Raw genomic sequence first — 69,976 nt, 5'->3', positions numbered from 1 at the left:
AGAATAATACTTTTGGTATATATATGAACGCTGTTAAGAGTTGTGTGGAGTTGATAAGATATTTTCGTGCTGTAAACTTATAAATAAATATATTTATATAAATTAAGAACCGCTCGTTTTATTTAAAAACGGTACAATATGTTTTATACTGAATATAGGACACTCACTTTTATCTTTATTTACTAATATAAAAGCATCCCAGTGTGCAATAAAGAAGGCGAGAGACTAGCTCGTGGAATCACTGAACATTTTATACCAACATACGGACTCATGAAACATATTAGATCAGATCGGGGCACGAAATACGAAAATTAAATAATGACTGAATTAACGAAAATGCTGAAATCAAACAGAAATTTTCAACGGTATACTCTCAGTCGATTGGAAGTTGTAGAAAACTACACAGAACACTAAACGAATATCATATCATGGTCCATTTTGGTATACCTTTCGAATTGCTGTATGGTCTTAAAGTAAATCTATCGGAAGATCTCACAAAAGAAATTCAATAGTGTTACAACATAGATGCCTACTATAATGAGCTCCGATATAAATTACAATTAGCCCACGACAGAGCAAAGGCATTCTTAATAAAACACAAAAAGGGAAGACAAGATACAAATAAGCAAAACTGACACCTCAACACTTCAAAATAGGTGACCAATTTTTGGTCAAAAGGAAATAAAATAATAGTTTGATAGTCAATATTTAGGTCCTTTTGAAATTACAGACATAGATATTGTATTGTTACAGAAATAGATAACTTTAAAATTAACTTAAATAAAAGAAAGATTAAGGAGGTACATAAAAACAGGATATATGCTTACAATCAGTAAACATGAGGGCAATAAGTGAAATTAAAAGACAATCGGTGCTTTACGAATGAGAGTTTTTCACTTTTAACATTCAGTTTAATCAAATAATTGTTGATAGCTTTTTCAAAAATGTTGCATCCTAGAATCTGTTCTCAACAAAAATTATCCCATTTCGAATCATCTGGCGTTGGTGGTAGCTGAATTATCCATCTATAACACTTTGTTATATAGTAGCCGTAAAAAATTAATTATAATAGGAAATATGTTTATTATTGAACTTATACTATGAACAATTTAATTTTGTACATGGAAACTATAAAAACAATTTTTATTATTGTTTAACCATAAAAAAGCATGGCACTTAGAACATTTTTTTCTAGAGTAAGACATAATTTGGAAGACAGAAGGAGCTTCCCGAGTACAGCTTTTTTTGCCATTCATCATAAGCGATAAAGCTGTCGGCGTCCCTAGAATCGTTATAAAAATAACGGCCAATCCTTCCAACACCAAGCGCGAACAAGAAAGAAAGAGCTTGAGATGAATGATCCGCATCAAACACAGTTGTTTTCAGAGCCATTTCTGATGATAATCTCAATCAATATCGAGGGAATTGCTGATGAAAAGGAAGTTCTACTTTAACAGATGTGTAAAACTTCTAGATGTGACATCTTGAGTGTCCAGGAAACGCACCGCGACTGAAAGCAGAGACGACCAAACATCGATGGGATGAACCGTACGATTGAGATTCTCTACAGAAGACACGGCAGCGTTATTTTCACAAAAAGCGGTCTGACTGGCAAAACAACCGACAGTGACAAACCAGGATGGTGCAGGAATCCTCTCCATCGAACTCCATAATTGCACAGTAACTTCTGTATATAAGTCTCCAGGAACGAAATTTGTATTTCAACCTCCCAAAAAATCCGCCAGTCCGAACTTAGTCGTAGGTGACTTCAACTGCCATCACACAGTATGGGAATATGCATAAACGGACAATTGCGGACAGACCATTGAAGAATGGAGGGAACTTAACGGCCTAACTCTGATCCACGATCCGAAACTGCGAAAATCGTTCTACAGCAGAATATGGAGGAAGGCGTACAACCCCAACTTGACCTTCGCAAGTGGCGTAATTGACGGCTGCTGCACAAGGACGGTCTACGATCCTATCCTAAAAACACAGCACCGTCCAGTTGGTTTGAACGTACACGCAATAGTTAAAAATAGGTTCAATTTTAAAAAGCCAAATGGGGCAGGTAAGCTACCGTGATAGACCGCGTACTGTTAGCTTTCTAAGCTACCCCAGAAAATTATGATTTTATCGAAATAGAAGCTGTAGACAATGATACGTCCCAGGGCTTAACGACGAAGGAAGCCTTTACTATGTAAAGTCAGAGAATGTTCGAAACCGACCCCTTTAGTGAGGAAACCATAGAACGCGAAGAAGAACATGAAGAGCACGAGTGAGGGGAGGGAGCGAAAGTAGGTATAGACGTTGGAGAAGATGGATATGATATATAGCAGTAAGATCGTGTAGAACCTTGTCAAGAAATTAAACTATTGAAGTTGAAACGGATACCAACTGAAACACGCGAAGCGTCCAATATACCTTGGAGTAAAGCTGGACAGAACACACATATAAAGCACACTGCCAAAAGACCGCTCTCGAAGGTAGCGTCCCGTAACAATGTACTTCGCAAAGTCCGCTTCTCTAAATGGGGCGTCCTTCTAGACTCCCAGATTATATACGGGCGAGTATGCATGCCCTGTCTAAGGTAGATCGGCACACGCCAAAAAAGTGGACGTGGCCCTAAACGAAGCATGCCGAATAGCAACAGGGTGCCTAAAAGCAATGCCACTGGAGAAACTATATGAGTGTGCGGGAATTGAACGACCGGACCTGCGACGACGAACCACGGAGGACGAACGCATGTTTCACTTGAGATTTGAATTGGAGAAGGCGATGTGTCATACTCGTTTTTGTTTGCAGTATCTTCGGTACAGTAGGCAGGAGTTGATAATACATATATTAATAAGATGAAATATTATTCTCAAATAGAATATTTTTGGCTTGATTTTGATTCTACATAGTTCCAAAAGCAGGTCATGCAAATCAACACTCTCCATCGAAATGTTAAATTCTTTCTATTAACAATTGATGGCCGTTTGATTTCCACATACCCAAAATATCCCACATCCAAAATATCCATTAAAAGGATATTTTCCTATATTAGTTCGATGCTAATGTCGACGGAGTTATTCTCATACACCAGAGATGCAATATTTTTAGCTGTCTATTTTTACATCAGAGGATCCACGACCTTTTGTAATTAGAACTTTGTCTTCTAAAAAACAACAACCTGCCAGCCGCCCCCTTCTTACAGTCCCTGCAGCAAAGAAACCCCGTTCTTTCAAAGTAACAAGTAGATTATAAGATGTGAACCAATTACAAAGATGTTAACAAATAAAATAAAATAGAAAAACGTACGTGTGTTTTAAATTTAAATTAGATATTAACATATTGTGGACCAGCTTAGCTCTGATGTTAACTGTGTGAGTAATCTTTAATCAAATACTATAAGATAAATGAATGAAAGTACAGATCAGTACAATTCTTATCGATAAGAAACCAGTTCACAAAAGGTTCTTGCTTAGATGAATCGATATGTTGGGGAATACTATTTTAGATTCCCCATGTCGGTCCTTTCATCGTCTGTCTTGCCTTATGATTTATAGAAGGCACAGGTTTAAGCAAAAATCCAAACTTTGGTTTCGATAACCAAGAAATGTTCGAATTTCTACTTTTTGGTTTTAAAATTACCTTTTCCAGTTCGTTGGAAGAAGGCAAAACAAAACAGGCGGGAACCATTGAGGAACCAAAGTCAGCAACTACTACACCCAAATAGCAGGAGACCAAAAAGGAATCTATATAGGTGGAAAAAATTACAAAAGGGCCTGTTGGAGGCTCCAGAAATGAATAAACTGCAAATTCAAGATCATAAAGATGTATTTGCTGTACAAAAGACAGCTTCGGCACTATTGTGCCAAAAAATAGTTAAGAAAAATATTGACTTGGTGCATGGTGCACGAGAACTGTAGATAAATGAAGGTAAGATACGGAAACTAAATGTTAGGGAATGGGAACTAATTTTGGAAATATCAGACACTACAATAAGAACTTGTATCTTTTACAGATCTGACCTTTACGTGACGTGGTACCAGTATCGTGGTACCTGCAGGAGAGACCTGACGGCTACGAGAATAAAATTAAATTGTAATGGGTCGAGTAAAGAGATGATTGTTGCGCCTCTATACCTTTCGATTGATTCTAAAGAACAACTTCCAGGGACTAACTTAGAGAACCTTCTAGAATATATCAAAAATAAGCGCACAACACAGCTAATTATTGGAGTCGACTTCAACGCCCACCATACGATTTGGGGCAGCGAAGGTATAAACAAAAGAGGTACGGTTTTGATTACCTTTGCGCTACTGAATTTGATCTGCTGAGCAAGGGCATTAAACCCACCTGCAGGACATCAAGAACAGTATCACTAATTGACTTATTATGGGCCATGATATCTAACTGTCATGTGTCGGATGCGTTATCCTTAACGGATCATGCATACATATACTTTGACATAAACTCATTCAAACCGAAACTGAAGTTTTATAGATACCCTAAGGGGACCGACAGGGAATCCTTTAGGTGGATCTTAAGAGAGTTTGAGCTGGTTGTAACATGCACTAGTCGCCTTATATGAGGAAAACGGCCCATTAAAATAAAGTCGCCCTCCCAAACAAGCAGCTTGGTGGAATAAGGAGCTGCCTGATCTTAGACAAGACGGTTCTTTAATAGGGCGAAGAAATCAGGTGATTATGAAGCATATAAGTCCAAACTAAAAACCTATAAGGGGACAATACCGTCCTCTAAGGAAAGATCCTAGAAAGAATTCTATGAAAACATTAAAAGTGTACCTGTCAGTGCCATGGTTAACAAAATTCTTAAAAGAGACTAATAAACTCAAGTTAGTTAAATTGCCCAATGTGAAGTATATGGCCACTGAAAAGAAGTAGAATATCTTTTATGTGTTCACTTCCTAGGGTTCTAATTAACTAGTGGAGTCACAAGGTCAGATAGGCTCTTAAAACTTTTGAGCCATATAAGAATGCGGGACATAAGATATATTTTCCAGGCTACTTCAAGACAAACTGGAAATAATTATGGATTCCCGGATCCAAATATTGCTCCGAAGTATATTACCAAGGCTTGGAGAAGAGCAAGGGTGGTGATTATTCCGAAACCAGGAAAAGCAGATTACCTGAGCAATAAGGAATCTGGATCCACGATTTCGCAGACGATATTAGAATAGTGACTAGGCGAAAATTTCCGAGTACTGTTGACGATCAAATGCGATATGCTTTTCATATAGTAACCTTTAATAATAAGAGCAACCTTACCGGACTAAATGAGATAAAATTATTTGAGGAGGAACTAGAAAAAACCATTGAGGAGTAACCCTGGATTCCAAACTCAATTAGAACACTCATATTAACAACATAACTAACAGGGCAGCGCTACTGTTCTGAAATTGCAGACGATTGTAGGTAAAACCTGAGAGCTGAAAGCAAAGGTGATCTGTTGGTTACACACATCAGTGATGCGACCAACAGTTACATATTATGGTTCAGTAGGTTCATTTGGTCAAAAAAGACTGCTTTGCAATCTTCTCACCACCTTTGACCTCTCTCACCACCCTACAGAGACAAATGTTTCTAAATATGACAGGAGGCTTGAATGGTACAGGAATGACATCTCTCGAGGCTATCTAAGTCTCCCCTCCACTGGAATTACATATTTCAGCGATAACCATCATGAGACCTAACTCAGATATGATGACACCAGAAAACACCTTCTCTGAGAAAATTAACTTAATTATACATTCTTGGTATACTAAATCCTCTCACCAAACTCACCAAACTAAAAACTGGTGAGAAACTGCAAAAATTTCCTCAACAACCTGGTAAAAGACAATAATATGGGTGCCGATGGTCATGCTTCACACTGCAGTAACGTTCAGATGCTAGAATACTGTGTTGAACACATCATACTGCTTTGCTTACTAAGTCATACGAAACAATTTTAACAACCGCTAGATAGATGTTGTTTCAGATCGTTAAAATTAAACTACTACTCAGCTTGTAATTTATGCATTAAAAATAACCCAGGACGAAAGCTTACTAGACTACAATTTGGAAAGTTACTTGCTGAAAGATAGGACAAGTCTGCAACTGTAAATAATGGAACTTCGACATTCGAGGCTACGGGAATTGTGCCATTTAATCCTTCTGCTTCTGCTTGACTGAAAATAGTATCGTACTTGATATTATTTTTAGGCTTATGATGCAGGTAAAAATAAACAAATTCCAGATGGTAATTCTCAGAGTTTTAATAAAGCATTATCTGATGATGATCAACAACCTTGCTACAGTTGGCAGACTGAAGATAGTTCTGTATCAATGTAATCAAACATTTTCGGTCACATTCAGGAACTCACAGAAAACTCCAGGAAATCACCTTCGGGAGCATTCTTCAACAATTTGACGGACGGTCTGTCATTACGCACCACAGTCATACTCAGGAGTAAGGGCTTTTCCCCATCTCTATAAGCTGCCAGCACATCTACCGCTGCTGATTCTTATTCTGTTTAGCGTTGTCCAAGTATTGCGGGGCAGTTCAAAGCCTGGCAGTTTCTAATCTATACAGGCCATTTGGTGTGCTTCCTGTGGTGAATCGCTCTTCCATTGTCTTCTCCAAGTGTTGTTGAGGTTGAAATGTTCCTGATGTAAGGAGTTGGCTCTTAATAATGGAGGATATCTGGAGCGTAGTCTGTTTATTTCGATATTAAGCTTATCATGGTAGATCGATAGTTAATGGTTAGCCTCGATTTTTCTATATTCTCTGAGAAGAGAATGACTTCTTCCCAGCTTAGGCGGTGGAATGTGACTCAGAATGGGAAGCCAATAGTTCGGTGTGGGTCTAATTGTACCTGAGATTATTCGCATTGTCTGATGTAATTGGGTGTCAATAATCTTCGTGTGTTTGTTATTGAGCCATACCGGGGAAGCATATTCAGCCGCCGAGTATACAAGTCCGAGGGCGGATGATGTGAGTACGGAGGCTGAGGACCCCCATGTAGTGCTACATAGCTTTTGGACTACTTATATTATTTCGCGTTTTCAGTTTTACTGCCGTTCTTTGTAGGTGTTCTTTAAAACTTAATGTTCTGTCCAGAATCACTCCAAGATATTTTGGTGTTGATTTATGAGTAAGCAGTCTGTTTTCAAGGTGAACGGAGAGTTTTTTGTTGGCTTGTGCATTATTCAGATGGAAACAGCGCATTTCGGTTTGCTGGTATATTACATATTACATAAAGCGTGCCAAAACAGATCTCTGTGACAGTCCATTGCTGAACTTCATTTGTACACTTTTAAAGTTGCCTATTGTGACTTGAAAAGGTCTGTCGGTGAGCATGCTATCAATGAGTTTAGTTACCTTTTGACACGGGATGGCACGGATTAGTTTTCAGATTAGTCCTTGTCTCCAGACAATATCGTATGTAGCTGATAGGTCAATAAAAGCAACGGATGTTTTTTGTTTTCTTTGGAAACCTACTTCAATGTGTGTTGTTAGGGATATGATCTGATCTGTGCAGCTGCGGTTAGGGCTGAACCCTGCTTGCTCAATAGGTATTAATTCAAATATGTTTGTACTAATTCTGTTGTAGATTAAGCGTTCCAACAGTTTATAGAGACAGCTCAGCAGTGCAATCGGTCGGTAGTTTTGGGGTTGATCATTTACCTTTTCTGGTTTTAATATGCATATCGAGCAGGACTCTATGGAAACGGCACTGCATCATCTCGTACGGAGGCTGCAGTACGTTCCGGAAAACCAAGAGATCATGTTGGGTACATTTCTCAATATCGAGGGAGCATTTGACAACAACTCTATGAAGCAATCACAAGAGCGCTTAGTTCAAAAGGAATAGACAGAACAAGCTGCCGATGGATAGAGTGCATGCTAAGGAGCCGTGTACATATAACAGTCGGAGTATAACAGATAAGGTATCTTATCTCCTTTGTTGTGAAATCTGGTCATGGATGGGTAGATAGCAAGACTGGTTATTTTAGCCTAGGCAAATTGAATAACAGTTAACACAATAAGAGATAAAATGCAACAGGCTCTGACTGTAGTTATAGAATGGACTTCAAATACAAAGCTTAACATAAATGCCCAGAATCTAAAATCATGAAATTTGCCAGAAGGAATATAGAAGATATTTAGTCCCCTAAGCCTAAATGGTACATATCTAAATCTGGTGAGTGCAGTTAAGTATCTTGGGGTAATATTAGACTCGAATTAGCAGATAGAACGAATGACCAAGAAAGCGGTAACTACGTTAATGGTAACCAAACGCATTCATGGGAAATTGTAAGGTTTATAACCAGACATGTTATATTGGATTTATATCATGTTGGTGTCATAAGGCGACTTCTCTCTTTTTCACATAGTCATAAGGGCGAGGGAGAATCGGACATTACAGACTGCAAGAAAACCTGAGCAACGTAAAGGTTAGATCAGGACATAGCAACATCATAAATTCATAAATAAAATCAGGTATACCGAATTGATGATGATTTCTTACCATATCTGAAGAAACTACTTCAAAACTACAGGGCCGGCAGTGGGAATGCCAAAAAGTACCGTCTGCCATCGAAAAAAAGCCTGAGTCCGAAGGCAACATAACTCTAACTAGAAAAATATACCCGGTCAAGTACATGGCAAAATATATATTGGACGGACATTTGCTAATAGGGCTGAAGTAGTACAGAAATCAACTCAGATTCATAATAGACTTACTGGACATAAGCCAGTCAAGAGACACCTGCATTGGGACTGTTTCAAGGAGACTTAAGTTGTAGACAGCAAACACTTTTCGAAGACTATTGATGAGTGACTTCCAAAAACATATGGTAACCATCTTCTAGATCTGTACAGGGATCCAAAATCCTGGAATGGTTATTATGCGTGAATGGAAGTTGTACCGCTGGCTGTAGTACGGCCGGTTTACAACAGGTAGCTTCCAAAAAAAAAGAACTGCTACCCATAAAATAAAATCCATATTATTGAGTATGTAAACCAACTTGCATGTATTACTGCTGAAAGTAGTAGGTACAGCCATTTATTTCTGTACAGTACTGTACTGTAACAGTAGTAGGTACTGTTATTTCCTAATAAAATTAAAGCCAAATATAAAAAGTTTTCTTTATTTTACAAAGAATTTTGTTTCATTAACCCTAACCAATATACTCTGCTACAACCGACCAACTCCAAACAATTTCATGTTCCATGTAGATTTCTTATTACTATAGAGTGGATTATATGCAAAGTGCATATAGATTCATATATTCCATATTTTTGCTCAAACTATTGCATATTTAAGTAAGACGATTTAATTTGCATATTTTAAAAATAAATTATATATAAGTTTAAAATTTTCCTCTCTTAGTTAGAATTTTATGGATATGAACAAGCCCTTAACTTGATCTGAACGAGCCAAACCACCTGAATTTATTAAATATGTATTTTCCAAGAAAAAGATTATTTTATTAGCGTAGTAAGTCGTACGTACCTACCTGCTTTTAAGGGTCTAATTATTTTGTCAATTTCCGGAAAACATTTGTTTAAAGTAAACGTTTTATCGTGTTTAGTGTTTTTGAAATTTAAATTTAAATATGTCTACCATTTAAAAAAGTGCTTGGTTAAAGTGTTTTTCCGAGTTAAAGCTAAGCGGGGACAAAGTATTTTGCAGGGCCTATTCCAAAATCGTAAGTTACATTCATTTTCGTATTTCATTTCTTAAATGAGGAACTGGCAAATAACAGCATCATGTCCCACCAAAGAAAATGTTCGGAAAAGAGTATTTATATTGGGCAAAATCGCTTTTCATCATCATCTTTGGCTCGACAATCCTTTGTGGATCTTGGCCTGCTCTAAGATTCGTCGCCATTCTGTTCGGTTTCTGGCAACATGTTGCCGTCTTCTGATTTTTAATATCCGTAAGTCGGTTTCAACTCCATCTAACCACCTAATTCGCGGTCGGCCTTTGCTTCTTCTTCCTACAGGTGTTCCCGTGGTTAGCTTTTTAGCAATCGTATTTTCTGGCATTCGTATTATGTGTCCAGCCCATCTAAGTCGCTGTGTTTTAATGAACGTTATGACATCTGGCTCATCAAAGAGCTGATACAATTCAAAATTATATCTTCTGCGCCACTGCCCTTGGTCGTTTATAGCTCCAAATATTTTGCGGAGTATTTTACGCTCAAATATTCCCAAAAGTCTTTCAGCTTTCTGCGTTAGAGTCCATGTTTCTGCTCCATATGTGAGGACCGGCCTCAGCAATGTTTTGTATATAATAATTTTAGTTCTTCTTTGAATTTCTCTTGAGTGCAAATGCTTTTGGAGTCCCTAGTATGCCCTATTTGTAAGATTTATTCGTCTTTTGATTTCTTCGCTTGTTTTATTGGTAGCAGTCAATAGCGACCCGAGGTATGTGAAGTTGTCAACACGTCCAAAGGTTTGACTTCCAAAGTCTGTTTTTCGTTCCTCATTTGCTATCGGATCCTTTGTAACCAACATGTACTTGGTTTTGTCTTCGTTGATGACTAGACCGACCTGTTTCGCCGCTGTTTCCAATTCTAGGAGATATTGCTCAACATCTCGCTTGCTACGCCCTATTATGTCAATGTCATCAGCATATGCTAAGACTTGTACCGATCTATTGTAAATAGTACCGCCATCCCTAATTCGTGTATCTCGGATTGCCTTTTCTAAGGCAATATTAAATAGGAGGCAAACCAGAGTATCCCCTTGTCTGAGTCCATCCTGTATCTCAAAGGATCTAGAATTCTCTCCCTGTATTCTAATAGTGGTTTCTAAGTTAGACATTGTCATTCTCGTTAGTCGGATAAGTTTCACTGGTATACCAAACTCATGCATTGATTGGTATAGCACTGTTCTCTTGACACTGTCGTATGCGGCTTTGAAGTCGACGAATAGGTGATGGGTTTCAATATTGAATTCTAGTGTTTTCTCGAGAATCTGTCTTATTGAATGAATCTGGTCAATTGTTGATTTTTCTGGAGTGAATCCAGCTTGATATTTACCAACTATGCCCACTGTGTAAACTTGCAGCCTTTCGTAGAGAATATTTGCTAGTATTTTGTAAGCAGTTGTTAACAGGGTTATACCTCTATAGTTGTCACACTGGAGCTGGTCACTTTATGTATGGCAGATGTAACGGGCATATCACGCCTTGAGACCATTCACAAGGCATGGTCTCATTATGCCAAACAAGAAGTAAAAGCTTATGCAGTGTCTGTAGTAGGGCATCGCCACCATTCTTGTAGAGCTCACTGCAAATTTGATCAATTCCTGGTGATTTATTATTTTTAAGCTTTTTAATGGCTTGGGCAACGTTTTCGATGGTAGGTGATCTTTCGTTTGGGTTGAAAGGATTCCAATCATTTCGATTTGCTAGGGTGTTATCTGCTTCTTCGATATGATGGCCATCGAAAAATTCAACCCATCTGTTTAGGATTGAGGCCGTATCATTTAGGATGTTTCCTTCTACATCCTTACAGCTCCTTATTCTGGGCTTAAACTCTTTGCGCATTTTGTTTAGATTTCTGTAGAACTTTCGAGTTTCATTTTGATTTCTGCTTCTAGCCATTCTGTGCTTTCCAACTGCTTTTGCTCAAATTGTCTTTTTTTCTTCTATGTAATCGTTTTTCTTCTCTTCTTAGGGTCCGGTATTCTTCCTTTGCTCTTCTTGTGAATCCAGCTTGATTTGTCTTTAGGTATGCCCTGTTTTTGTTATCTGTTGCTTCTTGGCACCCCTTGTCAAACCATTCGTTTTCTTTAACTGGTTTGATTTTCCCCAATATTTTTGTTGCTTTCTCAGTTATTATGTTTTTACATTTTGTCCACAGTTCCTCTACATTTTCCCCACCTTCAGGCTCTCCATTTCCTCGTCCATTTGTCTCCTATACTCTCTCGCAACGGTTTCAATGCGCAGATTATCAACATTAATTCTGTCTTGTTTCATGTGTTTATCTTTCTTTAGGTTTGATATTCTTCCTCTGATTTTTGCCATTACAAGAAAGTGGTCACTGTCAATGTTTGGGCCTCGGTAGCTTCTGACGTCTATGAGATCGGAAGAGTGCCTTGCATCTATCAGGATGTGATCTATCTGGTTACTGGTTTCGTTATCAGGGGATTTCCATGTTCCTTTGTGTATCAGTTTATGGGGAAATCTTGTTCCTCCTACTATTATGTTTTTAGTACTTGCAAAGTTTATTAGTCTCAACCCGTTATCATTTGACTCTTCATGTAAGCTCTCACGTCCTATAATTGGCTGGAAAAATTGCTCTTTGCCAATTTTTGCATTAAGGTCCCCAGCAATGATTTTCACGTCATGACGTGGACATCGATCATATTCTTTGTCTAAGGTGTCATAGAATTCATCTTTTTCATTATCCTCCTTTTCTTCCGTAGGTGCGTGTACACTAAGTAAGCTATAATTAAAGAATTTTATTTTCCTTTTTATCAGTAAAATCGCTTTTACTGATATAAAAACGAAGATAGAGAGAAGCATCACAATACAAAAAATTATCAAATTGTAGGCAATTCCGCTTTTGTTCTTTAGCTCCTAATATGACTATTGATTTCTTTTTGGTGCTTGAACATTTTTTTTCTTCTACAGATTTTATGTGAGAAGTTTCAAGTCGACCAACATTTAAAAACTCATGAGTTAAAGTTTAAAAAGATTGCGGTATTTAGGACGAAAATCACGAATAGTAACTTCCTTCCAATTTTCCTGTAAATGACTAATTTTATATTTTACCTCAAATACAGATTGTGTAAATTTCAAGGCAACAACCTGACTAAAGGGAATTGATTTGTAATAGAGATACTGGTGAATAATACTCTGATCTTTTTAAAACCCGTTCTATACAATTGTGCACAGAATCTATTTCTTGGTTGCACGAATGGCCGGGCATTGAAATTTTCATTATAATTGTATCTATGTTGGGATGGTCTTAAATAAAAAGAGAAATTGCAACAGACATGATTGAATTCCTTTTTTGGGGGACGCAGTTATCGATCTACAACAACAAAGAACTTAAATTTGGATTATCCAAAAATACTGCCTCCAAAATTTTTATCAGAGCACCTGCTAGATCGTTATCAGTTCTTCCCATTAAACACTCGTGCCACAAAGAACAATATACCTGCTTGGTGCTTGAAATCTAGTACTGCTGTCAGGTTGTAAACGTTGAGTTTGCTTTTATAGTAGAAGCTGCTGACTTCAGTATGTGGACAACTCAATACATTTTGCAGATCAAAAACGAGAAATGTGGTCTGAGTCTCTCTGTCCTTGTTTTTATTCTCACGGCAAGCAATTTTATTTTGAATGTGCCTCTCAAACGTCGATTTCTTTTCCTCCGTTAAAGTATTATTTTGCGCCTGAACTCTCAGCTCCTCACATAGATCACAACAATCTTTTTAGGGACGTGAAAGTGCAAGTTATATTGATTAGAAAATGTACTGCGATACAATGATTCCTTAATAATTCGAATATAAGTTAAATTAAAAACCATCGATCTGTATGTAGACGATAAGAAAGCTGTGCTTCCCCTCCTTGGTCACTCCCGGTGTCCACATGCCGTTTTTATGTCACATTTTTGAATTATCCTTTAGTTTTCACAAATTACTTGATCTCTATTTTTCTGAATACCTACTCTACTTCTAGTCCTCTGGTAATATAACACGCTCTTAAAGTCAATTTTACTGGCATACATGGTGTGTCAGTTTTTGTACACCATTTTTTAATTCTCAAAAGGAAAATCATCTGCTCCAGGCTATTTGTCCTTTCAGAATTTTTGCCTTGATAATTTCATCCTCTGTTGGAATGTGGTTTTCCTTCCTCTTTCACCTTCTATATATTCAATCTGTACATACATCTCATTCCTTATATTTAGTTGATCCCCATAGTTTTCCGTTCTTAATATCTGTTCCAGTTTGCCAATTATCTCTCTTTGCCTGTTCTGCTGATTACTATACCCAAATTATTGATGATTGATAATTTAGGCTTAAATTTCTTTTTATTTTATTTGACCTTATAAAATTTCAGCGTTTCTCTTTAGATGTTAAACTTCTTTGGTTCTTTAAGAGCGTAGGCGCAAAATTTCGGGCCAATGCTCTTTAAATGCATTCATTTTTTTCGAATCCTGAGAAAACTAAGTATTTTTGAAAATTTTAAACTCAGAATGAAAGATTACATTATTACCGAGGACCTGAAACTTATTATTTAACTTAAATTATTAGTAAGATACAGAGGTGAAAAAGAAGAGAAATTTAAGTGTGATTTTTAATTTCAAATAACTCATTCAAAAGAAACTTTTTGTTTATTCTAAGGGAATATCGGCCCTCTGTAATAATGTAATCTTTCATTCTGCGTTTAAATTTTTCAAAAATATTTATTAGTTTTCTCAGGATTCGAAAAAAATGAATGCATTTAAAAAGCATTGGCTCGAAATTTTGCGCCTACGCTCTTAAGTTGATGTTCTTTTTTTCTTTTCAGCATTCATTTTTCATCACATCTTATCCGCATATGTCTTTCAACTTGTCTTGTTCTTGGAATCATATATGTCTGTTTTCTTAATTTTGCTTGTGTGTATTCGGTCCCGGTGCTAAGGTATAAGGTGGCCGCCTGCAAAAATAGCATAGGTCACCTTCGTTTTTTTTTATTTTATTTAATCTTTTGGCAATCGCTTTATATTAATTGAATGCAACACTAGATAATGTTCTTTTAACTGCACAGTAAGCTGACAAACTATTAAGTATTGCTATATAAATACATAGAATACTAAATTGATAAAGCTCCTACCAAACTAAATTTTATGTAAAATGTTTATTTTACTAGAAATCATTTACGCTGACACAAAACCTTTAAACAAAGAAATTTACTACAAGGTAGAAATTCTATGTGTGTGTAGGATGCAAAAATAAAACAGATTAGCGTATTATGACTGGAATTGAAACCACATTTAAACAATTAATTTTTCTACTTTACTATATTGTATAATTGGAATTGAAACCAGAAGAAAGCTCTTTTTGGCGCTCCCTCCCCAATTATGGACGCCCGCCTACAGTGCATCCCTTACAGGCCCGTTATCGCTGGCCCTGTGTGCACTCATTGTACCAGCCAGACCTTACGTTTTCCAATAGTCATCACTATGCTAATATTACTTAGTAATTAAACGCAATTTTAGCCAATGGTCCAAGCAAAAAAACATTAGAAATGATGTTGGTATAATTGTTGATAGAGAAATGAAGGAGAATGTAGAAGTTATAAGAACGAGTGATACGATAAATTCAATTAAATTTATACTTAATGGAGAAGTTTTGAATGTCATGTGTGAATGCACCTAAAGTCGGACCAACTGAGAATAAGACAAAAGTTTCCTATGATCAATTAGTACACAGATCTATGAGATAGTCCCAGATAAGAAAAAGTAATAGCAAGAGGTGATATTAATGCACATGTTTGTCAATATATAAAAAGATATGAAGTGATACAGGAAAGTTTTCGAACTAAAAATATATTAGACATGATATGGTAGAACTATAAGTAACACTAGATATGGTAACTGTTTACAAATTTTTACAAAAGGGAGAAAACCATGAGAGGACTATAAAATCATCAAACAGTAATAGAAAATAACTTTGACAAATAACTAAAAAACTGTATAGATGCCAAGAAGGAAACAAAAGCTAAAGCAAAAGCATATAAATATTTATATGATGGACTTGTATGTGTGTTTTGAGATATTGACTGCGAAACCTGTATGATGAACTTGACAGAGAAATATACATCACAGAAAGCAAAATCAAATAGCAATTGCCTATAAGGACGTGAAAATATGCTGGAACAAAGATTTTGATAGCTTATTAAAGAAGAATTTACCCGGTAGCACCAGTGAATGCAGTAAGAGCAGTGGCAATCAAAATAATAAACGAAGAAGTTGATCTGGCAGTACAAAAAACAAAGAAAGGTACAGCAATTAAACAACATAATATTGCTAATATAATGGATATAATTAGGGAAAAGAGGTACAGTGATGGATTTGACTGTTACTTGATGGAAATTCATTTTATATAACAATAAAACACTGAAAACTTTTGTTTTCAACACTTCCACAAAATTTATTATATCTTATCACTACAGCTGTTTCGGCAGAGCACCTTTCTCAAGTGACCTATTTTTGGTATGTGTTTACACTTTACAGTCTTTAACAGAATAGGTTGAGCAGGGGAGAACTGTTTGTCTCAAGTTGGTTATTCAGAATTATGTCTGTATTTTTTAATTTGTAAATTTCCATAGTTTCTAATAACGATAGCATAAGGCCTTTATTTGAGATGTGAAGAATTTGAAATTCGTCATTAAAAGAATGATCATGGCCTAGAAGGTGAAGTGCGAACAGAATCTGTTCAGGGACAGGCTGTGTAATAGAATTGAGCAAATGCCAAAAGCAGTATTTGTATACAAAAAATAGGATATTCATTTTAATATGAAATGACTATTACCAATAACTGTATATTGTGAAATTCTTTTAAAAAGTGACAGTTCCAGATATCTAGGACATAACACATAACTCTAGATACTACAGAATAATGGGAAATAAGATTGAGATGCATTTAATACAGATATAAGCAAGATGAATGAAGTAGAGGATTAAAAAGGTTTAAAAAATACGAATAATTATTTATTTGCTAGTATTATGACCAGTATCAGTATTTCAAATTTTATGATTGAATAAGCTTTTATTAGTTTTTTATAACTCAATCCATACACCTTGGATTTTTAATACCTATAGGTACCTATAATTGTAATATTTTTTAGCAAAGTATATACATTTCAGATTATAATTTTTATAGGTGATATGATTTTTATAGTTATTAATAAATAGAGAAGTTCTACTTTCTATTTACACCTTTTCTCTGGGTTACCTACTTTCGACCATAGGTTCACCTATTTTTGTTACAAAGAATGAATATAAAATGCAATAAAACTTTAAAGTTTTGGAGCTTGGATGTAATTACACATTATTAAATTTAAAAACAACTATTTACGTCTAACAGTAATATTATCTGCAGTTCTTTATTAAATAGGTAATATTAAGTAGTTGCTACAGTAAAACAAAACGAATATTATACTATTTAATACTAAATTTAAACCTTAAAATGTATGTTGGCGTTCTAATTTGCCGGTAAAATATTTATATTTGGTAGTCCTTTTTGTTTATACCATCTTCCAAAATCTTCATGTTTTGTTTCTACTTCGAGCTTCAAGGTTCTTCTAATCTGCGTTCGGATTTCTCCGTATATTCGTAAGTGACGTCACATGTGACGACGGACGCTGCGTCACAACATTTCTTCCGGAGTTATCAAGCCAATCAAATATACGGATGAGATCACATGACAGACGACAACCAATCAAAGCATAAACAGGTTTTATTAGACAAGAGAATTTCTGACAAGCGTAGAAAAAGTTTCAACAGCCGCCATTTTGCCTGTTTGAAGTCGCGTAGAAATTCAGATGATTTTCTTCTCTCCTACTGTCTTATGTATATTATAGAGGCTCGTTTTTGTAAAATCAGTGTTAGATAATATAATAGTGTTTTAATTTTCGTGACGGTTCATAATAGTTAGTGAAAAAGTGAAAAAACTTGCTCGATTAAATTAGAGATCATTGTGCAGTTCCGATGGAAGATGGAGAAAGGCAGTCGCGAAATATAGTCGACCACTCGCATTAGTCGATACTCATAATGGCTGATGGGTGACTTTTATTCGATAAATATGTGCCTTGTGAGATGCATCGACTGTCGAACACTTGGTACATCGACCATTTGGCTATGTTTCTTTCATATTTTTGTCCATAAATAATGTATTTGTTACTTCAGTTACAATAAATAGTGGATTACAGTGCTGCTAGTTTGGTCAGCCGTAGCATTGGGCCAGTGCTCGGTTTTGGCTTGGTAAACAGCAGAGTGCACCGATTTTGCCATGGCCGATCACCTTGTTGATGGGCCTCCTAATGCCAAAAGGCAAAAATTGGACCCTTTTCAGGGCCCATCGGATTCATCCGGTAAGTTCTTTCAGATAGTTCTTTACAATAAAATTTTCTACTTGTGTTTATTTATATACAACAGCATGTTTACGGACGAAAGCGGGAGAGGCGTTTCTTAGTTTGACAATTGAGAAATTTTATTGTATTCATATTTTCTTTTAAAACTAAATCTTTGCCGAAATTTGGGTATCATTAAGAAGTCAGTTATAACTATCTAAACTATGTTTCTTACAAAGAACCATCCTACTTTGCTTATTTAATAGATGTTTTACATTTTGAATGTAGAAAGAATTGATCTACATAATGTAGCCAGTTTTGTTTAATATTTTCCCATTAAAAACATCCTAAAATTCATATAGTATAGGTTATAGACAAAAGTTCAACATGTCATTTTTGTTTTTATTACAAATAACGTAGAAATATTATTTTAACTTATTCCATGAACAATTTTGAATATAGACTTAATTTTATTTTGATAAATTTGATAAATATTTTATAATACACAAATAACTATTGTTATTTTTCTACTTTACTAACCCTTGTAAATTGTAGTGTAAAGACATTTCTACCAAATTTTTTTGTAATTTTTGATATGTAAGATATCTACAGGCATTATTGATGAAAAAATATTGAAAAACAATTTCTCAAAACTGAAAACCCCCGTCTTTAGCTTTGAGCTACATTAATAAACAATAACATTTCATGGTGTTTTCAACAAAAAGTTAGAGAACATGTTTAACACTTTTTGTTTATTAAACATAACTAAACACATTGAAAATGTCTTTGTGTTCCTTAGTTCTGTTCTTTCACCCTTAAACTGATCTAAATAAGTAACAGCAAGTGGTTTAATGTTAACCCGTCTTTTTTCAATCCAAATATGAGAAATGAAAGTAAATATCTTTTAATTATTGTGGTTTAGGACTCATACAACTAATCTAATTCCATGCAATACTAGAGTGCATAAAAACCATATTTTTGTTGTTTATACTATAATAACATAATAGTCTTAAATACAGCTTTTCATAATATAACAATGTGATATTCATAAAACACAACATATCTTATTCCTTTTCCTGTTAAGTTTTAATGATCAAAATCAGATTTCAGATCCCTTTTCAAAATATTCTTTGTTTTTATCTACCTTTTAAAACTTTTACTCATGTTATGTTAGTATTTTATGAATAAAAGGTAAAAGATGAAAACCATTCAGGAATTTATCTAAGAATAATATAATCATTTGCAATTCTTCATCTTTAAGTAGAGTCTATTAATTTTCCTTGGCTACTTGTAGGGGTGCCTAAAAGCAAATTGGCTGCAGTATCAGTTTGTTCTCTCTACGTTATAATACTTGAGAAAAGTCATAGAGTCTTTTAGCTTGCTACATATCTATTAAATCATCTAAGGAAGAAACCTATTGCATTTGGTGTCAATAGATAAAAAATGTAAACTGTAAAATATACTTACATAAAGTAAAGTTTTTCATACAAAATTATGTTGACTGCAATGGTCTAGAAATAATATGACTCTTGCTTGGTTATAAGAATTGAGCTTATTGATTTTACTTTCGTATAGCTGATTGGGAAAATTTTACAGCTTGGAGATTGTATAACCCAACAAGTCTCTCTGTGTTCCATGTACCATATACATTATCCTGAAGAATCAGTTTTCATGGTAAATAAGACTTTTTAGGCTTCATAAAGATTCAGGGCTTCAGGGTGTTCTGACTTCATGAGCTATAGTGTTGTATGGCTTATTAATAGACTTAATTTTCAAGTTTGCCATTATAAATTGGTCATAACATTCTGATCTTTTCCAATTCATTCTGTTAAGTTTTATCCAATTTATTCTGTTAATTGTATCCTTCGATGTAATTTTTTTATATATTATATATATTTATATATATATATATTTTTTATATATAACAATATATTATCTATGAATCTATAATACGTCTAAGAAATTGTATATAAAAAATAATGTTAAGTTTATTATGGTTAGTATTGCATGGTTAGTTAAGTAAATGCTCTCCCAATTATAGTTTAAACAGTCAGAAAAAAATGCAAGAGTTTATTTTACTCAGTTTACTCAGATTACTAAGTTTGTCATTTTCACCTTTTATTATTTAACCTTATTTTAACAAAAATATAATACCATTAATCTTTTATATATGAACATTACCCATGATTTAATTCATTTTGTTTTTTAGATGTATTGTCTAATATGTTGGACTTGGAAAATGATCTTCCAGATGAACTTATGTCATCTTCACCTTGGGGGAGCATATCTGATAACATGACAAGTAGTAAACCACCTGCTCAAGGTCCTGGTCCTGGTAGTTTACAAAATGGGATAGATAATACAGACAGTAGCCTTCGACAGCAAATGCAGCTCAATCATCTCTTGCAACAGGTAAGTACTACTTGATTTTATCTCAAACATTTAATTTTGTTTTCGTTCCTATTACAAGGAAAATTTTTGTTCCTACAAATTTAAAATGATCAAATCACCTTTGTAACAGTATTGCTACAGTTGTCTTTATTAAGATAAAATGTTTAGAAGTGCTGATTAACACCTAGTCTATGTTTGTCTATGTCTATAACACCTATTGTTTTTGTGTGATACTTCATCTTCTACTTTTTGTCTTCTGTTTAAGATCCAGTTATTTCTTTGTTATTGACGTATCCTCTAATTAGAGGATTTTCTAATTAGTGATAGAAATAGTTTTCCTTATTTTCTAATGTGTTGTTGATGTAGATGATAGGTTTGTTCTAACACAAAGAAAAACCATCACAAAACGGTCATGCTTCTGTACATTAAACAAAATATGTTCCAATTAAAAGATCATTCATTGCACCATCCTTCTGACTGTTCCAACAAACATGGTGATTGTTGAGTGATGTTTTTATGATGATTTTGTGAGGATCATTTCATTTTCATATTATTAGATGATACAAATGATGAACCAGCTTATAAAAAAATGGTACAAGCAGTTTTGTGATGATTTCTGGGCTGTACAAAAATTGTGTGTTGGAACAATCCTTGTGATTCCTATATTGTTTATTACTGTTCACAGGTATTTATAAGTGCTTGTCTGTATTAATCTTTGATGTTATATCTCTACTTCTATTGTGTCTTCTGGTCGTATTATTTTCATTATGTGTGTTTTTTCTTTATTTAGATTTATATTGTACTTCTTTTTGTTGCAAATGGTTTTGGGAGCATATTTTGCATTCTTACTGTTTTTGTTTTCTTGTATATACTTTCTGTCTTGATTGAGTCTAAAGCTTTTTCCATGTCTATAAAACTCACATACATTTTTCTATATTCTTTTTTATGACTTTGTCTATTATTTGCTGTGTGATAAATATACGATTTTGTGTTTTATGTCCTATTCTGGGTCCGCTTTTTCATCCTCTAATTTGCGTTCTATTTCCATTTCCAGATTTTCCTTTCTATCATGGTTTTGTAGCTTTGTCTCCTACACATATTAGGAATATGTCTCAATAATTTTCATAGTCTCTTGTGTTTACCTTCTTGTTTATTGCTGTAATTATTGCATTTGACCATTCTTCTAGGTGTTTGTTTTCTTTTTTATATTAAGTTGTATAAATATGCATAATAGTTCTTTCTTTTTCATCCTCCCCTATATGTTTCAGCATATCGGATGTTCCCTCCATATTTCCTTATTTCCTTTTTATCAGTTATAATTGTTCTTTCCTTGTTTATTATGTGTTTTAATAATTTTATCTCGTTGCTGCTTCTTAATTTTTTCAACACATATCCTGTATAATAATTTTATATTATTTTTTTTGCTTTCCAAATTTTCTTTTTCTTATTTTTTACTATTTCCATAACTCTATTTGTAATTTTCTTATTTTTGTTGTTTCTTATTGTATTTTCTTAAAATAAATGTCACTTTGTAGAAAATTTATATTTTCATTAGTATCAATATTAAAATTATGTTGGTAAAGTTAGCATATCCATTTTATAAGGCCAAATTTAGACTGAGATTATAATTGATTGCTAATTTATTACAGAAAGAAAAAATTTATTACTGTAGCAATTTCCAAGAAACAATGGTTATGCTAACTTTACAGTAAAGCTAGTCTAGCAGTGGTTATATCTCAGCAAGGAAAAAGGCTACAGGGCCCACCTGGACCATCCTGTTGATTGGTACTTTGACCAATCCCCAAAAACTACCCCATCATCCCCTAGCGCAAAACTCACCCCCAGAAAACTCAGAATACCATCCAAAAACAATGAAATCAGAAAAGTGAACCACTATGAATTAATTGCTAATTTATTGCTGAAGTTTTAAGCCAAGAAACAATTTATTGCTTCAACCATTTCTGAAAAATAATGATTACTGAAGCTATCTTAGTGTCATATTGTATTGCTAATTAAATAATGTTTAACTTGCTAGATGGTTCCTATCATTCTTCAGTCAAAATCTTATCCCTGGCGGATAATGCTGATACTGTTTATAAAAAATAATATATAATTTGACTCTCCCCTTTAGCCTTGTAGAAAATAGACCTATCAAGACATTCACGGGTTTTGGGATTATCACTAGAATCTATTAACTGAGAATAAATCTGGTGAGAAGCCTGGATTTTGTATAACACTTGCTATATTCTTTGCATAGACCAGAAAATATTTCTGTCTGTAAAGTATAAGACCAAATTCAGACCAACACTAATTTATTCCTCATTTATTACGGAAGAAAAATTTATTCCTGTAGCTGTTTCTGAGAAACAATGGTTATGCTAACTTATGCTATCTCAGAAAGGAAAAGGACTACAGGGCCCATCTTGGCGGCATATTTTATTGCTAATTAATTGCTTTTGATTGGTATATTAACCAATCTTCAAAAACTAGTTATCTGCCAAAATGCGAACCATAAGGAATTGGTTGCTAATTTATTGCCGAAGTTTTATGCCAATAAACAATTTATTGGTGCCACCTTTTCCTAGAAATAATGATTATGCTAACTTTATAGTAAAGCTAGTAAAGCCATAGCAAAAACTACCCCATCAACGCCTAGCTCAAAATACATCCATCGAAAAACCCAGATATCAACCAAAAGTGGAATTTACTGCTAATTTTTGCTGAAGTTTTATGCCAAGAAACAATATATTGCTGCAACTAACAATGGCTTTGCATAGCCATATCTATATCTCAGCGATTAAAATGGTTACAGGGCCCATCTTGGTGGCATATTTTATTGCTAATTAATTGCTGTTGATTGGTACATTGACCAATCCCCAAAAACTACCCCATCATCCACTTAGCTCAAAACTCATCCCTGGAAAAATCGAGATATCAGAAAAAAACCTTAAAACTAGAAAAGTAACCTCTATGAATTTAGTGCTGAAGTTTTATGCCAAGAAACACTTTATTGCTGCAACTGTTTTTCAAAAATAATGATTATTGAACATACCTTAGCGTCATATTGATTTGCTAATTAAATTTTCTTGATCTTTCTTTCTTAATTGATCTTAATGTTCAGTTTACTAGCTAAATTGTTCCCATCATCCTTCAATGCAAATCTTATTTCTGGCGAAATAGTGCTGATACAGTTTATAAAAAATAATATATCATTTGACCCTTGCCTTTAGCTTGGAAAGCTTTTGCTATATTCTTAAGCTACAATATCTATAAAATATGGCAGCTACAAGATATAGTCCATATTTTATTGCTAATTTAAAGTACCCCTCACACTGTGTGCTATTGATCTCACTTCCTTAAATTCACAAAAAATGAAAATAAACTAGTTTTAAGATACATACACACATGCATCTTTTATTTTTAATTTATTGCTGAAAATTTGGGCCTTTTATTAAATTCACCATATCCTGGGAAGCAATCAGTACTGTAGCTTCCGAGAAACAATGGGTGTTGTAGTTTGTTTGCATTAAACACTCAAGTTAACTGCATCAATAAATTAGTTATAAAGACATTTATGAACTAGTCTTTATTACTAAATACATAATTTTTCCTTAAAAGTATAAAATTGATCATCTCTAGTCTGATTTTATTTTCATACTAAGCTTACCGTATGAGGCAAACTAAGATGGAAATCATATTTACAAGACCAAATACTTATCACGCTGTGATAGTATCTTAGAGTTTTTTTCCTGGTTTTTCCCTATGATTTACTATTGGATCACTAACAGGAGAGCTTTACTGCTATCATTGTGTGTGGTTGTTTTTTTAAAGACAATTAAATTATTTTTTACAAAAAAAATTTTTACAAAGTAACTAAAACAAAATTTGTTTAATACAATTAATGTTTTGTACATTGAAAATAATTTGAACAAGTTGAAATTTGAGAACAAGTGTAAATCAAAACATCAAAATAAATATATTAGAAAAATTGTGGCTTATTCCCCATAAAAATTATAAATAATTTTATGTTACTACTCAAATTTTCTAGCTATTTCATTTGCTTTTGTCATATCTTGTTTTATCACAAAAACATAATCAAAATTAATATTAGCATTTTTTTATAATTTATTCTTACATAGGTTTGTTTTTTTAATATATCTTTACATTTAACATTATTTTCAGAGTAATAAAGGCTTAGCAGGGAATACATTAGTGCTTGCAAGTGGTCCATTAGGAAACAAGAGTCCAAATCTCCAATCACCTCCAAATGTCTCTGTGGCGAAGGGTGGTGTGGTGGAGGTGAACCTTGGTAATTTGACATCTAGTATTTCTACTAATGCAGGACTTCAGTCTATGGCTAACAATGGTAATTCTACACAAGTCATGAGTTCTGTTCAAGGTAAATACTATAGTTTTATGATTAAATTCTTTGTTCTTTTTTTTTATTTTAAATGTTTGGTAGGAATGGAAAAGTCATTATCTGTTCCAATACATGTGAGTTGCATGCCTGAAAAAGTCTTAAGCACTGATCTGTGTAGCATGTATGGGGCTTGTTCAATTGAAACCCATCAGGTTTCTGATAGGTTAGACAAAATTTATCTGCAAATATATCTACAAATAATTACCACTACAATTAAGGCACATATCCCATTTTTTTATTAACTGATATGTACCATGCTTAAAGAATTCTTTTACAGCATTTTGTACTGCTTTTTCTGACTGAAAAAATTATCTTTTAACATTGTTTTTTGGTACTCCAACAAAATGTGAGTAATGTATTCCTCATAAACTTTGCTGTAACCCAATTAGTGTATGATACTATGGACAGATCCTTCCACACATGCCACATTCCTGTCTGTTGATGCAGTATGCAATGCACCTGGTCGCAGCTTATCATTTGTCTTCTCTCTTCCACTCTTAAATTTTTAACACCATTCCTAAATTGGGTACACAAATTATGTGTTTCTATACACTGCTAGCATTGCTGTATGAATTTGCAATGTTTGCAAATCTTCAACACACAAAAACTGAATAACCACACACTGATTATATGAGGCTATGAGAGCAAGAGTGGGCTAACCAACATTTTGTTGGTAATTGAGTTATAGATTGCAATCACTTCTAACGACCTAAAGTTTTAAAGCAAAACCGGTCTAACCAACATTTTCGTATATTATAACATAAATCTCACCAGTAAGGTGATTTTGCATTATAGAAAATAACAAAAATTTGAAAACACGAATGGGCTAACCCACGAAGTTGTGGAATAGACCAAAATTGTTCAATACATAAATACGTAATAGAATGCAAGAGTGGGCTAACCATCCTAATAGAGTAATATTTAATACTCAATTTAATATTGGATTCCATGCACCAATTAGGGATTCGTGCAAAAAATGTGATTTGTATAACAATAAAAATAAAGTTCTCAACAGTTCAAGCAGAAGAACGTGAATTTGAAGTAACACTACAGGTTCACCAACGAAAAGCAGACCGTGCTAGATGTGATATGCAACAAGATGCAGAGTATGCAAAACAAATTCCTGAAGAAATTACAGTGATTGCATTTGACTTAATGCGAACGTTGTCCACATCAGTTATCAGCACTGGAATTTCTTACTATAAACGCCAGTTGTGGATTTAGGTCTTAGGAGTCCAACAAGACACAAGCATCACGAGGACCTCAAGAAATGGGATTCTGTTTACTGCATTATTTTAAAAATGTTGTTACAACAAAAAATGTAATACTATATTCCGATCAATGCGGAGGGCAGAACCATAACATTAAAATGGCTGTCCTTTGCGATTTTATTGTGTCACATCCTGATATTGGGGTGGAAAATATTGATCAAAGTTTTTAGTTAGCGGATATTCTTACCTTGCCTGTGACCAAGATTTCGGAGTAATAAATAAGCAAAAAAGATTTTTTTAAGATATCTACGTACCTGACGACTAGATAAAGGTAATAGCACATGCACGAAAGAAAGCACATTTTACGGTAATAAAGATGACAGAAAACGATTTTTATTTTACTAAGAAGTTAGAAAGAAATATAACAAATCGCAAACTTGATACACAAAAATCAAAAGTCCCAATGGTTACAGATTCAGTGGTTGCAATACAAGAAAACAAATCCATTTACAATTGGACAAAGGACGTCCAATAACCGAAGCAAAAAAAAAAAGATCTTTTGGAATTACTTTCATTTATACCTCCAATACATCGTGGATTTTACACAAGCACCAGAAAAATAAGATCCGCTATACAGCAAAAAGAAGAGTTCATTAACGATGAAGATTAAGTATTTTTGTTACTTTGTTTTTTAATAAAGCATATTTTCAACATTGATACTGTTTAATTGTATTGTACTCTAGGTCTAATCCACATTCCTATTAAAATTTTTAAGGGCACACTGATGCAAAAGCGGTCTAATCCACAAAAAAGCTGAAATGTTTATATTTTTGTCAAATATACTGCAAGATCTTCGAGTTTTTTGTTATTAGTTAATGATTTGTAAACAATGACTACCTTTTGGCATCATCTTTTAATTTTATAAAATTTCAAAAAAACGCATATATTCTTGGTTCATGTAAATCTATTATTCAATATTTGGGGTTAGCCCACTCTTGCTCTCATAGCCTCATATTTGGATGGATTGTCAACAACAAACTTCATTTTTAAGAGCTTAAGCGCAAAATTTCGGGCCAATGTTTTTTAAATGCATTAATTTTTTTTTTCGAATACTGAGAAAACTAACTATTATTTTTGAGAAATTTAAATGCAGAATGAAAGATTACTACAATATTACTGATTGCTGAAAATCCCTCAGAATAAACAAAAAGTTTTTTGAAGGAGATATTTAAAATTAAAAATCACACTTTGTTTTTCACCCCTGTAACTTATTAAAATAAACATTATAGAAGTTTTCAGGGACCTTCGGCTCTCAGTAATAATGTATTCTTTCATTCTGCATTTAAATTTTTAAAAAATACTTATTGGATTTCTCAGGATTCGAAAAAAATGAAGGCATTTAAAAAGCATTGGCTCAAAATTTTGCGCCTACGCTCTTAAGTCACCTTACATAAAATTGCAGTCAAATACAAATGATAGGAACTGACTTGTGCAACATTTTCAAACAACTAATATTCCAGAATGTCAGTTTAGTGATTGCAATTATTTCCAAGGCTTCTCTGACCAAAGATGGGTTTCTATTGAACAAGCATATAATACTGCTCTGAAGATTGAGGGTAAAGGATTTTATTGACTTCAAATTAGGCCACAGATTGGGGCTAGTTTTGCCCAATTTTTCTATCTTTTTCATTAGTATTTTGTTTATTCTCAATATATAAATGAATCTTTTACAAGTTATAGTTTCCATGAACTAATTTAATTTTAATTAATTTAATTAAATGGTGGATATACAGATTAAGCATAATCTCTAGCCCTACTGTAAGATATTTGGACATTGTCAAGTAAATATTTTAGAGCTTTCAGAACAGCAGCACTTTCCAGGAATTGGCTATTGCAGCTTCAACCAATACTCGGACAATATTTTTGTATACCCAATACTTAAATCATTTTTGTTGCAAATCCTGGGTGTATTTTAAATGTTTTTACTGGTAATGGCATTTCCTATCTTTCCTTAATTAAATACCATGATTTGTTACATTATCACAAAATTAGTCAGTTATAAACATAACCATTCTTTAAATAAATTTACTAATTTTGCATAGATGTTTTTCCAATCTCACAAACTTTTATTTATACTTATTACTGTATATTTCTATCATATAAATGTTTTTCAAACAGGAATAAATAACAGTGGTGGTAATATGATAATGACAAGTAGCAATATGAGTACAATGGGAGGAATGGCAGGAGGAGGATTAGTTGTTAGCAGTACAGTCAATAAGCCATTGGCAAATGCCAATATGTTTGCACCAGGACATCCTCAACATCCTGGTAACCACAATGTTAACCAAGGATTACCTAATGGGCCTATGATGAGTAGAGTGGGCATGCATTTAAATCAGAGAGGGGCACCTTCAATTCATATCAGTGGACCACGATTACAAGGGGTTGGACCGCCACTTTGTGGGACTCAGGGCATGACTGGAAATCCTCAGTATGCCCAATACACAAATCCCAATTCTACTGCCCAAGGTGTTGCTGTAGGTGAGTATGGTAAGATTTATTATATTTTTTTTGGACAGTCGGATTCAAAAAGTTTCTAGAACATTTATTAAAAACATTCTTTGTAATTAGTTGAGCCAAAATTATTAATAAATTCTCAAGTAATGAAGAGAAGTAATTTGTTTATCTTAACATTCAATTTAGTCCATCCACAGTTTAGTTTTGATACATCAAATTTGCATGAAATATTAATCAAATCAACTCTTTCAATTTTAAATTAAATATTGATTATTGATGTGAATTAGTAGCTCCTTGGAATATTACATTTATTACCACTTAACTCTATAGAGGTGTAAAACTGTTTGATTAACTTTTTAAAAGGCAGCAAGCTATTATTATAATTCTCTATATTTTAGTTAATATCATTAACTTTGTTTTAAACCACTTGTACAACTTCCTCCATGACTTCTTCCATGAACTAGTATTCTATGTCTTTTATAAACAAGTGACCTATCATTGATAGGTCCCTAGGTGAGAAGAGTGTGTTACTGCTGTCCTAATGGTGATTTCATCAAAATCTTTGTGTTGGATGATTTAGGCTAATTATAGGGATGGATACTTTACTGTCTTATTCTTTTTGTGTTTGGCTGTATGGCAGAAGGTCTAGGTAAAAAACTCTTAAGTTGAGAGGTTATCCTCATAGCAGGAAAGTTTATGTAACTGAAGTACATCTGAAGTTATTGGTCAATTTAATAAAACTTTTATGTCATCTTAAATGCTGTTAACAGAAGTAAACAAGAAAAAAAAGAACACATTTGATAGACTATCAAAAATTCTGCTTGGTTGTCTGATCATGGAATATAAGGATTACCCAATAAAAAACAAGAGTTAAATTTCTGTAAAAAATATTATAAATATAATTGAGGAAAGATCTTTCATTGTAATTATTTTATGATATTATTTATTGATTCCAGTAGATATTTATTTCATATGACAAAATTGTTTACAGTGTATTCTAGGAAACTATAATGAAGATTCTCTCATTGGCCTTAAAACCATTCAGTCTGTGAAAAAAGTATCAAATTGATTGTTTTTCTTTAGGTGAAAAATGGACATACTTGTATCAAAGTCTGCAGCTAGAATTTTATTAAAGAAATATTAAATTCTTTGAAATCAATTTAACTTGAATGAATAAGAGAATTCAAAGAAATGCAAAAGCATAGTGGTTTGTGTGAAATGTATTTTAAAAATGCATCTAACTTGGTATTTTTTGGTATTTATGTTGATATAGTTTTTGACTGATTCAATTAAGGTCACTTTTTTTTAGGTGTAGTAGCACCACAACAAAAAATGAACTTGCAAAACTCTTGTCCACGTTTTGGTGGTACACAGACAACAGCAGGGACAGGACTTGGACCTCCTGGATGTGGAGGTGAAGGTGGAATAGTTCAGACACAACCTCCAGCACCATCACCAGCTCAACCACAATCTGGAGCCCCAACTGGTACACAACCTGGGCCTCAACAAGCCACTCAAAATCCAGGAGGTCCATCAGGCGGTGGCGGTCCACCAGCACCATCTACAGGTAATATATAATAGTATAATTATAGATAGATAAATATAGAAAGTCAAAGAGTCAGTCAGTCATTTGTTGAATATATACTTGAGAAGATATTCTTGAGTTTAGAATAACTATTGATTATCATTGTTTTGACTTTTCAACTCTATGTTGGTTCTTGCTGTCTCAACAATTTTTCTTCAATCTTCCCTGTCCAATAAATCCTTTTCTGAGCCCTTTTCTCTAGGCAAGGAGTGTTTTTACGAGATTATTTTACTACCTACCTTAGACTTACTATTTTAATGTATTTGACGATATCTGGTTGCTGGTATATTCTGTATAGTTCAAAGTTGTATGGTTTTTTCCACACACTACTGTAATTCACTGCTCCGTAAATTCTCCTTGGTAACTTCCTCTCGAAACATCCCATATGTCTTGTTTGAGTCCTTGTCTCTGAGCCATTATGTTAGGACTGGGTGTATTACTGTTTTGTAGAACTTTGTATTGATATATTTTGGGATTTGAAAAGGGAATTGAGCCCATAACAGCACCTGTTGGCCATACTAATTCTGCAGTTAATCTCTGCATTTGTGCTATTATCAATGTTAGCAAGTGCTCAATACTCAATACTGTTTATTCATGTTAAAAATAAATTTTATACATGTCAAATATTTAAAAAACCTCAATTAAAATTAAAATTATGTTGTAAGTTTCCTGAATTGAATAAAAGGAATTTTTTATCAATATTTTTTAAATTTCATTTTCAAATTCTTTTTCAGGTAAGTTTCTTATATTTTCAGGCAGAACATTAAAACATTTTATTGCCCAATACCCTGGTCCATTTTGACACCTTTTCAAACGCCAATATGTTGGTATAATATTATGTTTGTGTCTAGTATCATATCCATTCTGATCTTCGTGTCTTCTATAAATATTGGTATCCCCTTCATGAATCGAAGGTTTTCTAGAATGTACTGTGCTGGTACAGTAAGAATTTCCAATTTTTCATGTATACAAATTCATTAACTACCTGGATGATGTCATTTTATATAACGAGTGTTTGTAGGATTTTTGGTTGTGGAGTTTATGTTCATGCATTTTATTTTGTTGGTGTTTATTATAAGACCCATTTTGTTAGATACTTAGGTGTTTAGAAGTCCTATGTAATTATTGCATTTGAAGACATCACCTTTTTTGTGTATTGTGCAGAGTATTCCAATATTCCAATTACTAGGAGACACTTTGTGTCTCAATACTTCCAAGTTTTAGGCCGGTGGATTATTTGGTCCTGGTGATTTGTTTTGCTTCTAACTATTTTTTGTCTCTCACTGTCTCTAATCTGCTTTCGACATGAGAAATATGGGAATAAATGCTTGGCGGAGGAAGGCGATGGATAGGGACAACTGGAGAGAAATTTTGAGGAGGCTAGGACTCTCACAGAGTTGTAAAGCCAGAATGATGATGATAATGTGCTTTCTAATCTGTTTATCTGTTGTACTTACCTCATCTTTTTTTTTTGGCTTCCAAGTTTTCTTCTTCATCCTCTATATTAAGTGCCTTACTAAAATGTTCCACCCATAGGTTTAATAATGTTTCCTTGCCATAAATAGCTCTCCACTCAAGCTTCGGCATGAGTTGATCATTGCCTTGAATTTTTTATCTGTTAGTATAAATTTTCTTATAAGTTGTTCTGAATTATTTCTCCCTACCAAGTCTTTCTGTATGTTTCTTTTTTGTTTCTCAGGTAGACATCAAGGATGTTTCAGTATGTTTCAATATGGATTGTGACATAAGTTTTTGTTACATTTATCTGTCAGAACAAAGTAGTTATTTTACTGCTGCTAAGTTTTAATGATCATCCACAAAAATACTGAACTTGTAAGGTTTACACTCTGTAAACTGTATATTTCTTGAGTGATTTTATTTCTAAAAATCTCCCTAAGGATTTTCGGTTTTTTTAGGGAAAAAAATTGAAAACAGGTTCCTATTCTTATATTTGTAAGTTTAAAAAAATATATTGTCTTCTGATTAGTGAACTAAATCTTTGACTGTTCAATTTTTTTCCTTTACCTTAAATGAAAATGTATTTTTATAGATCCAGAAAAGAGGAAACTTATTCAACAACAATTGGTACTTTTACTTCATGCCCATAAGTGCCAAAGAAGGGAGTCTCAAGCCAACGGGGAAGTTTGGTCATGTACTTTACCTCATTGCAAGACCATGAAAAACGTTTTGAACCATATGACAACATGTAATGCAGGCAAGAGTTGTTCAGTAGCTCATTGTAGTTCATCTAGGCAAATTATAAGTCATTGGAAAAATTGTGTGAGAACAGATTGTCCTGTCTGTTTACCATTGAAGCAGGCTGATAAAAATCGAAATAATCCAAATGGTATGTATGTTTTTCTTTTCCTTATAAACAAGATTAAGATTATATTTTTAATATACTAATACTAATTGAGCTTATCAAAATTATACCTGGTTTCAAACACTAAACAAAATATCAGAATCAGAAATAAAAAGAATATAGTAGAATATGGGATTATAGAAAAGAGAAAGTTACAGAAACAATTAAATAAATAAAAGGTTGGGTGAAACTTAATGGAAAGGAATGTTGATGTATTTAAAAGGGATTTTTAATACAGTTCTGAAAGATTCAAGAAGGGAGCACATTATAGCTGATAATTGAAGAAATTGTTTAGAAACAAACTATTTAGAGCAGCAGTAGGTACAGTAAACATAAATGAAATCCATGACAATTAAAATACAAATATATAAGAAATATGAACAGAAGTTCATAAAGTAAGAGATTCGTGGAAAATATTTAATAGTGCGTCAATTAGTGTATGTATAATTGCGATATAATGGGGATAGCCAATAGTATTGAATTATATAGTTAAGTTTGTTAAGTTAAATATAAACATATCTTCCCTAAATTGTCTGATAAAGTTATGATAGTAAATATCAGATAAAAATATTGTTTTTTAAATTACAATTGTAAATATAATGTAATTATGTGAGTAGAGTTATACTTTGTAATCTTTGTTACAGCTGCTACAAACCCTCCACAAAATAATCAATCTCCAAATCCTTCAGCGACTGACATGAGGCGAGCATATGATGCTCTTGGTATACAATGCCCAACAACAGCATCAGGTCCAAGCCCCACAGGATTACTACCAAATCCAAGTCAACCAAGACCTGCCTTAAGGTTACCTCTTAATACTGGAAATGCCTTACCAAATATTGGCAATAGTATGCAAGGTGTTCGAGTACTTGCACCTCCTGGACCAGCTGCACCAAATGTCTCTCTACCATTGAGTAGTGATCCTTCCAACTCTGCTCAAGCTCAAGGGATTAGTCAAACAGCTGCCAGTATTCAACAAAGTGTTAATAATGTCATGTTTGGCTTAGCTAGTGGAGCAGAAGCTGCAAATCAAGGATTAGTAAATCAATTACCTACAGGCTTACAACCTGGTCAGGTGACAGCATCACCTGTAACAGGTACAAAAGAATGGCATCAACATGTTACTCCTGATCTCAGAAACCACTTGGTTCATAAACTTGTACAGGCGATATTTCCAACACCTGATCCTTCAGCTTTACTAGACAAGAGAATGCACAATTTGGTAGCATATGCTCGAAAAGTTGAGGGTGATATGTATGAAATGGCTAATTCAAGATCGGAATATTATCATTTATTGGCAGAAAAAATCTATAAAATTCAAAAGGAATTGGAAGAGAAAAGACTGAAAAGAAAAGAAATGCAATTACAACTTCAACATTCATCTCAACAACAACAGCAGCAGCAACAAACACAACAACCTCAAATTAGACCCAATATTCAAGGTATGAATTTATATTTAGAATTTTCACATATTTGAAGTAAAATTTTATATAAAAGCACTTTAGTTAACCTTTTTTTGAAGAATTTAATAGTATCAGAATCTTATGAAATGTTGCATGTATTTATGTTTCACAAGTTTTAAAAGTTTATTTGGTAATTTCTTTTGTATCTCTGATAAAGGCATGGTAACCAGACCTGGGGTACCTGTGAATGTTCTTCCTTGTCAGCAACAGCAACCTAATCAATCACAGCAAGGTGTTAGAAGTGGGTCACCTGCTCTAGGTGGTCCTCCTATTGGGGGCATAGGAGTGCTAAATACTGCTAGTAATCGACTCATGTTTCCAGTTCAGCAACAAAACTCACAACCACCAACTCAACAACAACCAAATGTAGTTGGTTTACCTGGACCGAGTCCAACTACATCAAATCCAGGTCTTTCGCCTTTTGGCAATCCTCTTTCACAGGGTAGCACACACAACAGCTCATCAAACAGTCAATTTCCAGCAACTAGCAATGGTCCTGTCAGCTTACCTCAGGTCTCTCCAGCAGGCCAAAATTCTCAAACTAATCAATTCAATGATATGCTTAAACAAAACCGAATACCACCATCACCATCTAGTTTTGTTCAACAAACACAAAGCATGTCACAATCAAATCAACAAAATGTTGCTCAAAACAGTACTTCTCGAATACCTACCACTTCATCAGATTCAGTTGCAACACCTCTGGCTACCAGTGCTGGTCCTAAGTCTGTCAGTTCTTCCAGGGGTGCATCACCAGCTCCTGCAACTCCAATACAAGCTTCTCCATCAGCTATGGCTGCCAGTATGGGTAAGTTTACTCATCTTAGATTTACATAAACAACTTTGTGTAGTGTTATTTGTAAAACATTGAAATCTAATAATTTATTATAATTTTAGGTAAAGGAATGAGCAGTTCTGAGAGAGCAGCTCTTAATGCACCCAGACAAAGCTCATTCTCCTCCCAATTTGCTGCAATTACTGCAGCAGCAGAAAGAGATGAAGATTCCCGTTCACCACCAGCAGGGGGAAGTAAAGGAAAATTAGAACAGATGAAAATGGAAGCTGATATTAAACAGGAAGACTCAGAAATAACTGAAAATCATATGGAAAATCATGGAGGGAAGAGCATTAAGAATGAAATTAAGATGGATATCAAACAGGAGATCAAGTCAGAGCCCTTAGAAGAAAATATTCAAATCAAAGAAGAACCTGGTCTTATAAAGGAAGAGTCCAATATGTCTGAAAGCTCTGATATTAAGCCCTCTATTACTGACACTGCCAATGCCACAGCTACAGGGAGCGATAGTAAACATAAAAGTAAGTAAGACATCCACAAATGTATAATTTAGTTATGTACCAACAAAAAATCACTATATTTTCTACTACCATGTATCTTTTTAGTATTCAAAGCAGATGAATTGCGCCACAAATTGATGCCTACTTTAGAAAAATTATTTAGACAAGATCCAGAAAGCATACCATTTAGACAACCTGTTGATCCTCAAACTTTGGGCATCCCAGATTACTTTGATATTGTTAGAAGACCAATGGATCTTTCCACTATTAGACGAAAGTTAGATATAGGCCAGTATGCAGATCCTTGGGAATATGTAGATGATGTATGGTTAATGTTTGACAATGCATGGCTTTACAATAGAAAAACCAGCAGAGTGTATAGATACTGCACTAAGGTAAGTTTTTCAAAATTGATTTATACCATAATAAGAGGAGTTAAACTTTTGATAATGTTTTGTGTGTAGTTTTAGTCAATTATTATTTCTGTTTTTGATGTGGACAGGCAGCCTCTTATTTAGTTATTTTAATTAAAAATAAATGTCAGTAGTGGTTTTTCCAAGTTTCCAACAACCTCTCACTCTACTTGATTTCTAATTATGTGTGCCCTAGGCTCCTACACTGAAATTTAAATATGAATAAATATGAAAATGATCATACAGTTCAAAATGAAATTGTATATTAAATAAAGTGAATCCTACTGATTTTGAGTTAAAATTTTTATATTTCTTGTCTTTGTTACTTATGGGCAACAGTAAGTAATAGATGGCAAAATTGTAGAAAAGTAATGAAATTCAATTACCTAGGAGTAGAGATCACTAGTGACAGGGATATAAGAACAGAGACCACGAGGCAAGCATCAAAAGCGGCAAGAGTAACTGGTTGCCTTCGAGAAACCATATGGAGACACAAATATCTGATCATAGAAAGCAAAATGAAAGTATACAAGACAACAGTCAGACCAATCCTAACATATGCAGCGGAGACAAGGACCGATACAAGAAAGACGAAACAACAAATCAACAATATCGAAATGAAAGTATTAAGATCAATAGCGGGCATATCATTAAGAGACAGACAAACCAACAGAGGTATACGCGAACAATGCAAAATTCAAAATATTAACAGGTGGATAAAAACAAGAAAAAAACACTGGAATGAACATGTAAACCGAATGGGACCAGAAAAACAACAAGCCATATAGCAGAAGAGCCGTTGGAAGGCCGCCAAAAAGGTGGAAAGATAATGTACAGTCAACAACGACTGAAACAGAATAAGAGGCAGACAAACAGGAGTACTCCTAGTCGCGCGACGAAGAAGAAAAAGAAGAAGTTACTTATGGGAACATGAAAACACATTAAGTACATTCTGGTTAATACACTAATACATTCTAAGAATGTAATGATCAAAATCAAATAAATATTAGATGATGTTACACATTTTAGATATGATATTATGAAAGAAGGCAACATAAAAACAAAAACACAATAAAATAGAAATATTAAAACAGAGAAACAAAGGTGAAAATAGAAGAAGCAAAAGAGAAATGGATCCAGCTAATTAAAAAAAAATATAAAGAAATAGAAGAACTAAAAAAGAGACATTATTCTTTTTATACAAAAAAAAAAAATGAAAAATCCAAATATAGTAGACCAGATCAATGATGTTTGAAGGCTGTGGCAACAAATAGAAAAATCAATTACAGACAGCTCTGATAAAGATTGCCAAGAAAAACTACAAGACAGTCAGAAAAAGTGAAACATTATACTTTAACAAGAAACAACAGAAAGTAAAGAAAACTACATATCACGATGAGAAACAAGAAAACTAATTAGAGAGAAAAAAGGAAATGCAAACAACAGCAATATGCAGAAATGGAGAGGAATAGATAACAGTCTTCCAATTTTCAAATCAGTGTCAAATAAAAAGAGAGGCTTCAGACCTAAGTGTGTATCTGTACCCAGGAAAAATTATGATGAATTAATAATCAATGAAGAGGACCTGTTTCAAACATGACAAAAATATTTCAAAAATTTACTAAACATACATCAAGAGGAAGACCATATATACCTTGGGATGGACCTATCGGTAGAGGATCCAAAAATAAATGAAACATTGCAAGAAATTAACAAATTGAAGAACCCAAAAGCTCCAGCTCCAATATACCTGCCAAATTGAGAGATTAGTATTGAATTGTCTGCAGCAGATTATTTTAAGTTGTTTTTCTACCATTTGGTATCCTTTTTTAGTTACTACTTTTTTTTATTATTTCAATCATGATCAGGTTGAACAATAGAGGACTTAGGGAATCCCCTGTCTTATCCCATTGCCAGCTTCAATTGGGTCAGTTAGTTTTCTTCTACTTTTATTGTTGTTCTGGTATATATCTTTATCGTTTTTGATTATTCCTAGAGGGATCTCTCTTAAATACAGTAAGTGCATAACATCCTTTAAATTGACCCTGTTAAATGCATTCTTAAGGTCTATGAAACATAAATATGCCGGCCTTTTGTATTACAATGATTTCTCTTGCACTTGTGCCTCATTATAAATATAGCGTTGGTGCCTAACAAGAATATCAAAAATCAGTATATATAAAACAGTGACTGGTGCTCATGTATGAGTGTGAGACATGGACTCAAGCACTGAAAAGAAAACTCTGATGTTTTGAGAGAAAAATCATCAGAAGAAGATCCTATCATGACACGAATACTAACCAATACTGAATGAGAACAAATTCGGAGGTCAGCCAGCCATGTAGTTCAAGAGATTAAATCCCAACACAGACTCCCGAATAACTACCTTACCAAGTTAATCTGGGAGGAATCCTCGACAGGGAGAAGGCCCTTAGCACATCCACGAATGCTATTAGAAGATAACATATGGTCAGATTTATGAACAATGGGGCTACCCACTGACTTAACTATCGTGGACGACTGTTTGAGATGGAAGTGGGTTGTGCAGTCAGCCAAAACCTACCTCGAGTTGTAGTGCTAGGAGAAGAAGAAGAAAAAAGGAAATATATCACAAACAACGCTATTATGATCTAGTATATCTAAACAGACCAATAAACTAAAACACCAATTCTAAAAATCATGCCACAAAACACATAAAAATCGACAAATTCCCACGACCTGACGAAGTATACCTTGAAATATTAAAATACCCTGACATTATACAAAATGATGTGTGTCAAACGAAAGGTTTATAATCAATGTGTTTTGCCCATACAAATTTATGGACCAGATAATTTAAGGCTGATGCAAAGATCCGCAAATAAACTCGGGAGTTACACAACCAGCTATGGAACAAGCAATGTTGACCATGAGCCTTCAAAACCACGTAGCAAATCAAGAAATCAGGCAAAGATCAGGCGTTCAAGGCGTCATTGAAATAATCACGACGTTAAAGTGAAACAGGATAGAGCACTTAGCGAGAACCCAAGATGAACAGTGAACAAGACGAATAATGGAATATGTCCAGAAACTATAAGAGCCGAGGACGACCACCCACTACATGGACAGACGACGTGAAAAGAATAGCGGGAAACTGGCCCAGTGTAGGTATATGTCCAGAAGTAGATGCGATTGGCTGAATGGTGATAGAAAATGATGATCTACTGATAATTTTGCAAATTTTATTAAGTCTAAGTCAAAGTTAACGGAATGAGATACGTTATGCTTTGTTTTCTCTCACAAGTACTATTACAGAAGTGTCACAATCAAGAAAATAATGTTTTACTCTACTTTATTTCATTCTATAATATATACCTTTGGTTGCTGGGTTAACTACAAATTTGATCTAGAACCAGAACTAAATCAAGAATTGCTCAAGCTAGAGATAGTCTCTTTAAACTATGTCCTTTACTCTGCAATACACATTTTGATATTAAATTGAGATTGAAACTTTGTAAAATGCTAAATTTGGTCTGTTTGACTCTGTGACATTAAAATATGGACTCTAGGATAAAAAGTATGAAAAATGTAGTAGGATAATTTAAAATTACTAGAATAATTAATTTAATAAATAGTATTTAAAATTAAAACATTTTCAGTTGTCAGAAGTTTTTGAGCAAGAAATAGATCCTGTTATGCAATCAATGGGGTATTGTTGTGGAAGAAAGTATACTTTTAATCCACAAGTTTTATGCTGTTATGGAAAACAACTTTGCACAATCCCCAGAGATGCTAAATACTTTAGTTATCAGAACAGGTAAGCAAGTTTAAGTTTAAGCTCTTTTACCCAAATTAGTGTATAGTAAAATTAAAATATTTGTAAATGATATTAAGTCACATAACCCCTCAAATATTTTATAATTTAGCTAAACAACAAATGATTTTATGAAACAGATTTTTCATATTTTGTGCTGTCCGAATTACCTACTAATATTTTGTGAATTTTTTTTGTAAAAACACATTTTGTATCGATAATGGATTAATTTAAAAATTTCTATTCTAGTAGTCTGAAGGCGTATGGGCTAGCATCTGACCGATACACTTTTTGTCAGAAGTGTTTCAATGAAATTCAAGGAGATACTGTTACGTTAGGAGATGATCCTACTCAGGCCCAAACGTAAGTACATTTTATTATTAAGTTATTAAAGATTAGATTTTACAATTTTGGTACGAAAGGGGTAATTTGAGATATTAAAAAATGGTTTCATATGCCAAGCTAAAGACGTTATACTTGGTATTTGTATTTAGGAATAGTGAACTGCTGAAGTTGGATTATTTTTACGTAGTTTCTGCAATTTTTAAATTCATTTTCCGTTTTTTGTGGTAGTAATTTTTAAATGCCTTCCTACTGAAATACAAAGAAGTCATAACTCTGAACTTGAGTATTAGCTATATATTATCAGAGTATGTGATATTCGTAGACAGTTTGTTTTAGAGATAAATCATGTATTTATAAGATATTAATAATTCTGCCCATTTTGTAGCTGTTTTATCGTTTTTTAGATAAAAGAAAAAGGATTTAATGGGATTTTTATGTAAATTATTGTTTTAAATCTGTACAATCAGTGTGTGTGTTAAATCTATAAAAAAGTTCTTAAAATTATATTATAGTTTTATTTTTTTTTATATTGTATTTTATTTTATAGAGCAATAAAGAAGGATCAATTCAAAGAGATGAAGAATGATCATCTGGAAATGGAGGATTTTGTAAATTGTACAGACTGTGGGCGTAAACTCCATCAAATATGTGTTCTTCATATAGAAGCAATTTGGCCACAAGGTTTTACTTGTGACGAGTGCCTCAAACTTAAAGGACAAAAGAAAAGAGACAATAAATTTACCGCGAAACGTCTACCTCCAACAAACTTAGGCACATACATTGAACATAGGGTGAATATATTTTTGAAAAAGAAAGAAGCCGGCGCGGGTGAAGTGTCTATACGTGTAGTGTCTAGTTCGGAAAAAGTAGTCGAAGTTAAACCTGGCATGCGCGGTAAGTTTGTCGAAAGTGGTGAACTCGCCGGGGAATTTCCTTATCGTGCGAAAGCTCTTTTTGCATTTGAAGAAATTGATGGGATTGATGTATGTTTTTTTGGTATGCATGTGCAAGAGTATGGTTCGGAATGTCCGCCGCCTAATACGCGACGGGTTTATATAGCGTATTTAGACTCAGTTCATTTTTTTAAACCAAGACAATTTAGGACTGCTGTTTACCACGAGATTTTATTAGGATATATGGACTATGTAAAACAATTAGGTTATACTACTGCTCATATTTGGGCGTGCCCTCCTTCGGAAGGTGATGATTACATCTTCCATTGCCATCCTCCGGACCAAAAGATACCAAAACCTAAGAGATTGCAAGACTGGTATAAGAAGATGTTAGATAAAGGATATATTGAAAGGATAGTGTTAGACTATAAGGTATTTACACATTACAGTTATATGTTTTCAATAGTTATCATTTTTACAATTCTTCCATTTTTTCTATGGCTCTGTTTTGTATTATTTTATAAAAAAATATTGTCACATTGAGAAAATACAAATATATTGAGAATATACAAATATAGATATAAATATACAGTTTTAAAAAGAAATTTGAACAGAATTTTGGTATAACAAATGATTAGTTCGTTAATGGAACAATTGTTTTACTTAATAATTTTTTGTATACGTTGGCTGGTATCTTCAGTAAGACTCAGATGTAGTCTCAATTTCAAGTAGTGGTTAGTATGTTCCCTTTAAAGTTAAATCTACTAACATCGACTTCATGTCGTTTTATTTTTAATTTTTAAGACATTTAAAATGTAATTAAAATGTTATTACCAGTTTTTAAGTGGCTACTTTCAATTGCTATTTTTTCAACTGATGATAGTCTGATAAAACCAAAAACTTTTTGATGAAATTGCAATCTATTTGGATATTTTATTTTGTAGAAAATTTTTTTAAACATTGCCATTTTACACTAGAAGTTTTTTACTTCACCATAAGTTTATTCAAACTATGATATACAGCCAACCACAGGGATCTTTTCCTTTTATTAGTTACCTAATATTTATAAATATGTTAAATTAGTATCCAAAACTTGAAGGCATAGAACAAAGAACTTTGCAAATGATTATAAAACCAAATAAATACAAAAGATTTACAAATTTCTGCAGTAGTTCTATTAGTCTTTTACTTAAAATTTTGACTATTCAAAAGTTCTAAGTAGTAATTCTTGGATAGTGCTATTAAATTAAATCCTACGAATGCCATTTTTATCAAATATAATAATTTAACTTTTTTAAGATTTGTAAATACGTATTTGTGTTGTATTGTGTTTATATTCTGTCCATCACTAAAGGAAAATACATCATAAGAAGACAAAGAAAACCCATATATAGAAAGGTAAAAATAACAAAATATGAAATTTATTTATTTATCGTATGGCAATTACAACACATTTAGAACAAATACACAAACACTAGTAATATAGGTATTTGACAAACTTTAAATAGTTACAAACAAACATCAAGTGTATTTATATAATCAATTGACTCTGAAGTTGCAAACAGGAAGTCTTCAGGGCTACCATTGTAGGATCTTGAGGGACACTCTTGAATAATGTGGTCGATGGTTTGGTTCTCCCCACAGTCACATTGAGGAGACGGGTTCTTTCCCCATTTATGTAGCATGTATGCACATCTGCCATGTCTTTCTACTATGAACTATGAAAATATGAAAGACTAGGATTTATTCAGTGTTAGGGATAATATATAAACACAGAAGTTGTGGTCATAGATCATATAGAAAGTTTTATTAGTACCGGTAAAAATAAAAGATACACATATAGCTGATGAGATTGTATTTAGTTTTTTAATTGAACCATTATGGAGTTTTTAGTTGCTCTTGTTAAATTGGCTATCAGTATCTTGATTATCACAATATTTTGATTTATATCATTTTTATTTTTTGTATAGGATATTCTCAAGCAAGCCATGGAAGATAACTTAAAATCAGCAGCAGATCTTCCATATTTTGAGGGTGACTTTTGGCCAAACGTTTTAGAAGAAAGTATAAAAGAGTTAGATCAAGAAGAGGAAGAAAAGAGAAAACAGGCTGAAGCTGCAGAGGCTGCTGTAAGTAACGTTGACATTAAAATATTCATATATCTAAAAAACATTATTTTTTTAGTTTAATTTTTGATTTTTGTATTTTAGATCTTTTCATCCCTGGAAGAAAATGAAGTTGGTCCCGACGGTAAAAAGAAGGGCCAGAAGAAAGCCAAAAAGAGTACAAAGTCAAAAGCAAATCAAAGAAAAAATAGCAAAAAATCTAATACTCCCCAAACAGGCAATGATTTGTCTGCTAAAATTTTTGCAACAATGGAAAAACATAAAGAGGTGTTCTTTGTTATTAGGTTACATTCTGTACAGTCTGCTGCTAGCTTAAAGGTAAGATATTTTTTAACAAACATACATTGGAAAATAATTGTTCTATATGCTAAAAATGCCTACCATTATCAACAGAGTACTAGTAACAATTAACATTCAAGAAGGAAAATGAAATATGAAATATAATGTAATTTTTCATTTCCATGTTTCCGAGACTGCTGACATTCTGTCTCTTTTCATTAAAGGCCCTAGTTGGATGAATATTTACATATCATCCACCTGCCACTCTATTATATGTATTTTTAATTCTTTTAAAGTCATCAGATATAGCTTGCTGGTATTTAAACATATTTAAAAGTCTACGTTTAGAGATACTAAATATCAACATTGGAACTGGAAATATAAATATGGTATCTGTTACATACTAAACTAAAAACACCCTTAATTAAACATTAAAAGAAACTCCAATATTGTGTACTCTCTACCCATACCCTGCAATAATTGCAACAAAGTTTATATTGGAGAAACATGTAGGGACATGTCAGGAAGATTAATATCACACAAGAGTGACATTAATCTGAAAAATGCACAAGCCTGTGCATGAAGTGAACATTCAGTCACGATGGGTCATACTCCAAACTATGAGCAAGTAAAAATACTAATAAGGGAAAGAAATCACAACAAAAGATTATTTTTAGAAATGTGTCTAATAAAAACTACATGAACACCTTGAATAAAAGAGCGGACATTGAGAATGTAAGTGCTATATATAGTAATCTACTACCAATGAAAGAAGCATCACATATATAAAAGCCACATAAAAAGTACACAAAAGATTGGAGGAGTTATTCCAAGTTCAAATGAAATCAAGTATTGTTTTTTTTTCTGTTTGATGTTTGCCTCCATTAGTAAGAAAAATTCTGTTGCTTGTTTTATAAATACTAAGAGAGATTAAACAGAACAGATCCCTCGATTCTAATCATTAGTCGCTAAATTAGTCACAAAACCCTATCGAGCATTTTTTAAAATAAATTTATACATCTTTTTCTACAGCATTCAGAGTTTCGTTACATTTTATCACTCACGGTTTTACTTCATTTTCAAGTAATAACATTAATAATAATAAAACCCATTTAAAAGGCGAGCCATTGTTTTAAAAACCCTAAAGTTTTTTTTTTAAATGAAAAATAATTTTTTTTGCCCTTATATATAGTAATAATAAAGAAGATAATGCAATGCATTTCCCACAGTAACAAACTGAAGTTTGGAATTGGAAGTATCAAATAATAAATTACATAAAGAGATACAGCTAATTGTGAAAATATTGTCTGAATATAGAAAATGGAATTGATTTTGTATAAAAAATAATCTGTTAAGCTCACCTCTGAATAATATTCAATCTGTACAGGAACTTAAAAAGCCATATGAATGTTTGTATGTAAACAAGATTAATCTAAATGTTTATGGTAAATGTGTTGGTTTTAGTTTTGATATAAAACCATATTGAGTTGCTAGTTTCAATTCTATTCGATCTTTAATTAAATCAGTTTAACTCTTATATTTCTGATTGTAACCTAAACAATATTTAATATTTATAAAATTGCCATATTTAGGATATTCTTTTTTATTTCAGCCAATTCAGGATCCTGATCCTTTTATAAACTGTGATTTAATGGATGGTCGAGATGCATTCCTGACACTCGCCCGTGAAAAACATTATGAATTCTCTTCTTTAAGAAGGGCCAAATATAGTACTATGTCTATGTTATATGAATTGCATAATCAAGGTCAAGATAAATTTGTATATACTTGTAATAGTTGTAAAGCCCACGTGGAAACAAGGTATCATTGTACTGTGTGTGAAGACTTTGACTTGTGCATCCAATGTTATGAGAAAGAAGGTCATCCTCACAAGATGGAGAAACTTGGATTGGACATTGATGATGGAAGTTCACCTAGTGATAGCAAAGCCAATCCAGGAGAAGCTAGAAAATTATCTATACAGGTAAATGTATAATTATTGTATTTATTTTATGTTTTCTGCCAAAGAGTAATTATTTTCAAGTTATATATAAAAATGTATTTTTTTTTCAGCGTTGTATCCATTCTTTGGTACATGCTTGTCAATGCAGAGATGCTAACTGTCGGTTACCAAGCTGTCAGAAGATGAAACGAGTCACAAATCACACCAAATTGTGCAAGAGGAAAACAAATGGTGGTTGCCCTATTTGCAAACAACTTATCGCTCTATGTTGCTACCATGCCAAACACTGCCCAGAAAACAAGTGTCCTGTACCATTCTGTTCAAACATAAAGCACAAACTAAAACAACAACAATTACAACAAAGGTAATGACATTTGATTATCAATTTTTCTTCAAACTTATCTTTAAATATGAATTCTTCTTCTGTAACTTATATACTACTATACTATACTAACCTATATACTATACAAAAATTACAAGGAACATAAGTAGTGCATACCGATTTATTTAAAATTTTCAATTTATACCTTCTTTAAACATTTTTATTTGATAAAAGGCCAGTCATCCAATAAAAACTCATGAGACCATGTATTTGATTGGGGATATATTGTTTTGACAGAGAATCCTTCAAATAATTAGACTCAGCAGCATTTTATTTAGGCATCTCTTGTACAGTAGCCATATTTTGGTCCAAATATCCTGATTCTTGTCTATGTCCCAATAGTTATGACTCACACTGTTTACTTTTTACATCACATTGTTGCCTGTGAGGAAGCTTGTGTTATATTAATTATCCAGTCTTGTATATTCAGCATTACATATTCAGCAGTCATCTTTTGAAATTTTTCTGATTATAAAATAAACTATTAATCTTTAGATATAACTATCTAACTGGATTTTAATATTGGTATCCATGTTTTGTTGATTTTTCGTCCTTCTATATTAAAATCCACAAAAACCCTTCCCGCAAAACACGAAGAAAGAAAAGCTACTACAAACGACGACACGCCCCCTCACGTCGAAATCAGTGGAGGGGAGGCGAGTAAAAAATATAAATATGGCCTCCGCAGTACAACGCGGCGACAGTTTCAGATTACAAGCGAAGTAGAAACATCTGCTGAAGATTCCAACCCCTAGTGTTGGCGAAACGTCGAGAACTAATCTCAGAAGACAACGGCCTAACAGCCCGAACAAACAGTTTAACAAGTTAGACGATGGCCGTGAAAGCCTTACGTATTTTTTGTTATTTTTATCGGGGTTATTTCAAAATTAATCAATAAATCAGTTGAATTTATTTACAAAGTTAAAAAGTAATATTTAAATTAATGTTTTATTCTTTTTTAAGTGCTAGTGATTTTATCCCTTAAAATATTAGTATATTCGTTTTCTCCCAGTTTAAATAGTTAATAGTAGTTTTGCCATTACTGAAAAATTCAGTAATACTGGATATCTTCAACACATGTTTACTATCCATTATATGCCCAGGTCTAAAAAATAATAAATGCAAAAACAATTACAACATTCAAAAAACATTTTTTTAACCCTTATCCGGAAAAGGTGTGTCCATCGGACACACTTATTGATATGTTACTGTATATTTCAAAAATTATAGTATATTACTACATCAAAAATTAGGACTTTGTCGACTTTACAGTAAACTTATTGGAGACAACAACTAAATATTTTGAACTAATCAAAATTAAATATAAAAAAATAGAATTATTTTTACTGACGTAACCGGAGAGTGTGTGTCCGTCGGACACAATTTGCTTTTCGGTGCGGTTAAGCCACTGGTCATCAACTTTATCGACTGTCGGTCACGTGAAGTACTAAACAAGCTCTGACTAGTCTGACTAGTAGTTCAGTTGTATTTTTGCTAGCCTAGAGTGCAGTTTACTTTGTTTGATATTCTTGTCAGTGTGACAGTCTGGCAAATGTGCGGTTCTTTGCATTAGGAGAAGAAAATCCACCGGCAAATAGCTACATGGAAGGTACAGTCTCGAAGCTACTAGACTTTATAAAAAGGGTCATGCTAGAGAATGTTATCTAGGACTAGAGGACCACAATAGATCTGAAAAGGTCGCAGTGGAATAGGCCGAAAGGCCACCTCTCTTAATCTAAATTTAAATCTTGATATTCTTCATATTTTCGTAATCCTGTAGTTTAGGGTAAGTTTCTCAATTTATTTTACTGGTGTTTATTCCGTACATAGAAATATCTTTACTTTTTAGTTTTCACACATTGAATTAATTATAAAGTAGTAAATATGAGCAAAAGAAAGTTAAGCGTAATGGAGCTTGAAGATATAATTGAGAACTTGTCTGATTCTGATGATGACGAATACTGCGTGGAGGATTTTCACGACGAATCTAAATCAGACGATCATTTGTCGGAAGCTAGAGAAGAGAAGGATGAACAAATTTTAGAAAAAAATCCATTTAAGTATAAAATCAACCGTAGATTGAGACAAGTATACTTTATGATAAAATTTCAGCTCTTGAAGAACACATCAGAAACAGTCAACCAGAAATGTATGTTGCTAAAGATAAAACTGAGTGGTCATCACAATCTTTTCCGACTGGATGAACTCGAGTTCAAAATTTAGTAAAAGAACCACTACACAGAGTTCAACTTCCAATTGAAACACGAATTGAAGAACCAATAGATACATTTCGCTTATATTCGACTGAAAATATTGTGGATGAATAATAATATAAATGTATGCTTTCTTTGGTCTGGTGTTCATTGCCAGGCATCTAAAATCAAACTATGCAAGTTATGAAGCTTTGTGGAATTCAGTTTATGGACCACAGATTTTTCGAGCCACTATGGGTATAAATCGGTTCAACGAGCTTTTGCGTTTTATTCGTTTCGACGACAAAACGACAAGATTCGAGAGACGTAAAAAAGATAAACTGGCTGCTATAAGGGATTTATGTGATCAAGTACTAGGAAATATGAAAAAGCATTATTTACCAGGACGAAATATAACAATCGACGAACAGTTGATTCCTTATGGTGGAGATGCCCGTTCAAATATATTCCCTCAAAACCCGACAAGTACGGAATGAAAATATGGTGGGCATGTGACTCAGAAACTTTTTATTTTCTAAATGCGATTTCATATCTCGGAAAGAAGGTAACCAAATAGCTACTGGTTTGGAACGTAAAGTAGTAGAATCACTAAGCAAATCTTATTACCGAACCAACAGGAACGTAACATTTGATAACTATTTCACGGATTTAGATATGGCTTATAATATGCTATCTAATGGTTTAACAATTATTGTTGGCACAGTTAAAAAAAAATAAAAACTTTATTCCTCCTGAGTTTCAACCATGTAAGAACTAGGAGCCATTGTTTTCTACATTTGGTTTAAAAAAAAAGGTGGAACATTGGTATTATACATGCCTAAGACTATGGAAAGTGTCATAGTGTTGTCAACAATACATTATTCGAATGAGATTAGAGAGAAGATGAATCATAAGCCAGAGATTATGTGCAAACGTAGAACAAACCGATGGACTTTCGCGTATTTTATGAATATGTTAGATGTATGCTGTCTAGCATCTCATGTTATTTGGATCAACCTGTATCCAAACTGGAACATAAAAAGACACGAAAAAAGACGTCTATTCATAATTGAAACAGCATAACAACTTATAAACAAGAACACAAAAACAAACTTGTAATAGTTATAACAAGAACGTTTGCAATGAGCACAGTAGTGTTAAACGTGAGTGTATTAGTTGCCTAAGAAAGTAATAAAATGTCATATAATTGTAGATACTTTAGAATTGTAGGTTAAGGTTTGCATTGTTTTTCCATTTTTATAGACCGAGCACTCACTTATTATTTTATTAGCTAAAAATAAAAATTTTAAAGAACTGATACATATTTCATTAATTATAACATGAAATACCATAATACTGTTACCCTGTGTCCGACGGACACATTCTGTCCTACTACGTCAGAAAAAATAAGTGTCCGGATGAGGGTTAATCGCTCATTATGGCAATTTGATAGAAAGGTTTCCACAGAATGTTATATTACAAAACTCGAAAACGAATATCTTTGTTGAGGATAGATAGGACTTTTTTAAAGGATAAAATCTCTGGCATTGAAAAAAGAATAAAACATTACAATAAATATTTTTTAACTTCGTAAATAAATTCAATGATTTATTTTGAAATAATCCTGATAAAAACAACAACAAAATACCTTGAAATACAGTAAAAAATAATTAAAGTTTTAACCAAAGAACAACATATGCTTAAAACATGAAGATAACGAGTAAATATCTTAATAAGTTGATATTCATACCTCCCAAATTCACGAACAAATCATACCAATCGCACATAATGAATGTTCATAACCAAAAGTCCTTATTTACTCTTCAAACAATTAAAAAAACCAATATTTCCAACTTCTTATGGGACAAATACACACAAAATAGAAATGTTTGGAAAGGTTTTGTATGATGATTTCAATGTCTCTGTTTTGCTTGACATAGGTTTTGATTTGACAAGAGGGACAAATTGCGGTCTTTGACATACTTTGGAACTGAAAATAACAAAGCATTCAGCTTCCTGAATATTTACAAATATGGGTTACAAAAATATTTCATATCAGATTTGACATATATTATATAATAATACTTAACCTTTAATATAAAATGTTTCTGTCAGATTTCACACATACTAATACATACCTGTAATATTTTTAGGTTGCAACAGGCGCAACTACTTAGGAGAAGAATGGCTGTTATGACCAGAACAGCACCAGCAGCGAATCCTATACCAGGTGGTGCTAATGTCACTATGGGTGGTGCTGGTGTGCAATCAGTAGTACCAGGTGCTGTTAGTCCTGCTAATTCAATGAGTGCAGGTATGTAATAACTATAAAATAGCAACCATTCGATTTTACTCAATTCTAATAGAGTACACTATGAATACATTCAAAATTCTGTTTTTAATAGGTTTGCCAAATCCTCAAATGGGAATACCATCTCCTCACCAACCTGGAATTGGTCTAAAACCACAAACACCACCAGCCAATGTACTTCAAGTAGTTAAGCAAGTTCAGGAGGAAGCTGCAAGGCAACAAGCACCTCATGTTGGTTATGGTAAAGTCAATCCAGGTCAAGTTCCTGGTCAGAATATGCCTCCACCACAAATTAGGAATATGGGACATCTTGGAGCAGGACAAAGTAAGTTTCATCTTCCCAGGCTATAGGCTGTTTTTTCAATAGTTAATTTTATGATAACAATGCCATGATCTTTCATAAAAATACCAGAAGACAGTATTAACCTATTTTGAGCTAATGTTATGTTTTACTAGTGATAAACAGCAAATGTCAATTATAGTGAGCTTTCATTACGTCGATTTTAAAAGGGTTCTTATTTGAGAATTTTTAAAGTAAATTATTACAATAAAGCTATGATGAGCACTTTCTCGTATAATTGGTGTTTCCCATACCCATACCAAAATTGACTTCATAACCTTGTTGCAGTTCGTGATCTACCTTTTAAGAAGTATTATCGTATGTCACATATCTTACATGCACATATTAAATCAACCCAAAATGCAGTAATTGCACATTTAAATGAGGCGGTTTTTGTGGATTGCAGTATCATCAATGTCGTTTTTCTCAGTCAGAATCGTTTTTGAATTAATATTTTCTTCAGTATTAAAAAAAAAGACTTAATAGCCCAGTGATGGATTCAATCTATCCTGTCACCAGTTCAAGATTTATGCCAGGATAACATAAAGAAATTGAAAACTGAGGTTATCTCAAAATATTATAAAGCCAAATAACAAAAGAGCCAGATTTTGTCATGGATTTGTGGAAGGTTGATCAACTGTGTATTGTTGCTTAGTTAGAACTATTTTGGAATACTTTTCAGTAATTTGGTCACCCTATTTTCAGAACAATATTGAAACCATAGAAAGAGTCCAGCATAAATTTTTGAGATATTGTGCTTACCACGTCCACACTACTATTGAAAATCATGATTATTTCTGTATCGAACAACAATTATCTTTACCTTCACTCAAGAACCGTCGTGACATGTCAGGAGCTATATTTATATATAAGATCATACATGGATTTATTGATTGTCCAAACCTGTTTAGTCAGATTAACTTTAATGTTCCCCATCAAGCTTTACAGTACCACAATGTTTTCAATATTGCTTTTCACAGAACAACCTATGGTATTCACAACCCATTGGATAGATACATGGGGCTATTAAATGATCGCGATTGTGATATTTTCAATATAACTTTAACTCAGTTAAAAAGATCTCTTGCTTTGTGATATGTATATTGGGATTGTTGAATTTTGTTCTTGTTATACTTTGTTTTTTTTTAGTATGTAGATTTTTAGTCTCATTTTTTTTTAACTTTTTAATATTGATTTTTGTATTATAAGTAATTTCAAGTTTTGAATCCTAAGTATATTGTAATTTAAACTGTTCATGGGGTTATCCCGTGTATTAAATAAATTGTGAAACTACCTATATCAAGAATATACGATATTCAAAATATGGAGCTCAAGAACCATTCCAAGATGTTTGTTTATTGTTGTAGTGGACTGTATTCATTGAAATTAATTAATAGTCTAAAATACTGCATTTATTTATGAATTTGCACAAAAATATGAAAACAATAACAAATAGTTCTATGCTTCTCAACGGCTGGTGATGGAATGAATTCTGTCATCTGTCGTCTGTACCGACTAGCTGGCTGGCTGGGCTGCAGTGGCGGACCGTTCAAATACAAAATGGGTTGTCGTCGACATACTCCCGGCCTTGAAAGATCCTGAATCTTTCAATTTAATGGAAGGAGAGGACATATTTTGGAGAATGACCTCGTGATGATACCTTCTTGAGTCTTTATTTTTGCAACTCTAGCGGTATTCTGCGATCCGTCATGTATGTGAGTTATTCTGCCTAGTTTCCACTTTGCTGGTGGCAGACAGTCATCTTTGATAAGGACTAAAGTTCCTTCTACTAATTCTCCCTTGGATATTTGCCACTTAGAACGTCTCTGTAGCTCGACGACGTATTCGGAAGACCATCTCTTCCAGAAACTTTGGAAAATTTGTTGGATGCGTTGAAATCTATTGAGTCGTTGTGGAATCTCTTGGAGTAGATCTGGTTCTGGAGCTAGCGTTGGCATTCTACCGATGAGGAAATGAGCGGGACAGAGTGGTGTTAAATCATTAGGATCAGGACTAATAGGACACAAAGGTCTGGAGTTGAGTACTGCTTCTATTTGTGATAGTATTGTTGCAAACTCCTCAAATGTAAGATTTGTATTTTTAAGTGAACGTTTTAAGTGAAATTTACAAGATTTTACTCCGGATTCCCAGAGTCCCCCGAAATGTGGAGAATATGGCGGAATTAAATGCCATTCAATACCCTCATGTGTACATGAATCTTGTATGTGTGCATTGTTAATTTTTAAAAATCTTTTAAGTTCAGACATGGCACCTACGAAGTTTCTACCATTATCTGAGTACAATTTGGCTGGCTTTCCTCTACGAGCGATAAAGCGGCGCAAGGCAAGCATGAATGTTTGAGTGCTCAAATCGGTTACGAGCTCAAGATGAATCGCCTTTGTAGCAAAACATATGAATAATGAAATATAGCATTTATTTAATTTGGCACCTCTGCCCTTATTTTTATACAAAAACGGACCGGCGTAGTCAATACCAGTGATGGCAAAGGGAAATGTGTACAGTAATCGGTCACGTGGTAAATCACCCATGATTGGTTGTATAGGTTTAGGATTAAATCGTAAACAAGTAGTACATTGTTTAACAGTCAACCTAGATAGGTTTCTGCCTGATATAGGCCAATATGTCTCCCGAATAGTAGATAGAAGCAGCTGAGGGCCTGCATGATAGACGCAGGTGTTCATGACGGAAAAATAATATCGTGAAATGATGTTTTGAATCCAAGACAATGGGATGTTTTTTGTCATATAGAAAATCCGAGTTAGCCAAGCGACCACCAACACGTATTAAACCATCCTGGTCAATAAATGGGTTTAAAGAGAAGAGCTTGCTGTTGGAACTAACGCTTTTTTGTTTTGACAGCTGATCATACTCTTCGCGAAAAGAGTGTAGTTGTATGATCTTCAATAAATAACGACGAGCGTCATTAATATTGGTTAATGTTAGAGAGCCACACTCTCTAAGAATTTTGGGTGTTAATAAATTATTTTTAAATCTAAGGATGTATGCAAATGCGCGCAGTAAACGCGAATATTGTGAAAAGGCCTTGAATGGAAACCATTGTTCTTGCTGAGAATAGGAAACAAAATTGAGAATAGTTTGAGATTTTATTTCGGGTAGAATGTCTACCTTTGGATTTAAAAGGGGCCAAAATTCTTCCCTTAAAGACAACCATGACGGACCGTCCCACCATAGTGAAGAATTTAGTATTTGAGAAGGAGATAATCCCCTTGATAGATGGTCTGCAGGATTATCTTGTGTGGGTACATACTTCCATGTATAGGACTTTGTTAAGACCTGAATTTCGGAGACTCTGTTAGCTACGAAGGTTTGAAGATTGTTAGGAGAAGTATTGATCCAAGCAAGGGTTATTGTGGAATCTGACCATAAATAACATTTATTGAGGTCTATATTAATGGATTCAATTACCTTAGTTAAAAGACGTGAAAGTAATACAGCTGCGCAAAGCTCTAGGCGTGGAATGCTTAGAGTTTTGATAGGGGCAACCTTTGATTTAGCACATAGAATTTTAACCGAGATATTTCCCTTGTCATCAGTACTTCTTAAATAGATACAAGCACCGTAGGCTTGTTGTGATGCGTCCGAAAAACCGTGTATTTCTATATCTTTAGCATTATTGCACACTGCATGACGTGGTATACTTAATTGTTTCAGATTGGCAAGATCATTTTTCAATCTATTCCAAGTATTTAGTGATGAACCGCTTAATTTTTCATCCCAATTCAGTTTTTCAGTCCATAGCCTTTGCATTAGAATCTTCGCAAGTATGATACAAGGACCTACTAAGCCTAGTGGATCGTATATTCTTGCAATTAAAGAAAGAACATCTCTTTTGGTACAAGTTTCCTTGTAATTGTTATATTGTACATTGTATAATAGTGAATCACGTTGGGATGACCAAATAAGTCCTAAAGTTTTTGTGACTCCATCTTTAGAGAGGTTTAGAATTCCAAAGGAATCATCTTGATTATTTACCCTTTCTAAAACTCTTGGGTCATTTGAAATCCATTTTCTGAGTGGAAAGCAACCTGTAAGTAAAATACGTGAGACTTCACGGCAAATGTTCGAAGCTTCAGTAATAGTATCCGCACCGGTTAACAAGTCATCTACGTAGAAATCCTGACGTAATATCTTCGCGATTTCTGGTTGCGACAATTGGCATTCGTTAGCTAACTCGAAAAGGCATCGGATAGCAAGAAAACTAGCTGATGCTTGGCCATAAGTAACCGTATTTAAAGCAAAATGTTGTAATGGATCTGAAGGACTTTCCCTCCAGACTATTTTTTGAAGACTGCGTTGGCTGGGATGAATTAACACCTGCCTGTACATTTTGGTTACGTCTGAGCTTATGATGAATTTGTGTTTTCTGAATCGGATGAGAATTGAGAATAGATCTTGTTGTATACTGGGTCCGACGCATTGAATATTGTTTAATGATAACCCGTTGCTTGTTGGTGAAGATGCGTCAAACACGACACGAAGTTTTGTTGTAAGACTGTCCTCCTTTAGGACACCATGATGTGGCATGTAGTAGTCGACAGTAGAGTTTTCAGAGATATCTGCTAACGACATGTGGTTTAGCTCCTGATATTCGCGCATGAATTGTATATATTGTTCGCGAAGAGGATTGTTTTGTGCTAATCTTTTTTCTAGATGATGAAATCTTCTTTCAGCTTGTATCCTTGAATCACCCAACACATGCGGATATTGTTTTAATGGCATCATAACTATGAATCTACCATTTGGATCACGTGTAGTAGTTTTTTGAAAATTGTCCTCGCACAATTGCTCTTCTTCAGATAGATGAGGAATATTTGGCAATTCCTCTACTTCCCAAAATTGCTGAAGAAGTTTAGTTAGTTTCAGATTTGTGCTAAGATTGCAAGATATTGTCAATAGATCCAGCATTGCCAAAATTAGGATCTGCTAACCGAATTGTATTAGGAATGTTTATAGCGCTTACATCAATGTTTGTATGAGGAAGAATATTTGTTATTTTTGGCAATACAAAACAGTTGATTATTTTTACAAATTTATTATTAGATGTGCAAATCTCTAACTGACATTGACCTGTAATAGTTGATAGTTTGTTGCCTATGCCCAAAAGATTTAAGCTGACATCTTGTGGTTTGATTCCTAGTTTGTTACACATGTTTGTTGTGATAAATGAAGATTGAGACCCGCAATCCAATAGTGCACGAGCCCTTTGCATTTTACCATTCATATCTTTAACACTTAAGATTGCTGTTGAGAGAAAAACATAGCCTGTATCAGAACAAGAAAGCATGCTGTTACCACAAAATGTATTGTTACTTGTTCCTGGATTTATTGGCTCACTTGTACTTTGTGATGGATTTGTATTAATACTGCTATTGGATATATTCGAATTTCTATTGAACGTGCCCGAATTATTTTGGCTTATAATGATGCTCCTATCATTTGTATTATTGTGTAAAAGTGAGTTGTGACGTGCTTTGCACTTGCGACATGGCCCGAGTTTGCACTGTTTATTGGAGTGACCCGATCGCAAGCAGTTTGTACACAATGATTTTGATCTAATAAAATTCCACCTTTCGTTTATTGGATAATTTAAAAATGTTTCGCAAGTGTAAATGCTATGGTCGACTTGACAAGAGACGCATATATAGTTTGTTTTTGTTGCTAAGAATCCCCTAGTCGTCCTGTTCTCCTTACTTTTATTTTTTGTTTCAATGTTCATTTCAATTGCCTCTAGAAAATCTGCTCTTGATTTTAAAAATCCTTTTAGATCGGATAAAGTTGGTAGTTCCGTTTGAGTAGCAATATGCTTTTCCCATTCCCTAATAGTAGTTTCGTCTAGTTTTGATGTTATAATGAATATAAGTAAGGCATCCCATTGTTCACACTGCTGATTTAATTGTTGAAGTGACTTTAAATGTTTTGAAAAATCATCTACTAATTTACGAAATTTTACAAAAGATTCTTTGTGAATAGATTCCAATGAAAATAAAGCTTTAATATGATTGTGTATTAAGAGTTTTTTATTATTGTATCGATCACATACAGAGTCCCATGCCAAATTGTACCCGTTTGCGGAAAATTCGATAGGTTTTATGACTACGGCGGCATTTCCTTGTAATGATGCCCGAAGATAATGATACTTCTGAATATTTGTAATACTATCATTTGTATGAATGAGTGACTCAAAAGTGTCTCGAAATTCTAGCCAAAATTCGTATGTGCCGTCGAACTTTGGAATTTGTATTGTTGGCAGTTTTACACCTTGTAAACGATAAGCCCCGTCAGAAATAGAAGTGTTATTGTTTGTATGCTCGCTTGTCACCGACTTTTTATCATCAATATCCGAAATGAATTTATTTAACAATGCTTTGGCATTAGCCGATAGTGAATAAAAATTGTTTTCAAGTTCTTCCCTTATCACAAAGTGTGGTTCGGGATCGTCTGCCAATTCTTCTATTTCTGATTGGATAATTTTAATTTCTAAAAATGTATTTTCTAGTTTATTTATTCTGTCGCTTAGTTCGATTTTTTCAACATCATGTAATTCTAATTTGCATTTAATAGACTCTAGAAATTTGGAGAAAATTGTAAATGAAGCTTTATGACCAGCACGTTTTCTAATTAATCTTTTTAAGTGTTCGTCCGACATTGTTTATTAATCAAATAGATTCGAATTGAATTTAAATAGATATATAGATTGTAAATAGTTTTATGCAACTTACACAAACAAAAACAGTATAAATAGGTATAGGAATCAGATGGGAACTCACCGGTATTTTTGGCTGTATATTGTTCGGCAATCCCACGTGTTCTTTCACTTGACCGTTAACTGTGAATCACTTTTAGCACTGATTTTATCACAAATATCGGGTCGAATGACCAATGTTTATTGTTGTAGTGGACTGTATTCATTGAAATTAATTAATAGTCTAAAATACTGCATTTATTTATGAATTTGCACAAAAATATGAAAACAATAACAAATAGTTCTATGCTTCTCAACGGCTGGTGATGGAATGAATTCTGTCATCTGTCGTCTGTACCGACTAGCTGGCTGGCTGGGCTGCAGTGGCGGACCGTTCAAATACAAAATGGGTTGTCGTCGACAATGTTGTATTTCAATTACATCATTAAGATGACAAAACTGCTTTGAATGTAAATCTAGTCTTCAATGTAGTCATACAGGTTATAAATACTATTCAACTTCTTAGACTAATTTGCAGACAATTTCCAGAGTTCCCTTATACCATACAATCTGATGTGCTGCTGTATACAAAAGTAAATTGGTTTTGGGCAATGCCTTTGTCAAATAAAAACCTTAGTGTCTTCTGCCCATGAGAAAAATGTTATTCTAGTGATTTAAATATCAGGCTCATAGCAAAGTATGCCGTATTAGCATATGATGATGGGATGATTCTTCTGCTAAGATCTTCATCGTCAATGTTGTCCTTTATGATGTTGACTCCTAAATAGATAAAGCTATATACTTTTTTAATTTGTCAACTTTTAGGTAGGGTCGTGTCGCTCTCTCAATCGATTTTGTACTAAGATTTTAGTCTCTTTTGTGTTTATTGATATACCTATTTGTTTAGTATGTGATTAATTTCTTTTGTTTCCAAATACTATTTTTTTTTCACTACTTTGTCTAGTCAAATATATTCTATGTGCCTCATTTCGCTTTTCAATTTCCGCTTTACACTCATTGTCAAACCATTGCTCATCTTTCCTTTCTTTAGTTCGTAGCATCGATTTTGCTGCAGTTAATGAGGTTCTACTAATTAGGTTCCACTGGTCTTTTAATGATCTCTCTTCATTTTCTTCATGTTCATGTTTTCTGTGAAATGTTTAAAGATGCATAATGGTTACAATCTTCTGCATTTTTTGCAGTTTTTTTTCTGTCTCCAAGTAAATGTTGCGACAAGGAACAATCAATTCATTATCAATATTTGAATCCACCTTAAAGATTTCAAACAACATACCTTAATAGCGAAATAGCTAACATAATTTACATACGTAACATAAGAAATAATTTTCTCATTTTACGAGGTTAAATTCAATTGAAATCATATTTTCAATATCACTTTTAAGGTAGGTACTATTATGGTCTAGAATGTTAAAAATGCCACATTTTTTTGTATCTGATTTATTATACATGACAGTTGAACTTCTTTTATATTATTATCCAATTTTTGAAGATTACACAAAAATTTTTTTCAACCTTTTTTTTACCTCTTCCTAGATTCAGTGGTCTTATCACATATTCAAGAGTCAGGTCGAATAGTGTGGGTGCCAGCCCGTCTCCTTGTTTTAATCCTTTGACTATTGAAAAATTCTCAGTGAGCCCATTTTGTACTCTGGTAGTTGCTGTTGACGAGTCCATTGTTGCTTTTACTTGTCGGATGTATTTTTGGGGGATGTTAAACTGTGCAATATTTGATATAACTTTCGTCTATTAATTGGGTCGTAAGCCTGTTTGAACTCTATGAATATGTCAATGTTGTATTCCCACGATTTGTTTAGAATTTGTTTCACTGTGAATAGCTGATCAGTTGTAGATCTTCCCTGTCAGAAACCGGTTTGATATTCCCCGACAATATTGTCAGTTAGTTGTTGAAGTCATTTATTTAGTATATAAGTAAAAACTATATACTGTGCCGCGATAATTTTCGTATTTCAGTTTATCCCCTTTTTTTAAAGATTGGGATATAATAGTAGTAAATTTGTCTATTAAAATGGTAACAAGAAACTCTAAATGTAATACAAAATTAACAATAAATTTTCAAGTCACTAATGATATTTTCCTTATTCAAAACCTTGTTGATAAGCATATAAATTTTCGGTTTTCAAGTCACAATTTTTGGTTTTCAAGTCACTAATGATCTTTTCCTTATTCAAAATCTTGCTGATAAGCATATACATTTGTCTAAACCAATTTAAACCATATCCTCTAAACCACTTTCTTTATAAAACACTATACAACTTATATTTTGACGTTAGGACATTTTTTTTGTATTAAAATAAATGTTTTTTTGCTTATTGTTAATAATTTCAAATCTGGTTTTATTAATACATCCAAAAGGTATTTTAAAGATTACAAATGAATTACAACAAAAATATTTCTTAAAAAATGCAAAAATATTCACTTTATTTTACATGGCATAACAATGTAATAACTAATCGATCTTAATGAATAGTAATAAACTTAAAATGGTTTAAACGATGTCACTGATCATTAAATTAAATTTAAAACTTAAATTGCCCATGCCAATGTACTTTTACAAACTTACTAGTAAATTTATTGTTAATTTTGTATTATATTTAGAGTTTCTTGTTACCATTTTAATAGACAAATTTACTACTATTGTAAGCAAAAGTCATGATGTTATTACTATTTACCATCCTTACCTGTAAAAATACTACTTAAATTATATGTATATTTAAGTCCTAACAACATTTTTGCTTATATATAACTCAGTAAAATTACTGAATATTATAAAGGTAATTTATGTGCTGGCAAAGGGTAAATCTGCTAAAACTTTTTACAGTGTATTTAATAATCTGATATCTACATGTACCCAAATTAGAGTCTTACAACAACTAATCAACTGATCAAGTTTTCAAATTTAACATGATCAGAGAAATTTTGCAATGTTCATATTTGGGAGAAGCTTTTTTAGTGTAATCACTGTCATCTATAATGATTTAATGTTATATTTTCTGTTAACAAATAAAACTATTTCTATTTATAGGTGGAGGTAATCTCTTACCAATGGAGCAATGGCAACAAAGGTATCCAAGTGGTGTAGCACCAGGTATTCGACAGCAAGGTCCACCAGTAATGCAGCCAAACCAGATGGGACAAACACCCATGCAAACGAACCAAGCGGGTGTCAGGCCGGGTACTGCGCCTATAAGTGCTCCTGGAAGTATGATGCAGAAACAAGCCTTACAACAACTTATGCAAACTTTAAGATCGCCGCAGTCTGCTGAACAACAGCAACAAATTTTATCGATACTTAAATCCAATCCACAACTTATGGCTGCATTTATTAAACAAAGACAGGTATTTATAATTTTGTTTGAACATATATTTATAGTTATACATATATTATACAAATATTTGACTCATTTGATATTATTAATATATGACATTGTTCAATGCCCAATTTCCATTCTTGTCAGTTGTTCCATTGACCTTCTGTAAGTTCTTTTGATCTGATTGATTTTCTTACTCCTTACATCCATGATTTTTCGTCTTACTGTAGGTATCCATACCAGTGATTGTTTCAGGAGTCTATTGTTTTCCTTTGATGATCCTGGCTTTAATGAACACTTGAGAAAAATATATTTATATATTTTTTCATGCTTTGGTTCCCAGCAATTTTATCATTTATCTACTGACTTCTATGTTATCTCATTCTTTTTCCCTTCTCACTTTTTTCATATTTTTAATTCATATTTTTAATTAGTTTGTCCCATACTTACATTTTTAGTTTTTAAATTGTAGGGGTTGTGGACAGTATTCGATTTTGTTTTTTTTTTAATATTATCCTTCTATTTAATTTGTTAAATTGTTTTGATCCTCCTGTTTTTATTTATGTTATTAGTTTTTATGGCAGGAAATTTTTTTGGTTCAGAATATATACTTTCGAGTTATCAGGATCTACACCATTTCACTTTTATAGTTGATTTTAAGCTTCAGATCTTTGCCGTTGTTCGACGATATATTGTTTTTTTTTGTTTTTACGATTTATTCACTGAATGGTCACTATTGATTGTGTTCTTTATGATAAATCTGGGGATGTTTTTGTGTTGATTAAGATCTAACATTTTCATTTTCTATGGTGTTCTACCCAGCTCTATTTCATTTGATCAATTCTTCAAATTTCATCTTCCACCTTCGTCCTATTTCGCACATCTTCATTTCGTATATGTTCTCTCAGAGAAACTTCTAACAAGGCTTGTTCGATGGCCCTCTATCGTTCTTAATCTAATGGCTGATAACTCTGTAAGTGTCATAGTCTCCACCCATAAGTCATAATTGGTAGAATAATACAACTTTTGAATACCATTTTCTTTAAATTTATTGGTCACTTCTACTGCCCAGGTCATTCTGATTCATGATTCATTTATTCATTAAATTCATGATTTTTGTTTCCATTAACTTTGGATGGCGGAAAATAATTCCTTATCACATTTTACAGTTTAGTATCAGGTGTGGCAATAATTACATGTCATGTTTTTCTTAATATTCGTTTTTTAAACCTCAAATCATCTTCACCCTTTATTCTTTTTGTATTGTCAATATAATCAATCGAAACAAACGATTTAGAATTACATCTTTCAGCAGGCACAGCAAATCCAACAGGCGGGCGGTGGTAATCCTTCCCAACAACAACAACTGCAACATATCCTCAACCAACAGCCGAATACCAACCAACAGCATCAAAACCGAATGCAGATTCAAGGCGGTTTAATAAATCAAGCGCAAGCTCAAGGTCTTAGTCAAGGCCCTGGACCTAGCCAGCCAATGACGCAGCAGCAACAATGGTACAAACATCAACAGATGCTGGCAATGCGGCAACAACAGGTAAATAAAAGAAATACTTTATACTTTGTATTTATAGGAACTATTGAATTTGAATTAATTATTGACTGCATTTCATAATCAACTTGTCAGAATGTTGGATGTTATACATTTTTAAATAGATTAATACTAGATGTTCAAGAAGTCCCAGAAATACCTGTCCCAACAAAGAAAACACAACAATTTTGGAAAAAAAAATGTATTTATTCTTCAACATAATCATCTTTCAGCGCTATACACTTTCCCAGAAATGTTCAATAAGTTTGATTCCCTTTTTACAATAAGAACTGACTTTTCTCCTCAAAATAGCCATTAACTGCCGACCTCATTTCTTCACGGTTGGAAAATCTTTGACCACCGAGTAATTTTTTCAAGTTTTCAAACAGAAAATAATCTGAGCAGGCTAAATCTGGCGAGTAGAGAATATTTTACTGTAGTAGACGAGGAAGAAGACTCACCCAGAATATAATCTAGTTCTGCTTTTATATTGGCCTTTCAAATAAAAGTATTGTTTCACATAACAATGACAAATTTTCTCCATTTTCACAAATTCACCGAAAATGTTCACTATTGATGACTGCCAAACAAATATTAAACAACGTGGCGTCTTCAAACTTGGAACATATGCTTTATAGATTGTGTACTTTCTAATTCAGTGATATTTTTCAAAAAAATACCGCCATCTCTAGGTCAGGCCGGGTACTTCTGGGACCATCCAGATGATGTCATTTACACAGCCTGCTACTTTATTAGCTTTTGAAGCTTGTAGCCTTAATTCGTTTTCGGTGTTGCTTGGTGTATCCAGAGTATAAACCACAGTGAGACGTAATTTTTTATTTGCTACATATAAATAGCAAAACATCCAGGAGATGTTGTAAATCTTTCTTATCTGACCCTCGACCTTCAAATAAAGGGAAGAAATTCCTAAAAGTGCCTTCACAAAATATACAATTTCAAGTAGTTTTATTTAGTGATTTAAATGAATAAATATAAACAGGTGCATTATATTATTAAAAAACACAACCATAATTAAATTTTTTATTGATTGACTTGACAGCTTTAATAACTAACCATTGTTGTAACAGGCGGCAGCACAGCAGCAGCAACAACAGCCTAGTTTTCAACAACCTGGAGCTTGTCCGACATACCAACAGAGGTTACCAGGTATTAGGCAGCCACATATGGGTTACAACAATTCATTTGGCGACCAACAATACCCACCAATGCAAGGACTTAAACCAACACCACCCCCTGTACAGTCACCACAAGGTGTAATGGGACCACCTCAAGGACAAGGCATATCTGTTCAACAGCAGCAACTGATGCAAAGTGTGCGAAGTCCGCCTCCTATTAGGTTTGTATTATGTTCTATATAATAAAACTTGATTTACACTGCATAATAATTTAAATGAGGAAAACTACATTAACTTTAAGAAGTTATTTGGTAGAGTTTAAAAATCTCTTTTTCATATTAAATCTTTGATTTTTAAGAAATGCAGACATATTGACTAAAATTGAAAATATTCTGTACATAACATATCGTTTGATTATAGACAATTGTATATTGTCATATATTCCTTGGAAAATATCAGTTTATAGATCCAATTAACGAGAATATAACCTGATGTTGTTGATATAACTTCGAGCTATGCCATAAGTACAAAAAGATAAATGGAGCCAAAGATATAATTGCTGCAATAAAAATTGAGACTTGTAGTGGTCAGGACATCTAACCAGAGCAAGTTAAGCTACATTGCAACACATTTTATTGGCAAAAGCTAATAAATAGATGAAGAGCTACACCAAGGTTGATTTAAGGAATGATGTGTATAGTGATCTCATTAAAATGGTTGTAGCTACCTGGTATCAAATTGCAAGACATAGGACTGAATCGATGATGATGATGATGACAATATTGATAACTAAATAACTGAAAAAAATATTTAAACTTGACATGAAGGATATTAGGGTATAATTATATGAAGAGGAACATTAAAAAGCTAATTTGTTTGGTATATAATTTAATATAATATAATTTAATTGGTATATATTTTTACCCGAGCTTGGTGGGCCCTAGTTCAGTGGATTTGTTACTGGCTTAACAAGCTGGAGGACGCGGATTCAATTTCCGGCACTAATATTAGAACATTTTCAATTTCTGATTTAACTGAGCCCTCACTGTGTTCGGAGGGCACCAAAAGCCGTCGGTCCCGGCTACGTAAGTGGTCCGTTAAATAATGTTAGGCACTTACGTGACCTGAAAACCCTTACACTAGACCTTTGTTTCTTCCTGGAAACTGTCTTTTTTAAACATCTTTTTTATTGTATATCTTCCGTTCCTTCATGATACTCATTCCAGGATTTTGGAACCCTGTACTAGCTTATACAGGTCTAGGGGGTGGGTACCATATATATTTGGAATCACTTCGTTGTCTCCAAAAAGTGTTTGCCGCCTTCGATCGTAGGCATGCAAGATATGGTTGACTGTTTCAGACCGAAGTATTTTGTAGCTGATACTTTTCTGGCACATACATCAGCTCTTTTATTGTCATGTATTCGCTGATGTTACACACTCTGGTGGAACATAACACTGTTATGTTCCACCAGAGTTCGTGCATTCATGACATTCCTACAGTAGCCTAAAGTCCACATTGGGGTTTATGATCTATCTGTGCATATATTGATCCGCTTCAGTTTGAAAGTCCCCATGTTATTTTCTCTCGCACATTGCAAGATTGCAAAAATCTCATCCTGAAATACAAATGTATATTCTGCTAGTGGAATAGAGATGTTTGAATTTCCACCACTACCGAATATTCCTGCACCCGACACTTCTGCAGTTTTAGATCCGCTGTATATCAGGTATAACCTAGCAGTCTGGACATATTGCTGACTGTTTCTTCTTCTCCATCCCTCTGGTAGGCAAATGTCCACTGGGAAGGGTACTTCAGGCTTGTATCTGGATGTTATATGGTCAGAAATCATCATCCATTTGGCATTCCTATTTTCATTTATTATATTATGATCTAACCGGTACATTGCTGTTTTTCTCACAGTCTATAATATCCCATCGTCGCATCCTCTCTTATAATTATATGTAAAAAAAAGGAATATCCAGAAGGGTCTCCAGAGCTGCTATTGTGTGCCCCTCATATACCCTGTGATTCTAATGCAAGCAAATCTTGGCATCTTGCTTAGTTTTGAGGATGGCACTTTTTTGTTGTACCTATAGTCATCATACATTTGATGCATATGTAATTGTGGTTTTTACCAACATGTTATAGATTCAATATAACATTCAATAAAACCAGACATGTTTTAACACTAGACCTTAGACAGAAGGTCATACGAGCTTTACTTTTTACTTAGTCTTTTTTTATATAAGGTTTCTTAATATTGTTCTGAAGCTATTTTCTTGTGGCATTTTAAAGTAATTACCATTTAATGGGAATAAGCCACAATTAAAGGCTAAAGTAAGTTTATTGACGTTTCAATTTCCACTTCGAAAATCGTTCTCAAAAACATTAGTAAATTAATTTTTTTTTAATTTGTTTAATTTACTAATGTTTGTATTTTGAGAACAATTTCCGAAGTGGAAATTAAAACGTCAATAAACTTACTTCAACCTTTAATTGTGGCTTATTCCCATTTAAATAGTAATTATATAAAGTTATTATCTTATATAAGAGTAATACTTTAATGGCATTACAGCATACCTACAATAGGTGCTCGAATTTTAGAGAGTCACATATCAATATCAAAATGGAGTGTGTTGACCAACATGCAATGATTGAACATGTCATGAAGACCTCATTCAGTCCATCACTGCTTGTTTATCAACGTAATCCATTTTGATACTGTTATGTGACTCTCAAATTCGCTGCAATGTGACGTGAATATAAATAATGGTTCTGATATATAAATGGGAAAGCGGCAGTGCAACTCTCGTATTTTCTACCTAACAGCTGATTTAATGGACAAGCATTAAACCATAGTATTAATGGACAAGCAGTGATTAATTACTTGCGTTTAAAAGAGATGACTCCAACGCAAATTTATACAGATTTGGTGGGGGTTAGAAGAATATTTATATCGTGGGCTTGGTACAAAATAGCAAAAATTTGCCTCTTGAGATCTGTATATTTTTCACATAAGTTTATTTCCATTCTACAATTTTAAGTTAATATTTTCTTTTTAAAAACCCACTATCATAAAAATGAGAATACAAAATACACATTATAGTACGACAAGCGAGAAGGAGCTGGTAATCTGCGCGTAAATAAAAAAGAAAATTTTTATGAGAGATAGAATAGGCTCTATCGTCATGCTTGATTTTTTTGTACTTGTTTAAATTGTTATATCAGTATTCCACAACATTTGGTAGTGGTTTCTTAATCCTAAAGCATTTAACTTAAAGACAATTGATTCTTATGTTATTACAATCAACTGACTTCCTCAATAAAGTCATAATTTTAAGAATTCTTTAAAATAAAGCTCTTTGGTAATGTATGGTCTATAGGTTTTATTTTTATTGCGTCTGGATCCCGCGCTTATTAAAATACTCAGTCAAATGTTCTCAACATAAAGAGCAATGTTGCATGGAGTCAACCTCCAAGTATGCTTCACAATTTTCTAAGAACTTACATTCAATGACATCTATTGAGTTTAGCTAAATATAGTATAAAAAAGCGCAACGCTATTTTGGTTCCTGTTTTGACTTATACATGTATCAGAAAAAACAGTAATTCTTGAATCCAACTGTATAGGCATGTACCAATATGTGAACTCCATTGAATGCAAGAATACATTTTGTGAGATTAAGGATTTTTATAAATCGTTAAAGTATACCCATTTAGTTTTCTGGACTAGTACATTGATGACATATCAGAAGATATGCTGGTTCTTTCACTGGGTCAATAGTTAATAAGGAAATCATTTTTCCCCGCTATGTGATTCTTAATTTATATTTTTTAATCATCCTATACAAATAACGTTTATAAGTTTGGCACTCGTCTTTTTTTAACGTAAGGAAAGATTTTGTATAAAAACTTCTGTAGACATGTATGCTAAACAGCCTTAAAATTATTTTCCATACAGACATAATGATATTTAACACTTATAAATTTTTTCCTTATTTCAAATATATTCGAGGACTTACGTTTTTGAATGCTGTGATTCATCATCATCATTGGCTCGGCAACTCTTTTTGGGTCTTAGTCTGTTCTTTGCACATTCACAACTTAATATTGTTCTGAAATTATTTACTTGTGACATCTTAATACAATTTACTATTTTTATTGGGAATAAGCTACAATTTTACTTTAAAATAAGTTTATTTTCACAACTTGTGCTTGAATGCTGTGATTATCAGTCTTTATTAAACTAAGAGTTTTTTAAGACTCAAATCCTCTACATTTCTTTCCTTTGATCCTTACATTAAATTTAGTGTTACATTTAAATCTACTCGAATTTTCGCAAGAAAAATTATTTTTGAGGCTCGTCTTCACATTTCGTAGATCTACGATCTTAAAATTAGGATATTATTTTTTTTTTTTTAACATAAACGAAGTAAAATATAAAGTTATACATAGTTGATTTCTCAGCAATAAATCCACTCATGTATTTTATCACTTCAATTAGAATACGCTATAATCAACTGTTTTGTTTAAGCTATTTGCTTTATGTTAAAAAAACTACCTTGCATTAACACGTAACGCGTAAAACTCACCAAGTCTTACTTGTCACGGCATGTCGTGGCACAACATTCACTATATGACTTAATGAATTTGCGTTTAGAAGAACTAAAATAGTAAAAAGGAAAATAATATAAAATAGGAAAATAAATATTAAAACTCAAAATTATAGAACAGAAATAAACGTAGTGAAAAATACAAGGATCTCAAAAGATATTGGTTTAGAAATTCATATAAAATGTCAGTTATAAATTTCTGTATATGTTAAAATGTTATTTTTTTATATTTGCTAATATTTAAAATTTATAAAATTGTAAATAATGATTTTGTTGCAGAAGTCCGCAACCGAGTCCTTCGTCACGGACGGCACCGAGTCCTCGAAACCAAACAGTAGCGAGTCCACGGGGCCCTCAACAATCTCCGCACGACCTCGCAGCGGCATCGGAAATGCTGTTGAGTCAGAATCACTCGAATGCTCTTCATCCGCATGCTTCACCAGTTGCCACACCAAATCAAGACTCAAATAACGAAGTGCCGACCATGACTCCACAAGACCAGTTAAGCAAATTTGTGGAGCAACTTTAGTGGTGCAATGTACTTCTTTCGAGACGATTATCAGACTAATAAAAGTGATAAAAAATATATTTATATATCTATATATTTGTAAATACTGTAGATTGTGAAAATATGAAAGTGATTATGTAATGATTATATATACAAATTGTACATATGTTTCATAGACAAACTGTATCATATTATACATATACATATTTAATATTTAGTGAATTAATTGAGTGAAATTGAAGATACCTTAAAGTATTTATGGCTTTGCGAGGCTGTGTTTAAATTAACGGATTGTTACCTAGTGAATGGTAGACTTTGGCATAGCTACGCAACTGTTAATCGTTTTTTCTTTTTATTTTTATTTACATTTACATGACTTTGTAAAAAAATTAATTAAAAAATTTTTACCGAAACATTTTAGTGTCGCGTCGGTAGCTATTGTGATGGCGGTCCTTATAAAATGGATCTCCGTTTGTTTTTTATATAATATATATTTATAATTTATATACCTATCGTCTTGTTTTCGTATGTTACAACATTCCACAAAGTGTGGGATGCGGTGCTGGCACAAATGACAATCCTGAAGCCCACGCCAGTGCAATAACTTATTCAACATCCCTCCTCTAATTTATTACTGAAAATAAAACAACTAGATTACTTAGTGTTAAGAATTATATAAAAGAAAATAAACAATAATTCTGAATATTACACAATTATTTTCTTTCAAAGGTTACCTTAAGTGTTTTGTGTTTCAAAGTTAACGTGTTTGTTTGATATTTTTACACAGCTAACACTCTTTCATCTCATTTCATCCTTTAACATACGAAAATGAAAGCTTAGTTTAAATCCGGGTTCCCAGTTAGTAGACTTAGTATTTTTGTATCAGTAACTCGGTTTGGCAGATCCAGAGATCTAAAAACGATTTCAGATTGCATTTAATTAAGCCTTTTGATTAGAAAGCGGAGCTCTAGATGAGAATATGATTATGTAAAGTTGTCTTTTATAACGCAAACATAGAAATATGTACTCCTGACCAAAATTATTGTACCACTATAATTTAAATTTTAAAGAATTAAACAATGTTTAGCGATCAAATACAAAAAAGAAAAGTAAAACAAACGAAAAATCCAATTTAAAAAAAAAATGTATCTAAATAATGAGTAATGTCTACTCGAGCTCTGTAACCATCCAGGTAGCTTGTTATCAAATTTTGAATGGTTGCTGGGTAATGTTGTCCCATTGTAACAAGATTGCTCCAATTCTTGGAAGTTGATTTTTTCAGAACATGTCAAAGCTGCTCAATTGGATTCAAGACTTGACTTCCTGGTGTCGACTCTACGATTAAAATATTAATCTGATTTATATATATAATCTAGTGACTAGTGTCCTTGTTGTGTGTTGCCTTACACTGTCTTGCATAAAAATGAATGTATACCCCATAAATGGAGCAAACGGTACACCATGATATTTCATGTTTTTACATATAAATCTTAATTAATAGGTTGTACATGAATGGGGTTAATTATGTACGTGCTTTAAATAAGTTCTACCCGAGAATATTTTTGTATCACCTCCCAATGGCCACCCTGAAGAGATAGTGCAATCAAAAAACCTTTCCCCAGATCTTCGATGTTCTCAATCACAACCATCTAAAGATTTTATTCTGGTTTCATCTTCAAATAAAACTCTTTTTTTCAGTTATCGATAGTCGTGAACCTTAATCCGCGTAATCTACGGTAAG

General features: G+C 33.3%; 1 protein-coding gene across 3 annotated transcripts; it reads left to right on the top strand.

Annotated features, from left to right (window-relative positions):
* The first annotated feature begins 17,124 nt into the window (after positions 1–17,124).
* On the top strand, positions 17,125–68,948 carry nej (CREB binding protein nejire). Of its 3 annotated transcripts, none has more exons than XM_072540435.1 (23): positions 17,125–18,088; positions 20,277–20,479; positions 24,641–24,857; positions 28,268–28,642; positions 29,919–30,176; positions 32,245–32,541; positions 33,201–33,998; positions 34,177–34,827; positions 34,917–35,336; positions 35,421–35,710; positions 39,367–39,524; positions 39,771–39,884; positions 40,414–41,191; positions 42,730–42,888; positions 42,970–43,203; positions 44,777–45,148; positions 45,238–45,491; positions 49,855–50,015; positions 50,107–50,337; positions 60,141–60,454; positions 61,742–61,981; positions 63,064–63,332; positions 68,007–68,948. In XM_072540435.1, exons 1-23 carry the CDS (start codon positions 18,007–18,009, stop codon positions 68,254–68,256), a joined length of 7,125 nt encoding a protein of 2,374 aa, XP_072396536.1. In that variant the 5' UTR covers positions 17,125–18,006; the 3' UTR covers positions 68,257–68,948. The 3 variants fall into 3 exon arrangements, with proteins under 3 accessions (XP_072396536.1, XP_072396535.1, XP_072396537.1); XM_072540434.1 differs by having other exon boundaries at positions 17,130–18,088; positions 61,739–61,981; XM_072540436.1 differs by having other exon boundaries at positions 17,133–18,088; positions 28,268–28,633; positions 61,739–61,981.
* The last annotated feature ends 1,028 nt before the right edge of the window (positions 68,949–69,976 follow it).

This window comes from Diabrotica undecimpunctata, chromosome 8 (assembly GCF_040954645.1).
Source record: "Diabrotica undecimpunctata isolate CICGRU chromosome 8, icDiaUnde3, whole genome shotgun sequence".
NCBI classification, from domain to species: Eukaryota; Metazoa; Arthropoda; class Insecta; order Coleoptera; family Chrysomelidae; genus Diabrotica; species Diabrotica undecimpunctata.
The sequence above is the reverse complement of the archived record's forward strand: the minus strand, read 5'-3'. Positions and strand labels throughout refer to the sequence as shown.

Excerpts from the sequence above, each read along its gene's own strand:
- nej (XM_072540434.1), top strand. The coding sequence starts at position 18,007 with ATGGCCGATCACCTTGTTGATGGGCCTCCTAATGCCAAAAGGCAAAAA. Across the intron at positions 39,525-39,770 it reads TACTTTAGTTATCAGAACAG|TAGTCTGAAGGCGTATGGGC; the intron begins GTAAGCAAGTTT and ends TTTCTATTCTAG. Across the intron at positions 41,192-42,729 it reads GGATAGTGTTAGACTATAAG|GATATTCTCAAGCAAGCCAT; the intron begins GTATTTACACAT and ends TTTTTTGTATAG.